This window comes from Cyprinus carpio, chromosome B21 (genome assembly GCF_018340385.1).
Source record: "Cyprinus carpio isolate SPL01 chromosome B21, ASM1834038v1, whole genome shotgun sequence".
Lineage (NCBI taxonomy): Eukaryota > Metazoa > Chordata > Actinopteri > Cypriniformes > Cyprinidae > Cyprinus > Cyprinus carpio.
In genome coordinates, this window is record NC_056617.1 from 10,591,614 (window position 1) to 10,654,142 (window position 62,529).

Sequence of the window (62,529 nt, forward strand, 5' to 3'; positions counted from 1 at the left end):
AAACACTAATGCTGAAAAGTAAAAAAAAAAAAAAAAAAAAATCCTAATGGATCTGGAGGTCCAGTTACTACATGAAGGTGAAAAACATATTGTCTAACTGAGACTCTCAACTGGCTCTGCTGCAAAGACTCTTTAATTTATGCCACTGGGGAATATAAAACAAATGCAGTTCTAAGTCATTGGGATTTGTATATAACCCAAGGTAATGTAAATGAGTGTTGAAAATGTGCCACTGAAAGTATTTTTCCTTGAGTCAAGGTCAGAGAGTGTTTACAAAACATAAACCATTCAAAACATCTCTAGAATTGTAATCTCTGAAACTCTGTATATTCAGTATTATGAGCTGTGTGTCTTTTCCACTACTGATTTGATTAATGAATTGATATATTGTGCCGGACTGCTATTGTGAGAAGCCCATGGTGTCAACTCATGCATGAATGTAGCACAGTGTTGGGAAAACATTTTCCTGTCAGTTCAAATCTGGCTTACAAGTATCATTTATTTATGGAATGGTTTTAAATCTGATCTTGTTTGTCACTTTAGCGCCTTTTGAATTATTCATTCCTGACTGACTAGAATATCTGGGAACTGTATTAAGGCGTGACATATTTTTGAAGGATCAATCCTTCATTTTCAGAGCTGAATATGAAATACAAAGTGAAATAGAAAGATTAAAGAAAATAAATTATGAAATAAAAAGCCATATCATTCATTGCACCGTGTCATGTACACATACTGAATATCTAAATGCATTACCCACTGAGACAGACTATAATGGTGGTGAGAAATGGAGTGCTCATAAATCATTATCACCTGTAGTTACATTTACACTTCAGCAGACCCATTCTTAAAAAATAAAAAGGAAACAGTCCCTAATTTGTCTCTTTTTCTCTTGTCTTTTGATTTCTAAGCAAAATGTGAAATAGTTTTATTTAAATCCAGAACCAAACAAATGGAAATGGATGAATGTGCCTTCATAATGTCCCTCTTGATGAGTAGAATAGCCAATCACACAATGGAAAAGTCACAAAAAGATTTTTATTAATTGACTCTATCCTTAATGCTTATTTGTCGGTTATACAATTTATAATTTTAAATTCATATTATATTAAATTTATATGTTTATTAAAAGAGAGAGAAAGGGAGAGAGAGCGATCATAAAAACTACAACATCCACAATCCTGTGCGCATACGTCACAAACACGCGCCGAGCCGCTTGGTTCGAAGTGCAAAATTTAAAAGGTATGTAGTGTGTGTTTTGTTGCAAAGTCATGACTCCTACTGTTTTATCAGGTGTTGTTTGCTCAGAGGTGTTTTGGACAGAACACATAAATAACGAATTGTTGTTATTTAGAGATACTGATCGTTTATCGGTTTAATAATAAGTTTGGAATGGACAGCTGGAGTGAACTGTGACCTAAATAACTGTCATATGTTTGTGGTTGGTGCTTTATTAATATCTTTTTTTTTTTTTTTTTCTCGAGCATCGCACATTGTGTAATGTAATGTGTTTCCATCACTCCTACACTACTTAATAATTTGAAATATATATTTTTTTTTTCACTTGGAATATTTCAGGTTTATTTGTGAACAGGTTGCATCATGGCTCTGGCAGGAGTGCGTGTAATAGAGCTCGCAGGGCTGGCCCCTGCGCCCTTCTGCGGGATGATACTGGCGGACTTCGGTGCAAGAGTGATCCGGGTAGATCGGACAAAGGTGGCAATGACTGTAGATACTCAAGCAAGAGGCAAACAATCAGTGGCCTTGAATCTGAAGAACCCCAAAGGTGTCGCTGTTTTGAAAAGACTGTGTGTCCAGTCAGATGTGGTTCTGGAGCCCTATCGTAAAGGTAAGTGTCTTCTTTTAAAAAGCAAACATGACTCCACATTCGCATGCTTAAATCTCATAATATTCTATTAGCTAGCTAGCAGGTGTAATTTATTGCTTATGTGTCAGGAAGATAATGTAGTATCTTCCTGACACAATATTAACATTTTTTAATAACTGCTGTTTGTGATATAAGTACTATTAAAAAATAATATTAAATATATTAATTTTTATTTTGTATTTGTCTAGTTCTTCTAATAGTGAATTATGTTGCCTCTGCGAATCTTAATTATTATGGCAATTCTAATAAACAGTAATTACACAAGATGGCACAGTGTGTTCTGACACAATTAGATCTTTGTTTTCAAATTAATTATTTTTTTAAACAATTACCCTCTGTCCATATTGTGCATTTTGGCTAAATAATTTTAGTTGTTTTATTGAAAGCATTGTTAATTAATGGGGGGAAATATAATTTTGAATAATTATAACAAGAATAATTTTGCTACAGTATAACCTCTGGTCCTCTAAATTAAAATTTATTTACCTCCAGTGCTTTTTTACTTTCATGCTGCATTATTTTATTTCTCTGGTATAATTGGTGTTATGGAAAAGATGGGATTAGGTCCTGAAGATTTACTAAAAGAGAACCCGCGCCTGATTTACGCACGACTCACCGGCTACGGTCAAAGCGGATCCTACGCCAAGGGTGCCGGGCATGACATCAACTACCTGGCCATGTCAGGTAAAGACCAACATTTAACAGGTGCAGAGGAGCTAGCTAATAAGCTTTCCCAGAATGCCTTTAGGCACAGTTGATCTAAAGCAGAGTACATTGCAGAGATCGAGCTATGTGGAGTTCAAAATATCTTTGGTGGAAAAGTTTTCTTACACTTTTCGAACAATCAGAATCAGAAAGAGCTTTATTGCCAAGTATGCTTGCGCATACAAGGAATTTGTTTTAGTGACATAAGCTTCCAGTACACAGAGACAACAAACACAGACAAAAAACTAAAGCAAAAGACAAATATTGAAAAATAAATAAACTGTATGAACAGTTGTTCTATAGATGATAATGGAGTAGAATAGAGTGAGATGCAGAGATGTACTTGGATGGAGGGGTAACAAATAAATATAAGGATATTGCACATTTTTATTGCATAAGTGGGGAACATTAAACTGTTCATGAGGGAGATTGCCTGGGGGAAGAAACTGTTCTTGTGCCTGTCTGTCCTGGTATTTGCGGCTCTGAAGCGCTGGCCAGATGGCAAAATTATGATTAAAAGCATCCAGAGTGATTTTCTGAGCTCTTTTCCTCACTCTGGATGTATACAGTTCTTGATGGGTGGGCAGGGTAGCACCAATAATCCTTTCAGCAGTCTGAACCATTCTCTGTAGTCTTCTGATGTCTGATTTTGTAGCTGAACCATACCAGACAGTTATTGGAGTACAAAGGACAGACTCAGTGTTGGCTGAGTAGAACTGTTTCAGCAGCTCCTGTGGCAGGTTAAAGGCCATGTTGCATGGTTAATTTTTCAACGAATTTGTGCAATTTGCTTGTTGGTAATGAACATTTAAACTGTTATCCATTGTATTTTATGTTGTTGGGTATCACAAAATGGAATAAAATACGAAAAAGTAGGTACTATCTTACAGCGGTTTGCAATGATTCTCCTTTCCCCCACAATGCATTGCATTGCGTCACATTGGGGAGAGAATTTACTAAAGCCCGCCTTGAGAGCGACTAGAGAGACGAGTAGTAGACGAGAGTATTCAGATAGCGCAGGTTATAGATAAATACATAGATAAAGATAGATAGACAGACAGATAGATCGATGGATAGATATCGACCAACAGCGACCAAACGCACTCACTTCCCTACGGCACCAGCTTTCCAACGCAGTTTCCACACAAGCACCAGCCAAACATAGCGACAGACACGCGGCTACGTTTGCAACAACATTTTCACCGGAGGAAGAGATAAACGCTTAGAAACGCCCATATAGCTAGCATGATGCCTTCTATTTCTAGATGACAAAGACAAAGTTTACCAGTACGACACTATGACAAAGGTTACTGTAGGGCTGGACAATATATCGAACGATATGAACATGTGCATCTCGTCAGTAAAGCCGGTTCCATGATTAGCGGATAATCCCCATCACCTGCTTTCAAATGGAGCTGCATTTAATACACAGAGCCGTAGTTCACTGAGAAGCTACGCTATATCGAGTTCATTAGTGAAGATGAATCGCCTTTGATAATGAACTCAATATAGCGTAGCTTGTCAATAAACTACGGCTCTGTGTATTAAATGCAGCTCCATTTGAAAGCAGGTGATGGGGATTTACCGCTCATCATGGAACCGGCTTTACTGACGAGATGCACATGGTCATATCGTTCGATATATTGTCCAGCCCTAAGTTACTGGTACTTATCTGAACTAACGTCATGATCACTGCCACTAGATATAAAGAAAAGGTTTATTTTTCACTCGGTGCTATCCAATGACAGTAAAAAAAAAAAAAAAAAAAAAAAATATATAAAAAATATATATATATATATATATATGTGTGTGTGTGTGTGTGTGTCGTTATTGTGCACTGCTGCTCGTAGACTAGCTCCAGTGCTCATTGCTGCATTGCTAAATGATAGCAACTCACCAGGACACTTCACCAACTCTCCACTCATTCTCCTCGGACCATGCATTTAATTGGCTTTGACGGCCATCAGTTCTTGGCAATTCCTCATTTGCTCTCTCACATCTGGCTGGTTCAAAGTTATAGGGCTGCGGGCCATCATACATGTTGGCTCTTGCCACCTCTTCCTCATCCCAGTTTTTATCGCAACGTTACAATGTCCAAAAATCATTTTTTCAACATGTACCACTTGCATAAACACTGCGTCCGTAGGCAGTATTATCCGTAGGGGCTGTCATTGTTGTTTCGCGTCCTGTGTGACGTCGGAACTCGGAGTACATTGATCTAGTACGAGTTCACGGGTGGGAAGTCACGGGTTTGACTGCCGTTCCAGTGCACTTTCACGGGTTTAAGGTTGGAAAAACATGGGTTACGGGTTGCCTGGAACGCGCATCATACTAGGCTGAGGCTACCTTTCCTCCACTTCTCCCTAATGTGACGTCATCACCGAATTGAGTAAAAAAACCTGTTAATACCAAAAACGTAAAAAACTGGTCTTTAAGGCCATATTTGAGACATTTTAAAAATGATATACATATCTTGAGTGATTTATGTACCCATTAATCGACAGTGGTGGTTAACCTGCAACATGGGCTTTAAACTTCCTAGCTGCCCAAGGAAGTACAACCTTCGTTGGGCCTTTTTAACAATGGAGTCAATGATTTGTCCCATTCAGGTCCTGAGAGATGGTGGTTCCCAGGAAGCTGAATGACTCCACTGTGCTGTCTATGATGGTGAGTGAGGGGAGTGCAGGGGGCTTTCTCCTGAAAGTCCACTATCATCTCCACTGTTTTGAGAGTGTTCAGCTCCAGGTTGTTAAGACTGCACCAGACAGCCAGCTGCTCAACCTCTTGTCTGTAAGCAGACTCATCACCGTCCTGGATGAGGCTGATGACTGTAGTGTCGTCTGCAAACTTCAGGAGCTTGACAGAGGGGTCTTTTGAGGTGCAGTCGTTGGTGTACAGGGAGAAGTACACATCCCTGAGGGGCACCAGTGTTGGTGGAGCGGCTGTTTAACATGAATTTCCCCAGTCTCACTAGCTGTTGCCTATCTGTCAGAAAGCTGGTGATCCACTGAAAAATTGAGCTGGGAACAGAGCGCTGGGTCAGTTTGGTCTGGAGGGCTGTTGGGATGAGTCCCTCACACTGAGTCGTGACTGCAAACCAGCACTTGTCACGTCGCAGACTGAAACCCTATGAAGCAGTTTGGATCTGTGGTGCCATTAATTAAAAGAATTTCAATGGAATTTCAAGTCTGAGTTGAGAAGGTCGGGACTGGCCCAACATAATGGGAGCGTTTTTCAAGTTTGATTGCATTTTTCAGGCCTTTTTTATTGATTTGCTTTGACCTTTTATGTGCTAACAGAACAATACACACTTGTAAAGTAATTATTTTTTTATGACATTGGCCTTCGCTCAGTCTGTGTGAGTTAAATCCCATTTATTTAATGGCTTCACTTACAATAATGCCCATTGTTCTTTTGTTTTTGTTCATTTGCTACACTTTTCTTAGCACCACTTAACAGGCAATACTATTTAAACCAGTTTAAAAGCCAAGAGGATGGAAACACATGCAAGTGGCTTAATTGGTGATATTTTTTGCTGACCTTTAACTGTGATTTAAGAAAAAACTGTTACAGTAAATATTTAGCTATTCTTCAGTTCTCAGGATGTCCCTGTCTCTCTCTGTTTTTAATAGGGTTGCTGTCCATGCTGGGCCGTAGCTCAGAGAAACCCTACGCTCCATTGAATTTGGTGGCAGACTTTGCTGGAGGGGGTCTTATGTGTGCATTTGGGATTGTGTTGGCTCTCCTGGAAAGAAGCAGGTCAGGACAAGGCCAGATCATTGATGCCAGCATGGTGAGATACAGCACCTCATCTTAAAATAGGTTCCGACTGACAAATTGTTATTAACTTCTCTTTGAAATACCAGTAGAACAATTTTCTGTACAGAAAAACCTGGATTTTACTGGATTTTACTGATGCTGTACCTGGTTTCATCTGGATTTTACAATAATTGCTTGGTTTTTCCTTTCAAGTTGCTTATATTGGCACTATCTGTTTTCAACAACACCGCTACTGTTGAGTACTATTGTGAGTACTGTTAGAGTGGTTGTTTTCCAAGTAAGGATGACCCGTTTAGTAAGGAATTGCAAATATTGTGGTCAAGCCCATTCTCCATTGGGTCCTTGTGAGCCTAAATGTTCCTCCAAATCAATGTACTGTAATTCACTTTGAAAAGAAAAATAAACTAAACTGTTTAGCTGTTTATTCACAAATATTAAGCATTTGAATTTGGACCTGTGGTTGAAACTATGAAATATTTGGTTGCAAAGCTCATCATTAATGCTTGCTAATTAATGAAGTATGAAAACTAGCACCGCTGAGGAGTAGGTCACTCAAGAATTAGAAATTGAAATATTGATGACATTTCACAGCTCGCTGAGATTCTAATGCTTCATTGGTCTCCCTTATATTTTGAATCATTATTAAAATGTTTTAATTATAATAAAAAATCACCATAGTGGTTGATTATAAACCCTCACAGACTTACCTTTCCTACTGTTAATTATATATTTGTAAAAATGACATGCTTGTATTATTAGCATCTGACATTTTCTAAAGGAAAGTGTTTGCTCAAGAGCCTGTATTGTGTTCTTGGAGCACTTCCATGGTGAGAGAGTCTATTTGGCTTGTCTACATCTACCAGAGATCAGCAAGAGAATCGTATGATGTAGCTTCTAAAAAAAAAATGAGTCAGTATAAAGTTAACATAAAATGAGAAAGGGAAAATAAAGAAAAAAAGGACAACTCAATTCAAGTTTATTCGCATAACACTCAGCTTTACAGAAAATGATTGTTTACATTTTTTTTTCAGTTAGGAAGCATTCTGTTGTTAGGCAGTGAGTGCATCAAAGTAATGTCCTTATGGTACTAATATACAGCTGTAATATAATATATACATGTTATGTGGTTAAAGTCATATATTCAGTTAAGCAGATGCAACAAACTTGCTAGGCAGCAATTACAACTTGTGCTTATAATGATGAATGTTTGACAGTTTTATGCATTGATTTATAGTTGGCATCAATCTGAAGTCTTTGCAGAGTGATTTAACAAGCGAAGTAATAATAAAAGAGTATTGTCATATTTATTACACACAGTGCCTTGTGAAAGTGTTCATAACCCTTCATTTTTTTCATGTTTTATGTTGCAGCCTTACATTAAACTGCTTTAAATGACTTTTTTTCCCACATCAATCTACACTCCATACACCATAATGAGAAAGCACAAAACAGATCAGTGACAACTGTGCAAATTTATTAAAAATAAATACATTGCATAAGTATTCATACCCTTAACTACTTATTTGAAGCATCTTTAATGCCTCAAGTCTTTTTGGGTATGATGCAACAAGTTTTGCACATGTGTATTTGGCAAATATGTGCCATTCTTCTCCTCACCTCTCAAGCTCTGTCAGCTTCTCCAGAAATGTTTGATTGGGTTTAAGCTCAGGCTCTGGCTGGGCCACTCAAGGACATACACAGAGTTCTCTATAAGCCACTCTTGGTGCATGCTTAGGGTCATTGTCCACGTTGGAAGGTGAACCTTCTGCCCAGTCTGAAGTTCTGAATGCTCTGAACTAGGTTTTCATTAAGGATATCTCTATATTTTGCTGTGTTGAGCTTTCCTTCTACTCTGACGAGTCCCTCAGTCCCTGCCGCTGAGAAACAGCCCCACAGCATGAAACTGCTACCACCACACTTTACTGTTGGCATGCTAATGTGCAGGTAATGATCAGTGCCTGGTTTCCTCCATACATGATTCTTGGAATTGAGGTTTATCAGATCAGAGGATCTTGTTTCTCACAATCTGAGAGTTCTTTAGGTGTCTCCAGTCTAATTAAGGCCCTTCTCCAATATTTGCTTACTTTGGCCAGGAGGCCAGCTCTAGGGAGAGTCCTGATTGTTCCAAATCTCTTCCGTTATGTATAATGTAGGCTACATGCTTTTGTGAACCTTCAATGCAGCGGATTTTTTTTTCTGAACTCTTCCATGGATGTGTGGCTTAATGTAGTGCTGTTTCTGAGCTTTACAGGCAGTTCTTTTGACCTCAGGGCTTGGTTTTTGCTGTGATATGCATTTTCAGCTGTTAGACCTTTTATTGAGAGGTGTGTGCCTTTCCAAATCATACTCATTCAATTGAATTTTTTCACAGATTAACTCCATTTGAAGTGTAATTACATCTACGAGCAATATGAATGCTCCTGAGCTAAATTTCAAGTGTCCAAGATAGGGTATGAATGCTTATGCAATGGAATCTTTTCAGTTTTTTATTTCTAATAAATTTGTTACAAACCTGTTTTGTGCTTTTGTCATAATGGTGTATGGAGTGTAGATTGTTGTGGGAAAAAAAAGTAATTTAAAGCTGTTTAACAGAATCATTTAAAGTAGTTTAGTGTGAGAAAGCTGAATGTGTGTGGTTTATTTTTATGTGTGGTGTATACTTAATTTGATGTGTATAATTATATTTAATAATTATAATATTTTTCTTTTCATATTATTAATTGCTGTAGTGAGTAATTTCCTTTTGTGTTGAATCATCCAGCACACATAAAGTCTAGTTCACACTTGCTGTGTTAAATCTGTGTGTTAACCCTGTTGGTCTTTGTTGAAGCAATTGGGGAAAAAAGCAGTTTAAGGTTTGCTGGCATATTGGTCAGTTCTTTTTAATGCCCTGTTTTTTTTCATGCTGCACTAGGTTTTCACACAGACTGAAGTAGTTTAAGGCTTTGGTTCTTTTAATTTTGATGACATTTAACAAAAACCCACCAATCCAATACCAATTAGCTAATCAACTCAAAACACCTGCAAAGGTTTCCTGAGCCTTCAAAATGGTCTCTCAGTTTGGTTCACTAGGCTACACAATCATGGGGAAGACTGCTGATCTGACAGTTGTCCAGAAGACAATCATTGACACCCTTCACAAGGAGGGTAAACCACAAACATTCATTGCTAAAGAAGCTGGCTGTTCTCAGAGTGCTGTATCCAAGCATGTTAACAGTAAGTTGAGTGGAAGAAAAAAGTGCGGAAGAAAAAGATGCACAACCAACCGAGAGAACCGCAGCCTTATGAGGATTGTCAACCAATATCGATTAGAGAATTTGAGTGAACTTCACAAGGAATGGACTGAAGCTGGGGTCAAGGCATCAAGAGCCACCACACACAGACGTGTCAAGGAATTTGGCTACAATTGTTGTATTACTCTTGTTAAGCGACCCTGAGGCGTCTTACCTGGGCTAAGGAGAAGAAGAATTTGACTGTTGCCCAGTGGTCCAAAGTCCTCTTTTCAGATGAGAGCAAGTTTTGTATTTCATTTGGAAACCAAGGTCCTATAGTCTGGAGGAAGGGTGGAGAAGTTCATAGCCCAAGTTGCTTGAAGTCCAGTGTTAAGTTTCCACAGTCTGTGATGATTTGGGGTGCAATGTCACCTGCTGGTGTTGGTCCATTGTGTTTTTTGAAAACCAAAGTCACTGCACCTGTTTACCAAGAAATTTTGGAGCACTTCATGCTTCCTTCTGCTGACCAGCTTTTTTTTTTTTTTTTTTATATATAAACATGTATTTATTGAATTTTAACAGTTTACAAAAACATATAACAGTCAAACTATAACATAATCCACTTCCCCCACCCCAAAGGAAAAAAAAAACTGGGTAATGACATTTATATAATCATACACAGCTTAGGAGGTATCAATAGTTAGGGACATATCGCCTTCAAGTGTCCAGAGTTTCCTCGACTTCACAGTTCTCCAAGAATGCAAGAAAGGGATTCCAAATCTCTTTGAATTCGGCTGATTTCTTTTTCATTGTGTGTGTTAACTTTTCAAGGATAAGGCATGCTGATAGTTCTTTCAGCCAGCGACCAACAGAAGGGCTCTTGACATCTTTCCAGCAGACAGAAATCAAGCGTCTAGCTTGTACTAAACATAAGTCTGTAATTTTCTTCTCTTTGCGGTTTAACATACAGTCCTTTGGATACAAATTAAGAATGCAAAGTGCAGGATTGTCAGGCACTGGATTTAAGGTCATCTTAGAAATACATTTTATAACTTCATTCCAGAACTTTCGTATCTCTGAGCAGTCCCACAGACAATGAAATAAGGTGCCCTTTTCGACATTACATTTCACACAGATATCAGGAATATTAGGATTCATCTTATTCAGTCTTTCTGGAGTAACATTAGTCCTCATAATCCAGTTATATTGAATCAGTTTGAGATGGGTATTTATTGTTAAAAGTTATGCTCTAGAACACACCTCTCTCCAGTCCTCCTCTAAAATATATCTGTTTGTAAGACATTCATCCATTGAGTTCTCTTATGCTCAGTAGAGTCTTTATGGTTTTCCACCAGGATCTTAGAGTAAAGATATCTGACCCTTGCCAGTACAATTATTCACAGCTAGATTTTCTAACATGGACAAGCGGGGGTTGTATATAGGAATGTGTCTGTGCATAAACAAAACTCCTTAACTGTAAATATTTAAATAAGTGCATCCGAGGTATATCATATTCATTTCTAAGTTCCTCAAATGAAGCTAGTTTACTTTCCTTATATAGATCCATTACTTTACAGATGCCCTTTGTTGCCCACATTTTAAAACCTTGGTCTTTTTTCCAGGAGAAAAGTTATCATTTCCCCATATTGGTGAGAAGCCTTAAAACAAAGTAGATTCGCCAAGAAATGACTGTACATTGTGCCAGACATTAATTGTGTTTCTCACAAAGGGGTTATCAGTTAGCCGCTTCAGTTTTTTGACAGATGCAGAGTATAAATAAGTGTCAAGTCGCTGGCCCTTAGTACAGATACTTTCAATTTGCACCCATGGTAAGTAAGGTTCAGGTGAAAACCAGTACATTGCAACTCTAATTTGAGCAGCCCAAAAGTACCATTGTAAATTGGGTAATTGTAACCCTCCTCTCTCATACGGCAGGTAAAGAAGTGACAGTTTTAACCTTGACCTCGTGTTATTCCAAATAAACTTAGTAAATAGTTGCTTCATTTTGGAGAAGAACTGTGGCGGCGGGGGTAAAGGAATGGATTGAAATAGGTATAAAAACTTTGGCAGTATATTCATCTTGATTATATTTATACGCCCTAAAAGGGAGAATGGCATTGATGACCAGCTATTCATGGATTCATTTACTGTAGAAATCATAGGATCATAGTTACAGGATACTAAATCTTTAATGGATGGGGTAATGGTGATACCGTCCGAGATATTTAAATCCATTTACTGCATTGTTGAAAGGGTGTCCTGACCAGCTTTTTAAAGATGCTGATTTCATTTTCCAGCAGGATTTGGCACCTCCCCACACTGCCAAAAGCACCAAAAGTTGGTTAAATGACCATGGTGTTGGTGTGCTTGACTGGCCAGCAAACTCACCAGACCTGAACCCCATAGAGAATCTATGGGGTATTGTCAAGAGGAAAATGAGAAACAAGAGACAAAAAAATGCAGATGAGCTGAAGGCCACTGTCAAAGAAACCTGGGCTTCCATACCACCTCAGCAGTGCCACAAACTGATCACCTCCATGCCACGCCGAATTGAGGCAGTAATTAAAGCAAAGAGAGCCCCTACCAAGTATTGAGTACATGTACAGTAAATGAACATACTTTCCAGAAGGCCAACAATTCACTAAAAATGTTTTTCTTATTGGTCTTATGAAGTATTCTAATTTGTTGAGATAGTGAATTGGTGGGTTTTTGTTAAATGTGAGCCAAAATCATCACAATTAAAAGAACCAAAGACTTAAACTACTTCAGTCTGAGTGCACTGAATTTATTTAATACACAAGTTTCACAATTTGAGTTGAATTACTGAAATAAATGAACTTTTCCACAACATTCTAGTTTATTGAGATGCAACTGTTTGTGAAAAACCAATATTGAAGCATCTCTCACATTAGAGATTCAGACCTGGAGCAGAGCTGCAGTGCTAGAGGAGAGTTTAGCCGTGTGTGCTCCAAGCTAATGTCAGTGTGGGCAGGAGCTGTGGTAATGATGATTAGACGTTTGCCTGTTAGGCAGTAAAGATATCTGAAGCACGCTCCCGTGAGTGTCACCTTGCCGCTTTCTGATAAAACCTGTCGTTTGATACTGACAGCCGCTTTTAGCGACGTCAGTGTTATTAACCCACAAGGCAGGCAAATAGGTTTCCACTTGCATGCCAATTTAGATGTATTATACCCTTGAAATTTTATGCTGTTGAAGTTTTTAATTTAAATACTTATTAGAAATTTAAGAGGTGACCTGGGTGTTTTATTAGCATTTCACAATTATTATTGACCACTGTCGTCTTCACATTTACATCCAAACAAATGAGCCGTAATAAACATTATACATTACCTCATTATATTTATAGAACTATAGTTAAACATTCCACTTTGAGGTCTTTTTCTGAATGATATGAAAGGTGGATGTATGAAAAAATAGTTTTTTTGAGGCATGTCATGATAACACATTCAGTATTAGGACAAGTGACAGGCGTCTTCTGGGAGAGTGGCTTCTTGGTGGTCAGGCCAATCGAATGCACAAATAGAAACCCAGATTGTCAACATCTCTTTGAAGGATGGGTTAACTGGGAAATATATGAAGTATATCCACATTAAAGGTAATTTTGAAAGGTCACAGTCTTTGAAATGCATGTATATTTATTTTTATGCTTCAATCTGGAGGATTTGACCTACAAACATTTCTTTTCATCCGTGAAAATGTTTCTGGAACACTTGCTACTGACCCTTTAACCTCAGCCTTGAAGCCAAATTTTTCATTCATAACTGATTCAGTTCAAGATCTAAGTGCCATAATTCTTTAAAGGGGGTCATGTCATACATATTTAACATAAGTCTACTTATGCTAGTGAGTTTATTTGAGCAAGACAGTCACATTCTAATTTTTCACCCTTTCTCTATAAGTAAACAGCCTGTTTTTGTTTTTGTTTTTTTTTACTGCTGCCCCTTTGAGAAATGTCCTCATTGCATGTTATTAACTGCATGTATTGCTTCCTCTGCCAGTGCTCACACAACCTTTCAGAGTTTATTATTGTGTCAAACATAGTTTTTGCCTTCCCCATCCTTTAATAACAGCCATTGTGAAGACTGCACAGTATAACATTGTGCCTGGTTCATAAAATCAGTGCTGAAATATGCCACACAAACTCTGTAAATCAGACTGAAAGATCAGGGACCTTGTTAAAAATAAATGTAATCCATTTTTCATAAGCATGGACAGACATTTACTTGATGAATTCAGTACATCGCTGCATAATTAACTCCGTTTTTGATGTTTAGTTTAGATAAATGCTCTTTTTATCTCAAGGTTACATTATGTTTTCATAGGACATCGAGCTTTGTTATGCATAAAAGATCAAAGACATTTTGATTACTTATGATATGGCTGCTTTTGAGTCGTGCTGTGCCATGATGTGGAAATCAAACTCCTGCAAACCTCTACAGAACTGCAGGCTGTTTCACTGTGGTGTGCTTGTATTACAAAGTTGCTTAAATCTTCCCCTGCCATACCACATTTCTATCTTGTTCAGTGCATTTATGTATGTAAACGTATGTGATTATGAATTTGTACAACTCCAGCTACCCCTAATGAGGATGTAGCCCTGCTTATTGGCAAGCACCCTGTTGCTTTATACTAAATATTCAGCATGACAGAATTGTGGCCAATAGTGGGTTAAATGAGTGATGCTTGTATTTATGTGTAGGTTGAAGGTGCAGCATATGTTGGCTCCTTCATGTGGAAGTCCCGTAGCCTCGGCCTGTGGAATCGTCCACGTGGGGAAAACTTGCTGGATAGTGGCGCTCCGTTCTATGACACATACCGTACGTCTGATGGAAAGTACATGGCAGTGGGAGCGATTGAGCCTCAGTTCTATCAACAGCTTATTCAAGGTTAGTGTATTATATTTCTTCTTAATAAGGTCCTGTAGTGTCATCTTCTGAATATAGTGGATGTTCTCATGGTGTGAATTGCTATGAATGCTTGCTGTCTCATTCAGAATAGTTGTCTGAGGACATTTTGTTTTTTGTTAATGGAAAAATCTGAAGTATTTACAGGTAGCTACACAAACACCTGAAAATCCACTCTTTTTTTCATTCGTAAAAATATTATCAGTCACCATAGATGTTTTCAAAAATCCCTTATTTTAATCTTTGATCATCTTAATTCAAGACAATATGCTTACTCTTTATTTGAAATATGGTTACTAAAGTTGATCTTGATGTGGAAAATGCATCTTAAAAAAACATGCAGTTTTTTGAAAGGAAAAATAATGTGCAAATATTAAAATTAAATCTAAAAATGATTTTTCATTAATTTTGTTTCCTATTCTTTTTAATTATATATTCTGTTATTTTTGCATTGTGATCTTTTTATTTCAGTTCTCATTTTTGTTCATTTCATTTTCTTATTGTATCTTATGTATATTGTATGTATGTGTGTGTGTGTGTGTGTGTGTGTATTCTCATTTTTGCATTTTAAGTTCTTTTTATTTTTTATCTTGTCTTTTTATATTCTTGTTCTTTTTAATTATATTTATTCTCCTATTTTTGCATTTAATGGTGTTAATACTTATATTGCTATTCTCATATTTTTGCACTCTTCTGTTTTTTTGCATTTTTTGTTTTCTTTATCTATTAAATATTTATTCTTTTATTTATGCATTTTATTTTCTTAGTTTACATATTTATATAATTATACAATGTTATTTTCTCATTCCTTTATTTCTCTGAACACAGCACACAATGCACATCTATACATCTAGCTGCTTTTAATTCACCTGAAATAAACCTGAATGGCATCTGAGTACAATAAACCACAAGATTCTCAGGGTCACATTGTTCTGTCTACATGGTTGTCGATTTTTGCACAGACATGCAAAGATTAGGGAGAAATCACAGGATGCTTTATTAGTATGTGCATAGGGATTCACCCAACGTCCTGATGATCCAAGTGCTTAATCTTGCTTTGAAACCATAATAACTCTATTGCTATTCAAGTATGACCTTCAATAGAAGAATGTCTCCTTATAAGTCACCTGCTGTGGCCAGTGTATTGCCCTAATGGCTTCTGGATTCATAGTCCTTCATGATCTCTTTGATCTTTGTCCTCTATACTCCTTTATTGATTTCTTTTCTCTTTTTTTATCTCCCTCATCTAATTCTCTCTCACCTACAGGTTTGGGCTTATACGATGCTGACCTGCCCGCACAAATGAGTGTATCGGATTGGCCGGAGCTCAGGCAAACATTCACCCGGGTGTTTGCCAGCAAGACGCAGGAGCAGTGGAGTCGAGTCTTTGATGGGACAGATGCCTGTGTCACCCCTGTGCTGTCTTTGGATGAGGTACTCTCTCACCCCCACAACCAGGCACGGGGGTCATTCTTTAAGGACTCTCAGGGGGAAATTAGCCCTCGACCTGCGCCCGTTCTGTCCCGCTCCCCTGCGGAGCCCTGTCACTCCCGGGACCCCTTCATCGGAGAGCACACTCGCTCTGTGCTGAAGGAGTACGGGTTCAAGCAAGCACAAATAGAACAGCTCTTATCTGCCGGTATTGCAGAATGTAACGAAGCTAAAGCGCGTCTGTAAATCAAAGACTCTGACTGGAGAATCATTAAACTTTGTGGCCAATGATGCAGCGCGGGAATCTGAGCACTTGAACTCTTCTGTCTTGTTGAGTGAGTGTAAGAACAAAATTACTCTCCCTTGTGAATCACTGGGTGCTGCAGTGGAAGTGGACTAAATGATCCTGGGCTTTTAAGTAAAAATGTCCAAAAAAATTCAACTCTCATTTGTAATTGCTGCAGGAAAAGTCAAGTGGGATTTAATTAAAACCTATTGCAAATATTCTGTATTAATCTTAACATCCTTATTTTTTGTCAGCAACCGCATCATTCTTTCAACAAAGATATTTAACATTCACTTCTTTTTGTAAGACTGTTTTGAATTAATAATAGTAATGTTAAAGGGAATTTTATTTGTAGATGATTAAAGTGTACCACTTTTGGTTTTGAATTGAAATACTTGACTAAGAAGTGCCTTCAGCAAGAAGAGCTGAGTGTGAGTCATAGACTAATTAACTGAGTGAAATATTTGCCTTTGCCTAATTATTAGGGAGCGCTGATGACCTAAGATAACGATGTTAGGATAAAACCAATTAATGATTCAGCTTAAGATGAAGTTTTCTGTCATAATATCACTTGTTGTATAAAAGTGTAACACTTGGTGAACACCGTAGTGGTCTTTATTATGATACAGGTGGCCGTTTTGTGTGGCCTGTGTTTATTATAATTAATGGGGACAGTAAGGTTGTTGCTTAAGGCCAGTTCACACTTTACCAAAAGGCACAGACAAACAGCAACAGACACATTTGTCGGGTTTTGTTGGATCAGTGTGTTACCCCGTCTAGATCTCTTGGCATTGGTCGGCACTTATTTTTGCTGAGTGAACATAATGAACTGGCGTTTTTTGGGTCTTGGAATGTCTGAGAAGTGTTTCAATGTAATCTGGTGACCATCAGCATTGGCCCTGCGTCTGTTGGTGCGGTGTAATTTATGCTCATCAGGGCTATAATAAAAACAGTAATATTGTGAAATAGTAGTGTCATTTAAATGAACTGTAATCTGTTTAAAAGGGGTCATGAACTGAGAAACCAAAATTCCCTTGATCTTTTGACATATAAGAGGTCATTGTACTATAAAAACAGAACTCCGTGTCAGTGTCAGTGTCAGAACTCAAAACTTTCTTGTTAGTCTAAATACAGCTTATATTGAAGCAAGTCTGCTGAAACGACAGCTTGTGGAATGTACCACTCTTTGATGTAATAGTGTGGATAAGCACCACCTCCGCAGAAGATCAATGCCTGCTTCTACATCACTGCCTGTTTAGCCCCGCCCACCGATTCATACATGTAGTGTTTACGAGAGAGGTGAACGCAGGTCTAAGCAGAAATCAAACGATAAGGATGCTCTGAAGACAACAAGACGCTGTTAAGTGCCAAGTTGTGGAAAAACATCATATTCCTTCTGATCCCAACATTAAGAAAGAATTAATAAATGTTATTTTTAATTAAGCGCTAGACCACGTCAGAAAGAATTCCGTCCTTTGTTCACTTCATTTTACCATGGATTCATTTACAAACAAGGCACAATTCGATGGGGGATTTTCAGAAAGATTAAAACTACAATACGATGCTGTGCTTGACTATATTGGATCCAACAGTAATGTTGTAACTCTTCTTATTACGTGGTCACTATTGTTTTTTCTGTAAATAAGATCGTTTAAAATGTTCTGAGTATTTAAGCGTTTTCAACCTAAATCACAACAGTGTCTATCTGTGAAGGATGTAGGCTGTCAAACATACACAACTATTAGCTAATCTTAGCAGTGGGCGTTTACTTCAGAGTCTACAATCTGGCAAGCCTATTCAAACACAGCGTTCTGATGAGGGGGTCAAAAACAAGACAGAAAATAGCCTATTCTAAATGATGTTTTTTGATGTAAAATCTTGATAACATTTTAAGTGGACCTCAGAGAACAAGACAAAATATATAAACAGAGGCTCGTTCATGACCCCTTTAGTATGTTATGAAGTGTAATTTATTTCTGTAATGGCAAAGATGAATTTTCAGCAGCCATTACTCCAGTTTTTTGTGTCACATGATCCCTCAGAAATCATTTTAATATGCTGAAATGCAGTTCAATAAACATTTGTTATTATTATTAATGTTGCAGACAGTTGTGCTCCCTAATATCTTTGTTGAAACCATGTTAAGTTTTAAAAAAGAACCGAATAATGTTCAGAAGAACAGCATTCATTTGACAGAAATGTTTTGTAACATTATAAATGTCTCTACCGTGACTTGATCAATTTAATGCATCTTTTCTCAATAAAATAATTAATTTCTTAATAAAAATGTTACCTACCCCAAACTTTTAAACAGTAGTGTATTTTCAAAATTAATAAAAGAGACTGTACAAATCAAGACACATTTTCTTATCCTTGAAGATTGTGATAAAAATAATGAAATTTAGACTTTAACGACTGTATCTGGCTTTAAACAATACTTCTTTTGATAACATTCTGAATCATCTTTTCTCAATTCAAATACTGCTAGTAAACCCAAAGAATGAGTTGCATAAAGATATTTCATAACTACTCTAGCCCGAAATCGATTCTCATTCACGTAGAAGATATGTGTGGAATGTGGCATTTTAATCCATGTGGCAACATCTGACTGGTTCCCTGTGATCCACAGCTCAACCTCTATAGATTAAGTCAGAGGGAGAGAGTGGATGATGTTCCTTGAGAAGCTCACATGATTTTTGAAGCGACTCAGTGAAAGTCAGTCTCATGACAGATTTGAGTAAACCAAAGCAGCAGGAGGATAGTCGTGTGAATGGAGAGGCAGCATTGCGTGGGGTTGTGTGCTTTGACTCTGCTATAAATGCATTTCCTTCTTTTTTTTCCAAACCCCCTTGAAGCCGTCTGCCGAGGAATCACATGGTATACGTCACTTGATTTACCCTAATGGGCCATCCTGGCATGCAAGACCACAAAAGGATACTTGTTAGGTCTACATTAACCTTTTTCTAACATTTACATTTCCCCAAACACCCTACTGTTCTCTTTATCTGATCGGTATTTGCTATTACATTAACCACGAATTGTTAGTTCTGAACTTCTAACCCGTTGTAACCCAGCAGGAGCAAGAGAAGAACATCTACAGCTCATAATCTTCATCACATGCTTACAACCGACTCCACCACCAGCAACAAAAACAAGAAAAAAAAGTGAGGCTTACTTCCTTGATCTCAACCAGACTACCTCCTCCTTTTTTCTTCTCAGCTCAGCTGACGTTGTAAATACTAGTTTTGAGCTTTATCGCTCAAGTATGCAGTAGGAATTAAGAGTTTCAAGACCAACAACCATGACTCTTCTAACCGAGGACCAGCCTTGCAGGTTCTCTGCACCGGGCAGCCCGCTCGCATCCATGGAGCACTACCCGGTGGACTCGGGGACAAAAGAGGACTATTTAGACTGCATGGAACAAGCTGTGTTTGGAGCGGTGGAGCCTCCGAAGCGCTCCAGAGGAAGGCTTATCATGCACGGCATGGTCATGTTTGGAAGGGAATTCTGCTATGCCGTTGAGGCAGCGTTTGTCACACCGGTGTTGCTGAGCGTTGGACTCCCCAAACGCCTGTACAGCCTGGTGTGGTTCATCAGCCCTGTTTTGGGTTTTATCCTACAGCCTGTCATCGGCTCGGCAAGCGACTACTGCAGGTCCCCATGGGGCCGAAGGCGACCGTACATACTCTTGCTCGGGATTATGATGTTAGGTGGCCTGACTTTATTTTTAAATGGAGATGCGGTCACATCAGGTAGGTAAATAATGGATCTGTCAAGATCATGAAACCAGGAGCTACTTGTGTCTAGGTTGGTAGTTAAAGAATCTATAGCTTGCAAAGCAATTTTATAAACAGTTAGCAAATTATATTTGCTCTCCCTTGACCATTAAAACTATTGTCAGGGTTGAAGAAAATAATGACCCAGGAGGGAATGCTAAGCAGATATAGGAACTTCAAATAACTACAAAAGTAAAAAAAAAAAAAAAAAAAAAAAAAAATTATCTCCTACTGTATTTTTCACATTATATCAAATAGCTTTTTTAATGACCAAAGGAAATGTGAGGAAAAAATAGTTGAGTGGAATATAACACAGCTGGACATTGCATGTTTTTCTTCTCTTTTTTTTCACAGCATTATGCTAATCTTCACCTATTCCTACCATATTTCCTATTAAATACTGCAAATCTAGAATTGTAATCATTTGCACACATTTAAAATACTGAAGATAACTCCTGTTTTCATTACTACAATTAGGTGTACCTTGGCAAAAATGTAAACATTCACACTTTTATTAATTAGTTAGCTCATGCATTTATGCATTACAAAAAGCTACAAAAGAATCTACATAACTGAAAGAAAAACCTAATCTTCATGTTTCATTTATTTATGCGTTTTAGCACTTTTTTCTTTTTTTTGTCTTCTAAGCAATGGACATTACTAAGTTTCGACATTTCTAAAAAGTTCTATTCAATAGTATTTATTAGCATTTAATGCATAATGTGCTTTTGATTAAACTAAGCATGATGTTGTTTCTCTCCTCCAGCCATACTAGAGGACAGAAATGTTAAAAGGACATGGGCGATCGTAGTGGTCATGTTTGGAGTGGTGATGTTTGACTTTGCGGCCGACTTCATTGACGGACCCATTAAAGCCTATTTGTTTGACGTGTGTTCTCATCGGGATAAGGAGAGAGGGCTTCATTATCATGCCTTACTCACAGGTAAGAAGCAACAATGAGTGATGTTGCTTGGCCTTGCTATAATGAAAATATGTCTTGATTGATGTTTCTAAGTGCACTGAATTAATGTGAATTTCTTTGCAAAACAAGCTGAATGTAGCAAAGAAATAATAGCTTTTAAAACATGAGAAATTCCTTAAAAGCTGTATAGTTACCTTGACAATTCCATAATTGACACCTCTCTTGTCTGTTGCTGTAGAGATGTTGTGCATTATGACATAAAGCCAGACTGGTGTGCTTATATCAGTATTAACCATTTTTTGTGCTGTGTGAAAGACTTGAGCGATTTTTTCATTTTTGTCTTTCCTTGGTGTCATGAGTCCGTTTGCAGTAGATTGTTGCAATATAATTCACAAAATGGATTGACTTTTGCACTCTTTCAATCTAAGCGCCATCGAATACTATACATTTTTAAGTGTGTGGATACATTTCCGAGTAGTTTTTTGGCCGCTGCATTTCTGATAGATTTTTGCTTTTGCCATTTTGATCCTGTCAGTTCTTTAGGAATCCCCATTATTTTCTTTATGTGCCATTTTTAAGATTCACATGCTTCTCTGCAGTTACCGCTACAGGAACTGGTACATTACAGATCGCTCTGCAGTGTGAAGCTGACTGACAGCATTTGTTTTAAACTGTTTTTCGCAGAAGCATTTTTGAAAGCTTCCAAGTGTATTATTTCGACTGAACTCCAAGTACTTTTGTGAAATTGGTTGGCACTGTGGCAATGGCCCGTTTCCTCACCCATATATAGTAAAACTTGGTGATTTTGTGCCGGTCTGCTCATGGTGCTCAGGCACTTGAAGAGGTCTGTGTGCACTCATAGTATCCTAATCCAAACAGGCCCAGTCATGTGCTAAGATCATGGGTTGGAGCTGAGAGTTTCAGAGCCACATGACTGGAACCCTACTGTGGCTCAGGGGTGGGTGTGTGTTTGTGTGTAATTGTGCGTAACCTTCTATACAGAGTTTTTTGTTGTTGTTTTCTGTCTACTTTTACTGACAAAATATACCTTGCAATGTAACATATTAATAATAACAAATGTCCACTGTTATATAAAACAGAAATATTTTAATTACTGTAAATGCTTTTGGAGGATTTATTCATCAAAGAATCGAACATATTACACTTGTGCAATCATTTTTAACATTGATGATAATACTAAATGTTTCTTGAGCAGCAAATCAGAATATTAGGATGATTTCTGAAGGATCATGTGACACTGAAGACCAGAGTAATGATGTTGAATATAAATGGTATAAATGCCATTTTAAAATATATTAAAGTTGAACTTTAAATTGTAATAATATTTCACAATGTTACTGTTTTTACTTTAGACTTATTTATATAAATCCAGCCTTTGTCAGCATAACAGACCCCAAACCTCTGAACGTTATTGTATCTTTTAAAAAGAAAATTGCTGCTATGACCTTACAGTTAGTGAAGGTAAATGTTAAAAATACATCTCTTTTAAATGGTTCACAGTTGTGTAATATCTGACCATGCTTTTGGCCAGCATTGTCATATATGATAGCATTACTTAAATAAGGCAATTACAATGTCTTTATTGTGAGGGCTTTGCTTTTATGTTTCACATGCTAAGACCTAAACAACATCTTGTAGGCTGAAGTGAGGTTTAGGTAAAAAAAAAAACTAAACAAATGGCACAGCCATGTTATGAAAAACCCTGTCACGCCTTAAGTGCTGTTAGCAGCTCCACCAGAAAAACACAATGGCTCCTTTATTTAACACGTGTGATGTCTGAAAGATTTCCTGCAGATTCAATAGATGAAGAATGAAAATCAGTGGTGAAAATCATTCAGTGGTCTCAATTCAGTCTCATATTTAATGTGACAGAAAATATTGTTTTTATATATAATGGTAGGAAAGATCAACAATTTGTAATATGTTATATATAATGGTAAGAAAGATTTCAACAATTTGTAAAACTACTACAGATACTTTTAACTTTTGGTAAATAAGCTTCCACTGCCTCATGCACATTATTCCATTATAAATTTGTGGGGGGCCTCATGGTTAGAGAGTTGGACTTGCAACCCGAAGGTCGCAGGTTCGAGTCTCGGTGCTGGCAGGAGTTGTAGGTGGGAGGAAGTGAATGAACAGCGCTCTCTTCCACCCTCAATACCCATGGCTGAAGTGCCCTTGAGCAAGGCACTGAACCCCCAGTTGCTCCCCGGGCACTGGATATAACTGCCCACTGCTCCGGGTGTGTGTTCACGGTGTGTTCACTTCTCACTGCTGTGTGTGTGCACTTGGGTTGGTTAAATGCAGAGCACCAATTCCGAGTAAGGGTTACCATACAAATGTCACAACTTTTTTTTTTCTTTTCACTAAAGGTCGCTGTTGTAATTGGTGTTGCTAATACATTTGAATTCCTTCCTAAAACAAGAACAGCCCTTGTTAAAATACTTTTAGTGCTTCATCTTTCATTTGGGGAAGCATTTTGGTTTTTACAAACAGAGCACATCCCACCGAAACTTTGATTGCATTTGATTTTCCGAGTGTGATTTTTTTTTTCAAAGCAATCTGCTGTGCTTCCTTGCAGGACTAGGTGGAGCCTGTGGATACCTGATTGGAGCCATGGACTGGGGTCACTCTGCACTTGGTGTCACACTGGGTTCAGAATACCAAGTTATCTATTTTTTCTCATCATTGACCTGGGGAATTTTTCTCACCATGCACCTTTTTAGCATCCCAGAGAAACCACTGATGATAGATCACAGTTCAGACTCTTCACTGCTCCTTGAAGACCCACATCATAACGGCTACGGCACGGTACACAAAGAACCACCACCTCTGCCTGAAATGAGGCAGCGCTCGTTCTCTGCCTTGAGTGAAGCCAATGCAGTCACGCCCAGTGCCAAGCAGCCTAACAGCGAGGTTGGTCATTTGTGTTACCTTGAATCCCTTTCATGTGGCTTTTATTCTTGGCTTGAGTCTGCACCCAATCTCCCCTCACATTTTAATGGCCTGTTTCAGACCATAGAGCATCAGCCTTTGTGAGCTGTAATTAGGCGGCCGCTGGATACTCATGCCTTTCACAGAAACAATTCCTTGTTTGGTATTATTAATAAACTGAATTGGGTAATGACCTAAAATAGTACAGAGTTTATATTGTCTTTTTTTCAACTTTATTTACAAATATATTATAAGGCACATATTTTAGTTTGGTCTTCATTTTTCACTTTTTCAGATCATCTTTTAAATGCTTTTTTTGAATAAAAAAAATGAGGCATGCTGTTTGTGAAACTCTCTTTGTTTGTCATGCCAGTGTAATGCCAAAGTCACACTAAGTAATGCTTTAATGCAGCTCATTTTTAGATCTGTAAAATGCTTTCCCAGATAAAGCTGTGTTCAGTGTTGCACTTGTTATGGTCTGCATTGTGCTTTCTTGTATCAGTGCAATTATACCATCTATTCATGTTGAAAATGTCAATTTAACAATAGTAATTAAGCACAGCGTTTACCTTAATAAGAGTATGTCAGTATTAATTGGAAATATACAGTAACACAAAACTTTGAACAAACTACTTTTATTTAATGTTCACATTGAATTGTTAGTGCCACTAGTGTAAAAGGAACTTTAAATGTCACTAATCCTGTCAGTCTAAACCCCAACTGAGTCTCGCAAATTCGCAAACATTAACTTGCGACAAACCTCACATAATCTGCCATCTGTCCCTGAGAAAGAGTTCTATTCCACCAAACTCTGCTCTTGGACAAAAGGTTCAGAACATTTAGTTCTTGTTAATACAGTGATGTGAGGCTTGTTTCACAGGCTGACGGATAGAACACTGGCTTAATTAGGCTGAAAGGTCTCAAATGAAACACAGAGAGTAGTAAATAATACCTGAGGGAAATTGTATTCAATTTAGGGGAGATATCAGTTCCATTTCATGCATGAGTGTGCTTAAACACTAAATCAGTACAACAGGCTAAAGGAAGATGCAAAGCGAGAAATGTGAGGTTGACAAGTTTAATTTTGGCTCTAGAGAAGCATTTTTTTTTTTTTATGTGCATCCGTAAAAATGTCCAGTAAATTTAAAATGAAAATGCATGTATAATGTATATGTACATACATACATGGTAAAACAGTATTTTCATAATGATAATAGTAATAATAATGTGCTTCATGCATATATTGTTCTAGTATCTTCATTTAATATGTAAATTTGCACATTTTTGTAGTGAAAATTTGCACACACAAAAAAAAGAAATCTTGTTCCTCAGGAGAGAGTTTTAGTAATAAACTTTGATTTTATATATATATATATATATATATATATATATATATATATATATATATATATATATATATATATATATATATATATATATATATATATATATATATATATATCAATTACTTTGCTTTAAACAACATCCATATTAGGGTTTCCTCAGCACATATTGTCAAATAGTTAGACTAACCTTCAAAGCACATGAGTTTATTTATGTTTTAAAGTACATTCTCTTATCCCAGTATAATGTGCAGAGACAACTATAGGATCTTCATATACTGCATGAAGTTGACAGGTTTGTGAAAACCTGAGGATTCATGTGATCTCAATGTTTTATTTATATCATAGCTCACTGAATAAAGCTTGCCATCTACTTTCACTGTATTCTTAAATATTCTTTGGTAATGGCTTTAAGGTTTTGAACCTATCAGTAGATATTATTAGCCTGTGTGCATAACTGTGTTTCAGGGACAGAAGAGAATGACCCTGAAATCTCTACTGTCAGCTATGATTAGCATGCCCAGCCATTACCGCTGTCTGTGTGTGAGTCATCTGTTAGGCTGGACGGCCTTCCTGTGCAACATGCTCTTCTTCACTGACTTCATGGGGCAGGTGGGTGAAGGAGGAATTAGATTTTTCCAGTTGTGCTTCATTTTTGCACATCCTTATCTTTAAAAAGAGGGGTCTCAAAACAGCCATTAAACACACATGCTGACACTTCTAATGTTAGCGCACCACACTAATGCCTTCAGTTGAAATCTCTGACCTACCGGCTGACTGTAAAACTGCTAGGCAACCATATGATATATTCTTGGGTGTAAAATCATGTTGGTTTAGTAATCGCTGATAATGTAGAGACTTTGTTTTGAAATATTTTAAAGAATACTTTTCAAAAGTTTGGGGTAGGTAAGATTTTGTAAGTTTTTTTTTTTTTTTTTAAAGCTGTCTCTTATGCTCACTAATGCTCCATGTATGAGATCAAAAACACAGTAATATTGTGAAATCATTACAGTTTAAAAGAACTGTTTTCTATTGGGATATATTTCAAAATGTAATTTATTCCTGTGATGGCAAAACTGAATTTTCAGCAGGCATTATTCCAGTCTTCAGTGTCACATAGCTGACCTTCAAATCACTTTCAGAAATCATTCTAATATGCTGATTTGGTGCATAAGAACCATTCCTTATAGTTGTCAATGTTCTGATAAATAATTATCATTTGTGATGCTTAATATTTTTATAAAACCATGGTAATTCAGGTTTTTGATCAATATCAATTTACTTTATCAATTTACTGTGTCCTTGTGAAATAAAACTATTAAAAAAAAAAAATTATGTAGCCAAACTTTTAAACAGTAGTGTAACAAAAACTATTGATGCTGCTAACTTAATCACATTTTTGTAACCATTCAGATTGTGAAAGAAACCAGACTTCCAAAAGTATAGCTTAACAAAAGAAAGAAAACAAAAACTCATTCATCTTTATTTATTTACCAAGCCATTAGATTTAAATTTAGTACTCCTGAAAGAGTAGCGTTATGAACCTGAAGAAAAGATCAATAGATTCATTGAATTGTTGTTAAAAGATAGCAGATTCTTTATCTTTCTTTCCCTCTCACAACTAGTTTGGTCAATGCTGAATTGAGATAAATGAGCGAGTCTCCTTGTAGGCGGTCAGTGTGTACAGAAAGTTGTTCTGCTGACCTCAACAGTGTGGAAAAAATGTTCAGGGCAGTGATTGGCCATTTCACAATTGATGCAGTGAACAGACATACTTGACACGCTGTATGAGAATATGATCAGATCTTCACTGTGATATCAGTAACAAAAGGCTTGTTGAAATTAAGAAGATGTCTCCATCTTTGAAAGCTGAGGGTTATTAAAGGAACTGTATGAACCTTATGACCTGAGGTTTTGAATCAAAAGTACTACTTGAGCATGCATGTTAACCTTATCGAAGGCTAATTTGAGGTAAGACTTATAAAACTCTCAGTAGCCTTAAAACCAACCCATAAGATCACAGCAGAGCAGATGATGATGCCCCTTTGAATTTCCATGTGGGTGTCTGAATGGAAAAAGCCTTGTGACGTTCTTCACTTGAGTAGCATAATAGAAGCAGAGACACCTGTGGAGAGGTTCTCTGGCTCTGTACTTCTAGTGTGTTTACCCCATTTGACCAATGGATCACCTTGTCACATGCTTTATCTTATGTAACATCCCTGGGTTATGTGTATTCATCTCCAGATTGTATATAAGGGGAACCCCTATGCCGAACACAATTCCACCTCATATGCGACATATGAGAGAGGGGTTGAAGTGGGTTGCTGGGGCCTGTGCATCAATGCTGTCTCCTCTGCGCTCTATTCATGTGAGTAATATTGAACCATGACTCAACTGTTCATTCTTCCTGACTTTATTAAACCTGCACTTTCTTAATGCATCCAGACCAAGAAAGACTGTTCAATTATAGTTTGATAATACATAGCCCTACCAAGTCAGTTAGGGTTTGAAATTGGATAATACACTTTTTTTTTTGATGAGAGAATCACAGTCCTATTCAACATCCTGTCATTCTAATTAGTCATGTGCCACTGAAAAGGCCATTTCAGATGTTTTTATCAGGGAAGACATTTTATCACTATATGAATACTTCTGATCTTTTAATCTGTTAGCTATTCATCCGATTCACCATTTGTTCTGTATTGAAGGCTATTGTTGCAGTCTGCTTTAATGATTTCCATATGTGTCCATCCAGATGTGCAGAGACTTCTCCTGCCATATATTGGCCTGAAGGGACTGTACTTTCTAGGCTACTTTATGTTTGGTTTGGGAACTGGTCTGATCGGCCTGTTTCCAAACATTGTGGCCACGCTGACGCTGTGCAGTGTGTTTGGAGTCATGTCCAGTACTCTCTACACAATCCCATTCAACCTCATCTCGGAGTACCACAAGGCTGAAGAGGTCAGTGATACAAGAAGACAAAAGTCATTTTAAAGGGGTCATGAACTGCCTCTGTTTTTTTTATCTTGTACTGTTCTCTGGGGTCCACTTATAATGTTATCAATATTTATACATCGAAAACATAATTTAGAAGTAAAAGGCTATTTTCTGTCCGGTTTTTGACTCCCCTCATCAGAAAGCTCTGTTTGAATAGGTGTGACGGGTTGTAGACTCGGAAGTAAACGCCCACTATATAGTCGGCACAGCATATTCTTTTCGTTTCAATCTTTCTGAAGGTCCTGCGTCGAATTGTGCCTTGTTTGTAAACGAATGTGTGGTAAAATGAACCAAACAGAGTTCTTACTGACATGGTCTGGCTCTTCATTAAAAATAAAGTTCATCAAATACAGTTTATCATTTGGTTTCAGCGTAGAACTGCGTTTGCCGCTCTCGTCATTTAAGTGCGAATCGGTGGGCGGGGCTAAACAGGCAGTGATGTAGGAGCAGGCATTGATCTTCTGCGGAGGTGGTGCTTATCCACACTATTACATCATAGAGTGGTACATTCCACAAGCTGTTGTTTTGGCAGACTGGCTTCAATATAAGCTGTTTTTACACTAACAGGAGAGTTTTGAGTTCTTAAAATTACAGAATGTTAGCACAATGACCTCTTACTTATCAAAAGATCAAGGGAATTTTTATTTCTTACTTCATGACCCCTTTAAACAGTATATTGAAATTTTAGTGCATTTTTAATCAAGAAAATATACTTCTTTGAAAGAAAGATTTTGTGAAATTGAGTGTTTAAACCAAGCTTGCTTGCAGCTGTGTCTTTGAAAAAGAAAATATAGTTATTTTTTTAATTATTTCATCTAAAGCCAAGAGTTATAAAAGCCTGTCAGTAAGGGCTAGTGTACATTCAGCAGGTAATTATCACAAAATAAACCCTTTCAGGATAATTTCAGCCCTTATGTGAAGATGGTGGGTCTTTCATCATCCTGAAGGTGTTTATTTTGTAATTTAAAAACCTTCTTACTGAACATTGTTCCTCTTATTACAATGATACTATGATATTAACCAAATAAGTAAATACATAAAACTCTGATACTGATAAATATTGATTCGAAATGAAATCCTTTTATTAGCTTGCTTTGTAGAATCTGATGTTTGATAGATCTGTCATTGGCAAACACACCAAAGTTTTTTAAGAAGTATTTACCAAGGACGTTTCTTAATTCTAGATGCTTCACTTGTCTTAAACATTGATTTTTCACTTTATTTGGCTTCAATCTAAAATCCCTGGGATGTCTGAAGCAATAATAAAGTTGCAATAAAACAGAAAATGCAATTACAAATCTAAATCCCTCCCTAAATCTCTGACTGAATTCTAATCAAAATGTTGATTAAATCCTGCAAATGCAACTTGGCATGTTACTTGCATTTGAATTGTTCTCATTGTTATGTGTTGGTTCAAAGAGCTTGAAATTTGCTTGGAAGTTTATGAACATGCCATCTTAGAACTATCAAAAAGCAAGCAATGCACTCTGCAAGGCTTCCTGGAATCCACAGATATTCACAGATAAGATATTTCAGATGACAGAAACCTCTCTTGTGATTTTCTTTTTGCAATGCTTTATAGATGTTTCTGATATTTTAGCTCCATGTGGAAAATTTTTGTCTAGGATTATAGCTTTTTTGCTTATGCAAAACACCTTTCTTGTAATAGGAGCAAAGGAAATTGGGAAGTGATGAACCAGCCGTGGAGAGCCGTGGCACTGGCATGGACTGCGCAGCTCTGACCTGCATGGTGCAGCTGGCTCAGGTCATAGTGGGAGCTGGTCTTGGAGCACTGGTTAATCTAGCAGGGAGTGTGATTGTCGTGGTTCTCTCTGCCTCAACAGTATCCTTAATTGGCTGCCTCTTTATTGCTCTCTTTATGTGATGTACAGATTAAGCCTCAAATAAATACACTTTCTCTATTTCATATGGTCCATCTCCTCTGTTCACTAAGAAAGAGCAGGAAAAAGAAAGGAATAGACACATTTTGTGGGTATTGTTCTGGTTGACTGTTCGCTGATGCCATCAAGTCCTTCTCTGTGCACTCCAATTCTAAAATAATAACCTTCATCATCAGTGAAGGTTGAAAGAAAGATTATATGTAGTCAAAGAACAGTTGACAAAATTGCAAGCTTTGGATGTTTTGTTTATGCATGTTCATTGCTCTTTTAAGGTGAATTGTTTTTGAGGGAACACGTATTATCATGTCTGCCAAACTCCAAACATTTTTTTCTTATTGTACTGTCATAAACTTTATCATTTAACATGTTAACTCTGCAGTGAAGTTCTTAGGTGTCTGCCATACTTCTGAGCGTTACGTGGTCTGATGTTGGGGTGAATTTGCTGGGATGTCCACTCCTGGGAGGATTGAATGTCTTCCACTTTTGAATAAACTTCCTCACTGTAGAATGATGGACTTCAAATTGTTTGCAAATGGCTGGAGTACTCTTCCCAGACTGATGGCAGCAACAATTGCTTCTCTGAGATCATTGCTGATGCCTTTCCTCCTTGGCACCGTGTTAACACACACCCGAAGGCTCCAGACCAGCAAACTGCCAAAACATCTGCTTTTATAGAGGTGCTCACACTTGCTGATGAGCAGTTTATCAAAGGCATTTAATTAAGAGTCTGTTACTTACCCTCTTAATTCCTATGTTACAGCAAGGGTGTCCTAACTTTGTCACACATGGCTTTTCAATTTTGGCTTTATTTTTATTAAATAAAAGATACAGTGTGATATGTCATGTGTTGTTGTTCATCTAAGGATTTATTTTTCAAATTTTAAGACCTGCCAAGGACCAGATATTTTTTTATATCCTGATACAGAAAACCAATTCAATAGGGTGTCCTAATTTTTTCACATGACTGTGTCTGTATATATATATATATATATACACACACACACACATACTTACATGTGCAGTGATTTGAAAAAGGTTTTGCCCCCTTCCGTTTTTTTTTTCTTCATATTTTTCACACTTGAATGATTCAGCTCATCAAACAAATTATAATATTACAAAAAGATAACCAAAGTAAATACAACAATTAGTTTTGAAATAATGATTTAATTAATTAAGGGAAAAAAGCTGTCCCAAAAAAAAGTAATTGCCCCCTAAATCTAATAACCACCCTTGGCAGCAACAACAACAATCAAGTGTTTGTAATAACTGGAAATGAGTATTTCACATTGCTGTGGAGGAATTTTGGCCCACTCTTCTTTGCAGAATTGTTTTAATTCAGCCACATTGGAGGGTTTTTGAGCATGAATGGACCGTTTAAGGTCATGCCACAGCATCTCAATCGGATTTAAGTCCGGACATTGATTTGGCCGCTACAAAACCTTAATTTTGTTTTTCTTGAGCCATTCAGAGGTGGACTTGCTGGTGTGTTTGGGATCGGTGTCCTGCTGCATAACCCAAGTGTGCTTTAACTTGAGGTCATAAACTGACGGCCGGACATTCTCCTTCAGGATTTTCTGATAGAGTGCAGAATTCATGGTTCCGTCAATCATGACAATTATGCAAAGCAGCCCCAGACCATCACACTACCACCACCACGTTTGACTGTTGGTATGATGTTCTTTTTATGAAATGCTGTGTTGGTTTTATGCCAGATGTAACAGGACACACACCTTCCAAAATGTTCAACTTTTGTCTAATCAGTCCACAGAATATTTGCCCAAAAGTCTTGGGGATAATCAAGATAATTTTTTAGCAAATGTGAGACAAGCCTTTGTGTTCTTTTTGGTCACGTGACTTTTGCCGATTTTGCCCAGTCTCTTTCTTATTTGTGAATCTTGTACACTGACCTTAATTGAGGCAAGTAAGGCTTGCAGTTCTTTCGATGTTGTTTTGGGTTCTTTTATGATCTCCGAGATGAGTCATCTTTGCGTTCTTGAAATAATTTTGGTTGGCCGGCCACTCCAGGGAAGGTTCACCACTGTTCCAAGTTTTCTCCATTTGTGGATAATGGCTCTGATCGTGGTTCGCTGGAGTCCCAAAGCCTTAGAAATGGCTTTATAACCCTTTCCAGACTGATACATGTCAACTATTTTGTTTCTCATCTGTTCTTGAATATCTTTAGATTGCGGCATGGTGTTTTGCTCTTTGAGTATGCTTCACTTTGATTCCACAGGTCTGGCAGTAATCAGGCCTTTTTTAGGGCCAGGTATGTTTGGACAGCTATTTTTCCCCTTAATAAATAAAATCATTATTTAAAAACTGCATTTTGTATTTACTTGCAGAACAAAGTCTTTATGCAGGTGGTATTAATTATCTTTTAATCTGATGATAAAGTCTGACAAATCAGTAAAATCGAACATAAATAACTGACCAAATGTACAAAGTCACAGTTCACATGCATGCCTGTACTGGTAACACAACTTCTTAATGATCACTTGAAAAAAACATCTTAAACCAACCTAAGATGTTTAGCTGGTCTCAGCCATCTCCTGACCTTGTCAGGCTAATATATTTGATGATTTTTAAATCCTGCAACCCATCTCTTGCTGATGTAAGATGTTTATTAGCAATGTAATGGTTTGTTTTAGGTAATGGTTGACCAAAAATACATATTTGTTCCTTACTGTGAATTAATAGGTGAAAATAAATCAGGTGTTTTAACACCTTTCATTCATTAAAAAAAGAAAGAAAGAAAATAGTAAAATAAATAAATAAATAATAATATTTCAAATATTTTAACCAACTGATAGGCTACATCACTAATTCATATGAATCCAACTGATACATTATTAAATTATATGAATCCACACTGTGCTCTGTGAATAGTCTGTCAGATATTATAATAAATACTTGTTTGTACAATTTTTTTTCTAATTAGATTGTTTTCACAGTTACAGATTAGATTATTAGTAGCGCAGGGTTGAAGTTAAAAAGGGAGCGACGTTTGTGTGACTTCACCTAGAGCAAAGAGCTCTTTCCTCCCGCTTTAAAGACTTTCTCACTAGTGAGGGTGAAAATGTAAAACCCAGAATGGATTAGAGTGGCGTAATTAAAGGGATAGTTCACCCCAAAATGAAAATTCTGTCATAAATTAGTCACCCTCATGTAGTTCCAAACCCGTAAGACCTACGTTCACATTTAGAACACAAATTAAGATATTTTTTATGAAATCGGAGAGCTCTCTGATCCTGCATAGACAGCAACGCAACCTAAATGTTCCCAGAACCGTTGATCATCGTCGTTTACTTTCTTTGGAAAGTGTGTGCATGCGTTGTAGTAATCAGTGACACGGGGAGAAGAGTTGTTGAATAAAGTTGTTATTTTTGTTTTCTTTGCACACAAAAAGTATTCTGGTAGCTTCGCACAATTGAAGTTGAGCCACTGATGTCACATGGACTGTTTTACCTTTATCCTGACCTTACTACGTTTCTGCACCTGGGAACATTTAGGTTGCATTACTGTCTATGGAGAGTCAGAGAGCTCTCTGATTTCATCAAAAATAACTTAATCTGTGTTCAGAAGATGAACGAAGGTCTTACGGGTTTGGAACATCATATGGGTGAGAAATTAATGACAGAATTTTCATTTTGGGGTGAGCTATCCCTTCAAGAAAGGTTTTGAATGAGGAGGCTCCGTTCCATTTCCAAAAGGTGTTCCAGACTGGAACTCTTTTACTCTGCGTTTTGGTTTCTTTGAAAATTATTTCTATTGGCGGAGAAAAAATGTACGAACTAATTATTTATTAGCCAGTTTGTGTGAGTCTGAAACATTTCTCATTATCAACAACAACTCGTTATGTGCTGTTAGGCAGAAGGTCGTTTCTTCCATTATACATGACAGCGCCTGGGGGATAAAAAATAAGCGCGGGCTCAGCGGAACTGATTGGAACCAGCGCGGGACCGTGTTCATCTTGCTCGGGCTTCGTGGAGGCGGTAAACGGTCTCATGTTTGTCACAGAAGGCGAAGTGATTTGCCAAAACAGCTTTTTCAACGCTTTTCTGAATTCCCTTCTCATCAAACAGTACAGAATGGGATTGAGACAACTGTTTGAATGTGCCAAACATACTGTGACGGGAAAAATATACACTTGCGTGGTGTAATACTCGTAACTGAAGTGCACTACATTGAGTTTTATTAAGATCCCCCACGCTGTTAACGCCTGGTTCGGCAGCCAGCACAGGAAAAAAGACAAAACGACGATAGTCACAGATTTAGTCACTTTAGATCGCCTCTTAGCGCTGGTGGTGTTCACGTTTTTGTTTGTTATGTAGCGCAGGAGAAGCAGGTAACAGGCAGTGATTATTCCGAACGGAATGAGGAACCCCAGAAGTACTTTTTGCGCGTGATATAAACCCAGCCAAAATTGCGCATCCCCACTCCGATCGGGAAATTTCACTAGGCACAGTTCTTCGTTAGATACCGTGGCGGTCGTTGAAAATATCGCGTTCGGCAGAGCGGCACCGACCGCTGCTATCCAGATAACGATAGTCATCCACTGCGCTGGGAAACGCAACCGGCGTCTCCTGCTTTTTAACGCCGAAGCCACGGAGCAGTATCTCGCGACGCTCATAGCCGTGAGGAAAAACACGCTGGCGTACATGTTCGTAGCCGTGACATAAGAAACTATCTTACACATCGCCTTCCCAAACAGCCAAGTGAAATCCATGGCGTTCTCCACAGCCCAAAAGGGAAGCGTCAGCACAAACTGAAAGTCTGTGACCGCCAAACTGGTCACGAAGAAGTTGATCGAAGACTTCTTCCATGCTTGTTTGGACTTCATGAGATACAGGACGAGGATGTTACCGATTAAACCCAACGCGCACACAACCGAGTAAATGACAGAGATGATTATTCTCAGGACCGCGGATCCGTCTCCCATAAAATCGGGCTTATCCAAATCGGTGAGATCTTGAAAGTCACTCCACGAGACATTAGTCCTGTTCGCCGTGAAGGTCGTGTTGTATTCACTTAACGGCAGACTTCCAGACGCGTAGTCGGTGCGCTCGTCTTGCATCTCGGAAGTCTTCTGCATTGCTCGTTTTTAGAGTATTTTTTCCATCCTGTTAAGTGTTACTCACTCCTGAACCTAATCATTCCAACTTGTCCCGTCTCTACTGTCTGTCATTGCCAGTTTAGCTGTCCGCGGACAAAATCGTCTTTGCGTGCACATTGCAACGGTGATATTTAAGACCAAGGGTGTCTTTTAATTCTGTTTCAATATATCTGACTATGAGAGGCTGTTTAACCATATTTTAAAAATATTTATCGCGCAAATCTGCTGCCCGTGCGTAGCTTCACGGGCACTGACAGCTCGCTGCGTTTTTATAGAGCCAAGTGTCAATGGATTGGATGGCTTGCGCTTTTACGCAGAACAGACAGTGGTGCTCCCTGTGATGCGATGCTTTGAATAGTTGAATAGAGTGAAGAAGTGGATAAATTCTGCAATTAACATCTTAAAGACTTAAAAATTGATGCACCGTATTGAGTTTTGAAGCATTACTTGAGCAGATAGAGGAGACGGGGCTAATTGTTAAAGATAATTTTCTTAATGGCTATTAGGTTTTGAATTCAATTGCGCAAATTATAGTTGTGTAGTAGTAGAGTAGTTGTGTGTGCTGTTTTAAAATTAATTAAAAATGATAAAGATCCGTTCTTACCTTTCGATTTCTTTCTTTCTCACTTTTTTTTTCTTTTTATAATAGTTTGTGCTTAAACAAGTGAACACAATTACTTAAAACCACACTGGCATACTTTCAGTGAAGTGTAATATTGAGGGAAGAATTTAAGATATAAGTAGGAGAAGGGTAATTTTCATTATTGTCATAATTTCATACTGTTTCAAAAAGGTTGCCTCATGTTTTATATACATGGTATACTGAAATTGAAGTATTTACATATTTAAGATAAATATTTGCATATAAAGTGCTTTTAATGCATACGATACATGCAAATGATACATTTTCAGTATAATAGAGGTCAGCTATTTCTTAACTGACATGCTGAAGGTTTTCACCTGTTCTTACTCAATTTAGTGTAATTTATATTATTAAAAAAAATTGTAATGGCATACTGATCATAATACACTGAGAGATACAGTATATGACCAGACTAGCAAACTCATATTCCCTTTGCATAAGGTTTATATTTCTTAGCACCAGACACCTATAAAAGCATGTTTTTTCATGTTACCTTCTGTTATAAAAAACATAAATAAATAAAAAAAGCTTGAAGCTTGTTTTGCACATAAACTGCTCAGATCTAAGGAAGCGATCTCTGCCCCTCACCAAATCCTCATCACCAGCTTGTGATGGTGTACAGAACCTGTTTAATGAAGCTTTGCAGTGCCTTTGGGATTTATGCTTGGATCTGGTTGAGAGACGAGAGGATATGCAGTAAATGAGTTTGGTTTTGGAAAAACCCTAAATTCTACCTCAAACATCACATAAGACAGAATGAGAGTCAGATGTTTCCCATAGCTCAAGATAAATAATGCATTTGAGGCAGCAGAGATATGAAAGTCTAGTTTGTTAATGCTGAACTATGACGTTCCACACTTGTCCATTCTTAAATAATGAGACTCGGTTTCTAACAGCAGCCCGCCTAACAAAATAGTTTCTTGGCAACCATGTTACATCAGGTATTGTGACAACTTCAAAGGTCAGTTTGAATCAGACTCCTCATAACAGAGAACAGGCTCAATTTTTCGCTTCTGTGCCAGTGGCGTAGCCTGGCTTTTCAGTGTGCAGGTGCAAGTGAAGAGTGAGAAGTGCAAGTTCCAGGAATTGGATAGAGGAAATTAAATTGGAACATAGCCCAAAATTCTTCATAATGTTTTTATTTATTTAGCTAAAGCTATTATTATACTATGATTCTATGATATTATGTTTTTTTTTAATTAGTATTTGGATGCATATATTTGGGTATCTATGGCACCCATAAAAACTACACTATAGTTCTGGGAATTCATATTTCATACTCAAGCAGGTGCTGTATTTAACTGCAAGGATAACCAGTTTGCGTTTATGCTTTACTATGAAATAGCACTGTACTGGATGTTTGTAGGTTTAGGCATAGTCCTTCAGCTCTCAGACAATGTCTGCTGAAACATTTCCTTTACTACCCTGAATCTGGAAACAAAACAAGTGAAGATGGAAATAAATTCTGACAAATCCAATTCTCAAATTCTAAAATCAATTTAAAATTGGAACAAATCCTTACTATTAGGGAGTTATTGACTTAAGCCGTCCTCAAACATCTTGGCAAGACTTATCTAGAATGTTGAAGTCAAATGATCAATCATTAATTAAGTCTCCACAGCAGCTTTTTTTTTCTGTGCTCATATGAATAATTCATCAGATCTCCTCATGGTATACAAACAAGGGGACATGGATAGCTGAGGGTGGAGCACAGTGTTCTTGTTCCCTCAGAGCATTTCCTCTGTCCTTTTGAATGGTTTGTACTCTTACACTGTCTCAACTCATGTTTTCAAAGCTGAACACAAGCCTGTGTGTTATGTTGTGAGTTCAAACTTAGGTCAGACAGTTCAGGTGTGACTGGGAAAATTTCTCAGTGTCACTCTATACAAGAAACACCAAACCAAACATCTGTTGCTAAACGTTTCATTAAACATGACAAGCTCAAATGGAGTGAGAAGGAAACTAAATGGAAAAGTATGTTGTGCATTAATATGACCTTTTGTTATGCTCAACATTCAAATGCAATATGTTCATTTTTATTTTTATTTTTTTACTTTTTATTTTTTTAATTGAGCAGACTTTATTTGCAGGGAAAGCTGAGGTAATCATAAATAACCAACCAAGCATTTTTTTAATGCATAAATTATATCAATTTATGCATAGGATTTCAGACCATATGTGAAACCAGCTGGTTCAAGGGAAGTTTTGGAACTCAAAAAGTAGGTCTTTCCCAGGGTTTCATGCAACTATTGTTTTTCTGGGGGCACCAAGTCATCTTGGTGCCCTTGGCAAGATAAGACATGAACAAACCCAAAAATAAATAAATAAAAAAGGAAAGCAAAAGTCATACAAGTTTGAAGTGACATGGCACTTTCTGTGAACATGCACATGTTTAAATAATCACGTTATGTTTTTGTCATATAGAGTTTTTTAGCCATCGGAATATTCCCCAATCTACCAAAAAATGCAAAGAAAGCCATGCCGTTTTCAGTTAGCTTTGATTTCATGCATTGTCTTAAGGTGTAATTGACTTTGTTGTTTGCTTCAGACTGAGTGATGGATGAGTCACAAACTTGTCACAGGTAGCTGCTCCCACTGTGCCACATCTACTTTTTCATTTAGTCAACTGATACACCATTCTGTCGTTTTATTTCCCAAAGGAAACCAGTTCCTAGGTGAAGCAAACAAGGGCCTTGCTGGATGTACAAACACATTAACACTTGATCTCTAACTGTACTGTTCAACAAGTGAGTAAATCAGATACTGAAACTCAGACTCACTTGGACATTGTGTCATGTGTCATTTCATTTGTGTTACCTAATTCAGTTTGGTAACAACATGACTATAACAGGTTAGATAGAACTTTATGAAATATGAATGAATTACATGGCAAAAATAACTGTGAAAAATAAAGGTGTGTAGAGGTGTTGTGGGAGTTGTTGCTGTATGTCATTGTGACATTCTGTCTATTTAGCAGTTCTGTCTTTCACTGACTGAACACAAAACAGCTAATTTGCTCTTATTTTTCACTATTTTCTGTGTTATTAAATCTGTGTAAGAAAAAAACAAAACATTTCACTACAAAATATTCTAGACAGGTTTGTATGCATTAATTATAGATAGAAATACCAGACATTTAAAGTCCAAAACATTACTGGGCGGCTTTGACTTTTTTTTGTATGGACAAAGACGCATGAAACATTCATTAGAATATTTTATTTTATGTTCCACAGAAGGAAGAAAGTCAGAGAGTTTTGGAACAACACAAGGATGAGTAAATGAACAGAATTTTCATTTTTGGATGGACTACAAGTCTCCTGAGCCATGAAATGAAAAGAGTTTGTTCTCTGAGAAGATCCGTGAGCTGGATAACTGACTCTCTACAGGCCATTTTCACAAGCGGCCTTTTAACGAATCACTTTAGGTTCAATAAATAAATATACAAACACATAAATAAATACCCTGGTGATTATTGAGAGATCTCGGGGAATAGCTTCATAAGTAATAGCTGTCATGCCAAAGGCATGAATTAGATAAAGCCTCTTAGATTTCCAGGTCCTTGAATAAATGCTCCGTAGGTGCTTGAGCTCTGTAATTATGCCTTCAAGCACAAGAATTCCTTGATGAAAAAGACACCACACGGTTTGCATCAAGGGCATTTATTTGAAGCTGCCTTTTTATTCAGACTAACTCTGCCAAGGCATGAGCACAGCCAATTTAATCAGCTGAAATGCACAAACTGTAGCCGTATTAGTTGTAGTGTGCTAAATATGTGTCCATTCATGCTGCTCTGAACCAAGAAACATACTAAAAAAAAGCAAAACAGATGGATCTTTTAATGATTTTACAAGAAAATCATTGAGAGGAGCTCACAGACATTCATTAGACTAATAGTTACATAGTTGGCTAATGTGTGTAGACTTTATGTTAGTATTTCAGTGTATACTAGTTATATTTCAGTTATATAATTATTTGTTATATAGTATTGTGTTTGGCCTAAAGAGTGCCACAGAAATTAGTTCATGGGAAATTGAAGCGTAAAATATCCCTCACTTTAACGATAGGATCTGTGCAACACACTTTAGAAATCAGTGCAACAAAGTTTAGAAAGGCATTCATTGATTGGTAGATCTTTCAACAACAAAACCACATTGGAATTCCAGGAACATCAAGTTCAAGAAAAACACAGTCAAAGATCTTTAAAGAGATTTCTATTTGTGTTGCGGGTGCTAATTAAGATCAATTCTGTTTACTTTAGATTAGGGTCTCATTACTTGGCTCTAATAACCTCTCATCGCTGATGAAACTTTTGGTCGAGTTTGAAATCCATCCAATCCGATGATGCCTTTGTAATGGAGGCAATAACTGTTGCCAGCGGTTACGTTATGACAGATGGAAAATGTGGCCCGAATAATGTTGACAGCCCCTGAGGATCTCCTGTCAGTTTTGGGATTTTAATCCCGCATCCAGCATTGTGTTTGTGTGCTGACAGTGGAACTGTGCACTTCTTCAGTCTATATTGGATTAAGATTAGAAAGGTTCTTCTCTGGTCTGGGGAAATCAATTAGTAAGAGCAATGATGCATGATGCCAGTGCTTGTTGTATAAGTAAAACTTAAATAATTGGACTATTTTATATTAGATATTTTATCATTTTCCGTGCTTTTTTTATCACTCTTAATAAATACCAAATATTCTTGCTCTAGGAGCTTGTTAAATTGCTCTATATTTGTAAACGTCAAAGAAAGTAAAATGTTCTCATTTGCAAGTATAGTAACTCATTTTCAGAAAAGTGGTTTCATTTTTTTCTCTATAGATATTTTTTCTTCTGTCTTGATATGAAGTAGCCTGGGTGCCAGCCCGAACCCCGCCCGAGTATGACGAAGTAAGGCTAGATATGAAGCTCAATAAGTATTCATTTGATTCACACATTTGTAAGGTATTGGTGCAGCAGGAGACCGCAATCGTGCGTTCTGCTTTCTGCTTTGAAGCTCCTGCTTTACTTCTGAAGGTGTGAAAAACTGTTAGTCACTTTAGCTTCACATCAATCTTTCGGTGAGGGCTATTTTAGAAAGAATCTAATAATACTGCAGCGTCCTCTGTTTACTCTCAATGGTACCATAGCTGGACTCTTATGTTCGATCTACAAAATTAAAGGATTAGTTCACTTTCAAATTAAAATTTCCTGATAATTTACTCACCCCCATGTCATCCAAGATGTTTATGTATTTCTTTCTTCAGTCGAAAAGAAATTAAGGTTTTTGATGAAAACATTCCAGCATGTAGTAGACTTCATGGACTCCAAACGGTTGAAGGTCAAAATTACAGTTTCAGTGCCGTTTCAAAGAGCTATAAACAATACCAGACGATGAATAAGGGTCTTATCTAGCGAAATGATTGGTCATTTAAAAAAAAAAAGTGTATATGTTTTATATACACTTCTCTCTCACTTCTGGCAACTGTCAAAACCGGAAGCCGCTCGGTGGATGATGTAGCATGTCAGCGTTGCGTGATTAGTGACGAGCGCAGAGAGAGAACAAAACAAAACGCCATTCATGAATTAGAAGCACAAAATGAGGATTTATTAAGGAAATTGTAGGATGCTTTCGATATAAGCCAAGAGGAGACTGGTTTTCCTTTGCTGAAGTAAGGAAACATTGTTTCCTTTTCTCCTATATTTCCCAGAGGCGCTCGCGCGACCCATACGTGCTACATCATCCGCCGGAACAGCTTCCGGCTTTGACAGTCGGCAGAAGTGAGAGAAAAGTGTTTATAAAGCATATACTTTTTTTTTTTTAAATGACCAGTTGTTTTGCTAGATAAGATTAACTGACAGAATGCCACAGATACAGTCAGTAGAGCTTTAACCACTCACCCTCAGCTTTAAAGCACTTTTATTTTTAAAGTTCTGCTCTCATATGAACACCATTTAAGGTTATGACAGTAGATTATAAGGTAATTATTGCAAAATAATTGCATTTTTCTGTTGGTTTTGTATTCTTCAAATAGAGAAATGGAACTGTGAACTTGTTAAAATTTGCAAAAGCAAATGCATCACATTGCATGCAAACCCTCCCACACATGCACACCTTTTGATGTTGCTCTGACCACAAAATAAGAAAACATGCGTTAAAAAGCAGTTATTTCCTCAGTGCTCTTACATTTGGTGTTGTTGGATGTCTGAGGTAACACAATGACTTTGGGTGAGAAAACAGGCAGCAAGATGGATGTTTGCAGATATTTGATTGTGTATTATTTCATGGCCTTCACCTTTTTCAAAGTGGCAGGTAATTGTTATTTATCTGTCACAGAGTTTGATTAAAAAGTATGCAACACATATTCATCAGTTTGTTTTTGTTGAATCTGTAACCACCTTTTAAATCTCTATTCCAGCTTGCTCTGAGGTGTCCATTATTGGAGGCAAAGATGTCAAAAAACCTCAACCATGGATGGTGTCCATTCAGAAGAACGAGAAGCATGTGTGTGGAGGAATCCTGATTAAAGACCAGTGGGTTTTAACTGCAGCAAATTGCAAAGAGTAAGGCAACCACTTTCAGCATATTAATAAACTTGTAAAGTATTTGTGAAGTATAATAAAATCGGTTACACTTTATTTTGATAGTTCACTTTAGACATTCTACTAACTATAAGTAACTTTGCAACTACATGTCAACGAATTCTCCTTAATTTGCAACTACATGTCTACTAACTCTCAGAGCAGACTGTTAGGTTAGGTTTAGGGTTAGTCGAATAAGTTGGTATATACTTGCGAAGATTTTTGTAGTCAGTATGTTGTATGTTGTGGGCCCATCAAGTGTTAGAAGGTATTAAGCAGACAGTCTACTAATACTCTAATAACTGCTAGTTGACACGTAGTTGCAAAGTTACTTACTGTTAGTAGAATGAAAGTGGACTATCAAAATAAAGTGTTCCCATATAATCTTTCAAAGAGGAAATGTGAATCTACAAATAAGATCTTTCATATGTTTTGTAGTATTAGTATAACATTATTAGTCTAACATTATTATAACATATTCTATATTTTATATGCATTCTTTCACGGAAATAATTATCCAAATTAAAATACAATTGTTATTTAATCTTTTATTTATTTATTTAAATTTGTAATGAAATTTTATTGATCTGTTTATATTTATTTACTTGTAAAATCTATGTGAAGCATAATATAATCTTTCAGGAGAGAATATAAATATATAAATAAGAGCATGTAATCAGAGATGTCAGCCACCTGTTTTTTCCTCTTGAAAGAGCTGTGATTTTTTTTAATTGAAGATACATTTATTACTGAATTCATATTTATTTATTTGTTTGTTTGCAAAATTAACTTGGCTGGGACACATCCCCCCATTTTTTTAATGCTAAGCTCTTAGTTTTTTAGCTTAGCTAGAGCTCACTATAAAATATCTGCACCTAAGTACACTTAATTCATTTTTCTATTTCAGAAAATCCATTAAATCTGTGACAGTTCTCATAGGATCTCTGTCTCTGAGTAAAGGCACCCAGCGTGTTGGCATCGTCAGTTACGAGTACCCTAAAACTTTCAATGCAAAAACTAAACAGGATGACATCATGCTCATTAAGGTAAGGATGAACTGAATGTGGTTATTGTTTAGACATGGTGAGCGTATGACTCTTTTCACAGAATGCTTTTGTGTGTTGCCTTTTGTTCCACAGCTAAGCAAAAAAGTGAAAGGGAAAACCAAAAAAATCCCTAAAAAGGGAAAAGATGTTCCACCTGGAACAAATTGTGTCGTGACAGGTTGGGGTACTACTGAGTCTAACCTTATGGAACCTTCTGATAAACTGCAAATGTTAGAGGTGTCAGTGATGCACAGGGCCAGGTGCAGCCGCTATTACAACGAAGATCTTGTGATCACCGAAGACATGCTGTGTGCAGGAGGCAAGCAAGAAAAGACAGGCACCTGTTGGGTATGTCATATTGTGGTCTGATTTATGGCTGGTTGTAGGCTCTTTGAAATAATCCTTTTACCTGTCGAAAGGAAGAAGAACCTTGTGTTCTTTTTTTCAGGGAGATTCCGGTGGACCTCTGGAATGTAAGAAAAACCTAGTTGGAGTGGTATCAGGGTCAAAAGGATGTGGTAATCTCAAGCAACCGACTGTGTACACCTTTCTCTCCCAAAGACACATCCTCTGGATCAATAACATACTGAAAAAGAAATTCAACAGCACATCCTTTTAAGAAGCTAAACATTTCCAGCATGTGGACTGTTGATAAGTTAAGATTGCTCTAACTAAAAAAAATATGCTTTTGGAATTAAGGTTAAATTTATATTAAAAAAAGCAATACTGGATTATTTTTCACACATTTTTAACAAGTAGTAAAATTTAGCAATATGTTTCCGATATTGCATTAATAAAAATTCAGTGAATAATACTTTTCCACTATGCTTTATTTTTGATGGACCCACTCATTGTTGAACAAGATGACCTACACTGACTGGTAGACATTATATTACTTTTTATGGTTTGTTTGCCAACCGAAACTCAATTTTATCCTTAATTTGATAGATTACATTTTCAAAACTTCACTATAGTTAATGAGTGAATTTGATATTTAATTATTAATGTTTTCTTTGTTTGTCTTCCATTATTGAACACATTATACATTAACACCAAAGCACATCACGTATACTCCCACTGGCTTTTATAATATTATTTGTATGCAAACACAATCAGACACTTCCTCAAAATAATTCAAAGTGTCAAAAATGAGCAGAGACCTCCTGGTGAGGACATTAAACAAACCCCATACAGAGTCGAGGACAGAACAGCAGAATGGGCTTAAAAGTGCATCCGAAAATTTGTGCAACAGACATTAAAGATTCTAAAATCTTGATTTAGCTTCAGAGTGTAGTTAATACAGAACAAACTGTTTGTTTTTGGTGGTAAACATGATGGGAACTGGGATTCAATGAGTAATAGGCCTATAATTCTATATAAATATAATAATATAACATTTAATGTAAAATTACTGTAAAAAATACTGTATTTTTTTGAATACAGTACCGTTTTGAAGTGAAAAAGATCAAGTCATTCTGAAATGAAAATGAAAAACCATAAATTGACATTCATTTCATGTGTGACAGCTCCCTTACAAAAATTAACAAATTACTACAAATAAAACCAAAAAACATGGTTACTACAGTTAAACCATGGTATCTACAATTATAACCATGGTTTTGCTACACTGACGATAGTTTAACCATGATATAAACTGCGGTTATACAAATGGTACTCTTACCAAAAGTAGTATACTTCAAGTTTATTTTATTAAGTAGACTTCATGTAGCAAGTATACAAATATCAGTGTTCTAGTAGTATACTTGTAAGTGTACTGTTTCAATACTCCTTGGGACTAAATTGGCTCATTTTCTAGTATATAAAAGTATACTTTTAAGTATAATTTAAGTATAACAGTAGTAAACTTTGAGTACACAACTAGTTTACCTCTATGTTTGTAATTTGTACTGCAATTATACTTAAAGTGAACTTATAGGTATACTGATAGTTTACTAATTAAATACTTTGTTCACTTTGAGGTATACTCTCAGTAAACTAGTTTAGTAGTTTTATACTGCAAGTATACTCATAAGTTTTCTTTAAGTGAACTTTACATCATACTTAAAGTATACTACTATGTCCCTGTTTAGGTTTTAATTTGTATATATTTTGTTATATGAATATCTTTTGATGATGTTTTATGTCAGATGATTGTGTTAGATTACATGTGTTAGTATCTGTTGTTTCTTTTTTTTTCACTTTTTTTTTTTAAAATTCTGTGCAGAAGATGTGTACTAGCGCCCTCTACTGCATAATAATGAAAACGAGGATTCTAGGAGCACAAGTATAGCTCAAATATATTTAGACTTTTTGTAAGTATAAGCCTTTAAGTCAAGTATACTTAAAATGTCATTTTAAGTATATTTCTGAGGAGTACATAAAGTCCATTTCTGAGAAGTACATAAAAAGTAAACTAAAAGCAAACTTTCATATTTTTAGTTTAAAAGAAGTATACTAATAGCACACTTGAATAAACTTCTTTTTCGTAAGGGTAGTCAATACGCCAAAAAAATATAAATAAATAAAATAAATAAATAAAAAAATAAAAACATGATTACTATTATTATTCTCAGATAGCACACGTACAGTAAGTCTGCAAGATGTCTGTTAAAGATCACTTCATCTGGAAAGCATCTGCTGTGTACAAACATCTGAAAGTTTCACATACATTCTAAACCATAAACATCTTAAAGACATCTAATAGACGTCTATTTGACATCTGATAGGAGACGTCATATAGACGTATTGCAGATGAGCAAACACTCTAAAAAATACGTCTTGTAGATGTAAATGCAGACGTCAAATAGATGCCTCCATGATGATGCTATCAGGGTTACAATAAAACCAAGGTTGATTTTCATAAGGGAGTGCATATTTTGAAGGTTTCATTTAAATAACTGTTTCTTATCAGTTATGTACATTAGTATTGTATAACTTATGTTAATGTTTATTGCATTATTTTAGCAATATGTGTGTGTTACAGTGTTGTTTTGTATTTGTGTGAATGACTTTGTGCACCATCTTTATAGCCTATAGCCTATATTTACTTCAACTTGTGGAACTTCGATTCATCATGGCTGGGTTTATGGTGGTTTTAAGTGTATTATAAACATACAAAACAGATAGGTTGGCATAGCCTCTGTATACTATATTAGCTAATATGTGTTTTTACTGTAAATGCAACCTAAGTTAAATCCGTAAAACCTAAAAGGTTGTTACTATATTTTTACGTTATAATTTGGCAACCACAGCTACCGTTTTTTTTTTTTTTTTTTTTTAACAGTTTATGTCATACCATTAAAGATAAGGTGAAAGGACACGGTATCAGCAAACTCCTTGAGTCATGGGAATTGCTGAAATCTTCTCGCTTTGGATGTTGCGTTGTAGGAACTTTAATCAGTGTAAGTGGAGACACAATATACCGGTCAATATAATCAGAATATTTTGTGTGCCATATGCGGAATGCGCGCTCTGCCAGGCTAGAGCTCAAAGTGGATAACATTCAAAGGTCTTCCGTCGAAAGCATATGACGCAAGACCCTCTCCAAATCTGCTCTTCGCAGAAGGACGAAAAGAGAGAGAAGATGCCAGAAGACTTGAGTGAAATTGAGTGGTAGTTATAACAGAACAGTACTACCCCCTCCTGGACAGAAAACTTTAATTATCAAGCATGCACTTGAACTCATTTTAGAGAAGATTCCTCTGAGAGATTAGGTGTTTATTTATGAGGTGAGACACCTTCTATTTCTTTAGATTTTTAATTCCTTAAGGAACAACCCTCCAAACATAACCCAAGCCGAGTGTGTCTAAAGTAATTACTGATACCCTCATTTGCCTTTCAGTGTTGTTTTGAAATCTTTAAATCTTTCATCACACTTCATTTTTATTTAGTGTTAAACTGGTCAGCGTAGGAGTGATGCAGACCTAGTGCTTGCATATTTTGATATGCTTATTAAAATGCTGGTTTGCATGTATGTCTGCAATACATTATTTATGATGGGGGGAAAGATGTTTTACTGAAATATTTAATACCAGTAATTGTGTGACCAGTATGCATTGTCTACACTGGTGGGAATCAACAGCCCACCCTGTTGGGACCTTTCATATTTCAAACCTGGAAAATTTTATGATGAAAAGCTGAGCTTCATTGTACTTGATTTGTGACATATACTAGCTGTTGCGGTACATCGGCAGCTCGGTGAAATCTTCCTGCAGCTTCAGTTATTGAAGTGAGGTGAGGGGCCGTGTCAACTCTAAGCCTCTCTCCAATCCAAAACCTTTATTTAGCCACTGTATGAAGGGATAAACCCGAATACTGGCCATGAAGATGAGTGTGGGGGAAGCAGAATAAACAGCCCTCTACAGATTCTTGTTTCAGTGAATATGCAGAAACACGTGGCTTTGGGAAAGGCTCTAATTATTCTGTACTGTGTAGGCCATTTGGTATCATTCTGGGTGAGACAGTAAAAATGCTGTCATCTTTGGTTGCAGCTACAGTGGAGCAAAGTACACAGGAAATGGTGCAGCCTATGATTGCTTTGAATAAGTATGTACTTAGAACCGTCTATATTATAATTTGTAGGTTGAGTGCCACATTTTCATTTTCAATCTATTCTAAAATCTAAAATGTATTCATTATATTTTTTGTTATATTATATTACGTATTTTATATTATATTATCTTATAACTTTTTGTAACTTCTTATATATATAATATATATACAAATTTATTACATTTTTGTGTTTCAGTGTGTTTTATATATGTTCAGAAGTTCAAAGGTTTGAGGTTGGTAAGATATTTTGTTTTTGAAAGAAGTCTCTTTTGCTCACAAAGGCATTGATTTGATCAAAAATACAGTAAAACAGCAATATTGTGAAATATTATGACAATAAAAAATCTTTCTTTTTATATATATATTTTGAAATGTAATTTATTTTGGTGATGGCAAAGCTAAATTTTCAGCAGCCATTATTCCAGTATTCAGTGTCACATGATCTTTCCGAAATCTTTTTTACTATTCTGATTTGCTTCTCAAGAAACATTTTTGTTTTTTAAATCAATGTTGGACTGTTGTGCTACTTAATATTATTGTGGAAATCATGATACATATATTTTTCTGTTTTTTTTTTTCGATGAATGTGACAGCATTTATTTAAAATTTTCATACAATTCAATTTAATGCAGCCTTTTTAAATTACGAATTACTTAAAACAAATCTTACTGACCTTACTGTTTATATTTTAGTTTTTCCAAAAAGAAAAAGAATCAGAACTTGTGTTGCAACTTGTTTATGAAGCCTGGGGCTTTGTTGCTTTTTGTACGCTCTTTTCATATTCTCCTCATAACAATGTTTTTGATAGGTAGCCTAAATAAGGTTACCTGTGGTTTGAACTTATTGTTGTGTTGATTATTCTGCTGCTTGTGGCAATGGACCACCAAGGCACAGACCCACCACACTAACCTAAAAGCCAAGAGTGGTATTATTCTTTGCTCTGGTGCTGCTGCAGGACCACAGATGTGTTGCAGCTCTGAGAAAATTACAAGGGCGGGCTGCTTGTCAGTCTACTAGTCCTACTGTCAGTGCATTTTATTGTACAGTGAAAGCCAAAATTACATAATGAAGCATGAATGTGCTAGATATTACAGCAGTGATTCTAATATAACCCTTTATTTGTCCCTAGTGGTTTATTTGGAAAGAAACAGCAAAAACTCTTTGTCAGCATCTGTTTTTCTTCCCCAGTGTGAGTCGGTGGGCCACACAGTTCTATTTGATGCCATATGTGTTGTATTATCAAGAGTATAAACATGTTCTGAATGAGTAGCCTATGGTATACAGTATTGATAGCCAAATACTGGTTTAAAGTCGCTGGACGTGTCCACCTCGCGGCGCCCTTCCCCAGCACTGCTGCACCGGATACTGGGTCAGCGTCGAATCCGCACGTTTGGCTTCAGACCCCGAGGACACTTTTATGGTCCCAGTGGAAAGTAGACTATTGCATATCGCTCACAACATCTATTTATTGCCTATATGCATAATCATAAAGATATATGCTCTCGAACGATTACTGACGACAGAATAACACTGGTCTCGTGAATAGTTTGTTACAACGATAAAATACATTAAAAATTATTTATTTTAAAGAGTAGCAACAGAAAACACCCACCCACACACACCCACACACACAGGCCTATATATATACAGTATGTGTGTGTGTGTGTGTGTGTATTATAGTTAGGCCTATATATAGTTATATATAGTACACATATATTATTATTATTATATAGCCTATTATACTAATGCTTCATTAGATTTTAATTAACTCATAAATCAAAACCCGCGTTTGACTGATGTGCGATATTAATGACGTGTTATGTAATGACGTTAGTCAGTATTTCAGTGGAATTAAGTTGGCGGTCAGTTAAAAATAAGTAATTTAGCCTATTAATTAAAATACATATCAAATTGTACAAATACCAGATGAACAAATTGTACAAATACCAGATGAACAGAACAAACAAATTGTACAAATACCAGATGAACAGAAAATACTATTTTTTTAATGCTTCGTATAATTTACCCTGATGTTAACACTTTTTTTTATAGGCTACATGAAATGTTCAACAAGTCTGGCCGAGAATTTTTTTTCCTTTAAAATAATCCTACAGGGATTGAAGTTCCTCTGATTAACGACTAATGCAGATATTAGGTGAACATTATTGCTTACCATAGTAGAATGTTGTAAGTGGAATAAAACATGTTTTGTGCTCTGTACGTGTGTATATACAGTCAAGCTCGGTCACGAGGACACATGGATGGTGACGTCACTCGATCTGCCCGGGGAACAATCAGAGGCAGCGCGAGCGCTACTTGAATGGATTGTTGTCGGTGAATAACTTTGCTGCTGGGTTCTCCCCTTTTGCCCACCGCTCGCATTTTCTGCCTTTTATCTTCTAATATCTGCGAGTCAAAATTGAACTAAATGGTATATGAAGCACTTAACACCACTCGGAAAAGTGTGTTAGCGACAAACCCCTGAGGTCTGTGTGTGCGGCTTAACTTTTGCAAAGTGGGTAAGTGCAGAAATCTAAACACTCTTTTCCCGTGTATTTTTCCTTCCAAAGTCAAACTATTTCCATTAGAACTCTGCTGAACTTTAGAAGCGAGCGTTTCAGGCTTCACGCTACCGAATAAAATAGCTGTAATTTCGCTTCAATGTTACATTTACATGCCAATGTTGTTTACAATCATCATTCCTGTCAGCTTTAGTTAAACACAATGTTGCCATTGTTCCTCAGGGAAGCGCGCGGTCAGTCCTGTTTGCTTTTCTTATCTTGTTGGAGTCTTTCTGAACGCTCCATCCAAACTTTTGACTTTCCCGTGGAGACTCCTCAGGAAGATCCAAGAATATCAGTGACCCCGGTTTATGTGTATTTATGGAGCTCACAGAGTGTCTGGACTCTTTACATGTTTTTTTTTTTTTTTTTTTTTTTTTGGTACAACTTTGAAGGGAACACAAAATGCTCTGACATTGTAAACTTTGCACAGTGACCACACATTAGATTCGGTACTCCTGCCACTGGGGCCACTGTAACTTGATCCACCTCTGTGCTTTGCCTCCAACAGCTTGGTCCTAGTTTTGCCATTAATAACAGAGCTGACCTGATCCTTAGTTTCCGCTGTATTAAGCGACAGTTTGCTTTGGAGTATGTGTGTATGACTAACTGAAGTTTGATTTTATTCAGGTGTCCTGGGATCTGTTGGAATCTGAATGGACTAATATGAAGAGCCTGAAGGCAAAGTTTAGAAAAAGTGATGTAAGTATGACCTAGTGTGCTTTCAGCTGGTTTGCGAACTGAATGGTGTTGTATAGGTCTTCTACACTTAAATCAAGACTTGTATAAACTGTCCCTCTATGACAATAATTGAACAACTTCACGTATAACATTTATAATTCACATATTTTCATTCATTTGGAATTTGAGGTGTAGTTTCATAGTCAGCTTGTGTGAATGTTCTAGACTGGGGTGAATGACTCAGAATCAGACATGTCTGCTGCTTTATTATTATGACTGAGTCATAACTGGGAGTATAATTTTAAGGCTGAGAATTTCTGCACTCCCAAAGAAAGAACGAAAAAATAAAAAACAAGCCTCAGAGGAGCTTCCTGCCACCAGATGTGATACAGCAATCATTTCTAAGCCTATAATAGAACTTCACCAGTCTCAGGCTGAAGTATTGGAATGTACTTGAACGAAACATTATTGCTTATAATTGCATGTTTTGGCTTGCCAAATCATTGCCACTTGGGCTGAGTCAGCAGATGGAGATTACTGTGAAATTCTAAGTGATCATCAAACCGCAGAACTAAGCTGAGTTTTAATATACTTTCTGCCAGCACATGGTCACATTGGCATTTTGAACATTCACACGGAATGTTGTTAAGAGCAAGCCTGCCATAGCCACATTCACAGCTCATAATATCAATTTTTTCCTTGTATGGTGGAGAAGACGTGCTTTACAGTTTTTATCTACTAAATTGTGGGTGATTGCTTGCACAACATTGTGGTTGCCTAGGAACAAAACTTTGACATATTTTTTTATGTGTGTGTGTGTGTGTGTGTGTATATATTTATACACACACACACACACACACACACACACACAGTCACACACACACATATATATATATATATATATATATATATATATATATATATATATATATATATATATATATATATATTATAGACGTAACGTTATGAAAATTTCTTATACCTATTATAGTGACCAAAATTATTGCGGTTATCTGTATTATCACGGTACTGTTAAAATGTGCTGGAAATGTTTAAAAAGTACTGAAACGTAAATTGTTTCACCAAGTTTTTATATTTAAAATCAACAAACAACAAATGACTTCCAGTGTGCATAAACACTAATACAATAACATTACCAATGCTGTCTGGATTTTTAATGACAACATGACTAACAACAGTTTATTTAATAACATTTACAAAATGTTCAAATAAAACTTTGAAAGGTTTCATTAAATGGTAAACCTCACATTCCATCCTTTCAATAAATAAAAGGGTTAAGTCAAAATGATAATTGATTAAAAAATGATTATAAGTATTTTATCTGCTTCATAAATAATTCTAGATACCTTATACAAATTGTTTAAACGTGTATAATGCACATAAGCTTAATTTTCTTTAATTAATAGGGCATGCAAATGAAGTCAGTTTTTGGCCATTCAAAAACTGCACACACAGGCTCAATATAAATGTAACTCTCTGACACTAGGTGGCGCTTAACGAACAGCAGAATTACAGCTGTGTCCGGTGACCTCTGTGGGCAAAGCAGTATTAAGATTAAGAACACTACTTTTTTAGTTCATGCATGGAGCGAAGGTGAAAGCAAAATACCATTGAATGTTTTCTGAAGACAGTCAGAGCCTTTAGAGGTACATTCATATAATTCATATAACTAGCATTGAATAATTGATGAAAGATTGTATTACTGTACAGTGTAAAAAAAGAATCACACTGTTGAAAAAGCATTTTGAGTAACAATGTTTGGTTATAAAATCAAAATAATGGATAAATGTTGTGTTTGTGGTAAACAGCCATAGATAAGGAGCAGAGTCCTGTGTGAAAGCACAGTCCGTGCTGCTTCTGTACCACACACAAAAAAATGCCTCCCTCAAATGCTCAAATGCAAATCCTGATCGGAGCACCCCTAGTATGTATATATGTGTGAGAGATAGTATTTCTTTGTCCTTTTGGTATATTAATGAAAAGTAAACAAGAAAAAACCCTAAGACACTAGCGCTGAAGTTTTTGCCTATGATTTTACTTTCAGTTGTACTTTATCATCACTTCTGCTCACCAATCAAAAGTCTTGTTTCAGTTCTTTGCCATACAGGGTGTTTTCTAGAAAAAGAAGTAAATCATGAACAAGAGAAACAAAATATCCTCCTGGTTCTATTTTGGGTTTTGTGTATCAGTCCAGAACCATACAGGAATTTTCGTGTAAGGCCAGACTTTCATTCTTGAGCAAAACAGGAGATTAGAACTGCCAGGATAAATACTTTTATAATAGCAGCTGATGGCCAAGTTCTTGTAATAAATGTGATGTTACTCGACCGGTGTTTGTAGTCCCATTTGAACAGTCCTGATTTACCCGCAACATATTGCATAACAAAGCGAGAGAGATAGTGCTATTATTACATTTGTTGGCATTTGTGGCATGTTTGAGAGAAACATAAAAACCTTTTTCTAGCCTCTTACTCGGGGTGGCATGAAGTTCCAGTCTTTATAAGTAACAGGAGATTAAAAACAGCTTGGTGTAGACCAGTTTTATGGTATCTCAGTAGGACAGCAGCTCTATTTGACTTCTGTCATTCACTTGAAAGAATAGACCTTTTGTGTACACAAATCAGTTGCAGACACATTTTGCTTTGTTGACACAATGAGAGCTGTCTTTTATCTGCTTGTGGAGTCACACAGGGTCTGCTTAAGTCATTGAGGAAACATTTGGAAAACCTCCACTCCTCCTTGGGATTCTTTTACCATGTAAGAGACTAGATCTAAGCTGATGTTTTGCAGGCTGCTGATGTTATAGTCCAATCTCTTTATTTACTAGCTTGTGTCTTAACAAGCTTTTTAATAAATGAACAGTTAGTATTATGTAATGTAATTAATAGGGTCCCTAATTTTCTCATTTAGTTGTTACCTTCATTTAGATGATGCAATGGAAATATTGTATCATAATGAATTGTTGGATAACATTTAATTGCACATTGTTGTCTGAAAGCATGTTTTACTGCTTAAAAACTTGTTTTTGCAGTATGCAAGAAAATGTGCTTTGAGCATTTCACTTGTAATTTGCTATAACATTGATGTATCTAGTTGTCCTGATTTGTACTTCTTGTTTTTCAGAGGAAGTTGAATGAAATGAGTAAAAGGGAAATGGCCCAGATGATCCTTATTTAGCAGAGCTGTGTCATTTACGCTTTAGATCAGATGAACTTTCAAGCATGATTTTCCAGCCCAGTCTCATGAGAAGTAATAGTAATTTGTGTGAGATTGAGAAAGCATAAGAAATCAGGTTGTTCAAAAACAAACAGCGCTGAACCAAAGTCTTAAAAGGATAGCTCACCCAGTTATGAAACTTTTGTCATCATTTTGTGTCATGCCAAACCTGTATAGCTTTTTCCTTTCATGCTAAATATTTTACAGTCAACAAATCTGTATGGTTACCATCATCCTTTAAAACAGCATCTTTTGTGTTCTGCATAAGAAATTCATAAGGGTTTTTATTTTTGGGGTGAATTATACCTCAATATATATCCATATCATTATATCTCCATCTTGTACAAATTATTTTGCGTTTTCACAGGACTGTTTTATTCTCAATTGTTGACGCAACATTTAGCCTGCTTCAGGTGTGGTCTTGCATCTAATGATCAGGTCTAGATGTTAATGTAAAGCTAAATGTGTCATGAAACCAGGCTTTCTCTTCCAAGACTTTTCCTGTAAGGAAGTCATGACAAGACTCCCAGCAGACTGGATTTATCTCATCTGGAATGTAGTCATGTCCACAGCGCTTAATTAGTCTCCTTACCCCAGCCCTTTTCCACATTAACTGCAACCTTCAACATGATGAAACCCTCAGTGAATCTATCCCAAGCTGTTTTTTACTCCTCACATAAAAATTTAGTCACCAAAAAACGTGGATTAATGGCATCATAATGTTGTTAATGGAATTTTGCTTTCACACTAGGTCAGTGCGTCCATTCTGGGAAGAATCCTCTGTGCCCAGTGTCGAGTTAAAGAGGTTGAGGAGGGAGGCAGGGTAGTCTGGTTAGTGATAAGGCTTGCTGTGCTTTGTGGAATTACCTCATCAGTTAGATATGGCTGCCAGGGGATTTAGAAACAGGGTCTCTGCCATGTGAGGGTAAAACACACAACCCTTCATTACATTGTATAACCTCAAATGGCAGAGACGAACGTCTCCTGTGCAATATTTATTTTGTGGGTTGAATCGGAGTCTATGCTATTTCACAGGGCCTGTTAAAGTATTTGTAGTGAACACACATGTAGCATCCCTCCCCCCTCAGCGTTTAACTGTATTTGCTCGGCCATAGCAGACTGTCCAGACGCTAATTCCTTTCTATCCTCTGACACCTTTCATATGCACTGTCGGTCGCTTCTTAATTCAAACCTTAAAGGGAGTGGATCACGGTCTAGGCTGCCCGTGTAACGGTCCTGTGGCCAAAAGTAGGTTGCCTTATAAATAGCACCTTCTATTGACAGTGCCAGGTGTGTATTAATTTCATATCTTTGGTCGTGCCAGCCAAACATCGAAATGATTACTAAAAATAACATCAGTGAAAGTGAGCTTTATTTTGACATGTCTGGTCATTGTGTAGTCAAACAACTGACCCCCATACCTTTTCTGTTTTCAGATCAGCTTTCAATTGACCAATCAAATGTTTACAGCTCTCAGGACCAATCAGATAAAGCCCCAGACGACCAATCAGTGTGAATCTGGCGGTAAAGCGGATGAGAATGGGCACAGCAGGTATCTGCACTAAGAAGATGGTTTCTGTATTAGGACAGACCCAGCTGCCCGGCTCCTAGAGATTAGCAAATCTAGCCCCAACACCCCCTCCCTTTAACCACAGGCTTTTCCGTTCACGTCCCTTCTGGTCTACATATTACATCCTCCGGCCTAATACAGCTATCCCAGACTCTAGTTTTCATTTGCCTTGTTTTCCCTGCATGTAATTGTGGCTTGATATATTGCAGCCCTGATAGTATAAGATGGCTCGTTTGTATCTCCTTCGTGACTTAAGACATTCTGTGAGCTTTCAAATTGGTTTAGTAATGACTCATCTCAGTAACAGTTGTCAGTGGTGAAGTAATGACAGGCTTTCCAGGTTGAGAAATTAGCCGTCAGGATGAATCAAACACGTCTGGCTCTGGACTACTAACTGTTAATATTATTGCTTCAGGAAGCTCATCCCAGATAATTCTTTGAGTGTGTGTTGATTGCACACTCTCTTTCCTTTTTTATTTTTTTTGGACATTATCTTAATGTAGAAGACTGTGGGTGTTACCTGGTGGAAATAGTAGGGCTGTTAATTTAATGAGATTTATTATCAATCACATTAATTATAAAAATGCAATTAAAATGTTTATGCAATTAAACAGGATGATTAAACAAATTCTGTAAAGAAGAGTCTTCCTAGAGGTACCTTCTTCATGTTTGTGCCAGGCCAGATTCTAGGGGCATTACTAGGATGGTTGCTTTAGTAGGGAATTAATGTCAAAGAGATAAAAGGACATAAAATTCAATTGAAATTATGGTTAAAAATGTTACTATTGTAAATGTACAAATGCTACCTTAACCACAAAGGAGAAAATCCAAGGGTGGACAGGACCCCCCCATCTGAGGTTGTCCCCCCTCAAAATATGATTAAAAACACACTGTATTGTAAATAACAGTGTTTTATACTTTTAATAATTGTGTAGGTAGTAAAACAACACAAAAAACATTTTGAGTCTCCCCCTTCCCTTGCCTCACAGTGCTTTGGTCCAAATGCCTGCTTTCCTCTTTTACATCACCTACACACACAAAAGTCTGATGAGTGAGAACAAAGTCAGTAGTTGTGAAACTCAAGTAAGACTGTCAAGGCTATTTTATTCAATTTTAACATCAGATGAAGTGATTATTTTCTCTTTAATACAGATGATGCCAATGTTTTTTCAGTGAGTTATGTTAGCAATAATAACGTTACTTGCTTGACGGAAAGGGTTGCCAGGTTTTCTCAACAAAACCCGTCCAATTGGTACCCAAATCTAGCCCAAACTAACCACGTTTCGAGGGGGACCCTCTTTAAAAATTGTGTTCCGGGCGCTAAAATACACGTTATTGGGGTCGCTTCAACCCGCGGACATGAAAAACAATCTGCGGCAACAGTGAGAAAGTAGCCCAATTCCACGGGAAAACTGCGGACTTGGCAACACTGTAGTAACGTCTACAACGGACACAACCTCTGTCGCTGTGCGACCACAACAGCTTGACTTTGTCTAATTTGGCACAGTCTCCCCGCTACACTTATAGTTGTAAGGCTTTCCTCTGTGCATACATATGCTTACAAGTACAATTTTAGCTGTATTATTTGTGTCCCCTTCAAGATTAATATTTTTATACTTAGATTTTTTTTGGGGGGGTGAAACTGTAACACCATGTGTCCCAACCAGACATGACGCAATGCGACAAAAAGTATATTTCCCTTGCAGTTTTTGTCCTAACCACCCGCGACAGCAACCCGCGACAGTAAGCGACACAGAATTCTATTTTAGAAATGTTTTTTTTTCTGCGTCATCACGGCAGGGACAAAATACAAAATACGAATCTCAGATAGTGATTATGTGCTTTATTCAGTGTCTAATGTGAGTTTGAATATTATTTTGCCTGATCTTTATAGCCATAGTGAAAGCAACAATATATATTTTACTCAGATCTTGAAAATAAATTATGCTAAAGCAAACTTACATTAAAACTGTGAACTCACTGTGAACCAACATCCATAACAGAGATGGTATCACTCACTCACTCACTCGAAACGGTTCAGTCCATTCACATCCAGTGTAGACTGCTTCACTGATTATAATAAGCTCTATTGTATTTTGTTGCATCGCACCACGTTGCTCGCGTCCGGTGTAGACACGATGTAAATTAATGTCGCTTTCTTATGCTGCGTTTTAATTTTCATGCCACTTTATTTGAAATTAGCGCGGGCCAAACACCCCCCCAATCCCCCCCCCGCGGGCCGCCTGTTGAGGTACCCTGGTCCAGAGGTTGAATTGCGAGGAGTATTGGGGTGTTGTGAAGCGACTTATAAAACTTTTCTGTATGACATAAAATTTTATCTGTATGTCACTGGATGTATGTCAGGAGTGGAGGGTGGGGGTATTTGTATGCGTTTTATTTTAGAGTATAACTTCTTCCAACCCTTTGTTTGATCTCTTTTCAGAGGCAAATTATCTCTAGAGTTCCTCCAAGAGATTTGGCATGGAATGGAATTCTAGTTCAAGGGATTAAAAGCCACATTCCTTTTGAGTGGATGAGTTTGGTGGAATGTGATAATGAATGTGCAAGGTTACGTACAGAAGGTCTATTTTAAGTCTTGTTTGCAGAACCTCAAACAAGTCATGTGGTTTTTGTCTTTTTAATCCTCATATCTATTCAGACCAATGTAAACTACCCCACATTGTGCAATTGTTTAAGCAGTTGCAGATGTAGTTTAGTAGAAAAGATGCATTGTTTTTTGCAAAAGGTTCATATGGTTGGCATTAAAAAGTACTGGAAGTCATAACATCAGAATTATTTCCCAGAGCTACAGATACTTGTCCCCCATATTATTCAAGTCTGCTTCAGATTGGACCTAGACAATATCTCTGGGATTTATTTAGAGGTAAATCCACAGATGAACCCCTTCTATAACAGTTTCTGGCAAAATAGATGCAGTTATTATTAAAATCTCTGAACTTCCATGGTACGTTCACTTCTGAACTTTGTTAAACAAAGGGAGGCATTTGTACACCATGTAATAAAAGTTTCCCACAAAAAGACGTTTTGCTCTTTATGGAAGAGGCGGTTGGTTATATGAGTAGAGTATGCTTTTAGTAAGTTGGGAGTTAGGGGAGGGTTCAAAAACCAGGTTTTGAGAACATCTCAATATGTGTGAAAACAAGCTTTAGGGAATAACAGAGTGGCTTTAACAGCTGTTGTTTATCTGCACAGACCATTTGCATGAATCTGAATTTAGGATTTTCTCTTAGACACTTTAGCAGTCCTATAGGGATGTCTTTTGTACAGTAAAGCACTGCAAAGATTTGCATTCAGACCATGCTAATGGTAAAGCCCTGAATGGATATCCAGAGCCTTCCGTTTCAACCCCTCAAGCTCTTCCCTATTCACTGGGGTTTTATCAATGTGCCACATGGTTGAAAATCTAATAATGAGATTAAGAGGGGAGATTATGTCTTTAGTGTACTTTCACCCTCCTGAACTGGTATAGCTGGCTGAATGGACAAATGTTAAAGCCGTCATATTTCATTCACATCATCTTTCAGATTTCAGAGCAAGCAGCTTTAATGGTCTTTTTGGACTAGGGGGTTTTAAGAAAGATCGTTTTTCCACTGTTACCTATGTTTTCCACTATAGATTCATCAAAGAATTAAAAAAAAAATGGTGTCCTTAAAAATATTAAGCAGCACAGCTGTTGTCAATATTGATAATAAAAGAGAAGTTTAAAGAGCACCAAATTTGTCTAATTTGTCACAGTTCACTTTATTTTGCTATGCTCACTTACATAAATGAACTATAGTGTCCTGCACCCACTAGTGAAACATATCAAAAGTTATGAATAATTTCTGTTTTGATTGTAATAATCTTTCATAATATTACTCTTTGTACTGCATTTTTGATAAACTAAATGCAGCCTTGGTGAGCATAAAAGAATAAAAAAAAACCTTTGAACTGACCTCAAACTTTTGAATGGTTGTGATCTTTTTGGTATCTCGGTGTAAGTGAGAAAAAGTGTAAAAGTTCAAGTGCAATAAAAAGCGGCAAAGAGGAAAGCGATGGAAAGTTACCATATTTCCTGCATGCACTTTAAAATTGACATCTTATTACTTATGTGGACATTGAAGCTTTTTTGTGTCATGTGGTTATCCATCATGTAATAATAATAATAATAATGTGAAAGAGTGATTCTGAGGTTTAAAAATTCTCACACAGGAATGTGCTTTTCCAAGCATTCACCATGCTGCTCTGAGCTTATCATCTCAGGAATCCAAGGAAGAGAAGCAGTCCAAATGTTAGCAGTGTGAGTGTAATCGTTCAAACAGAGAACACGGCTAGTGCCAGGCTTGAACAGAGACGTGTGTGATAAGAGGTCATAGTCCAGCCTGTTCTCAAGGTGCTCGGCTGCTCCTTTCGAATTTGAGAAGCCATTAGTTTGAAAGCCAATGGCTGGTTCACATGGCCTGATGTGGTACATGAGTATTTGATCCAGTTGGCCTTATGTACAGGTACAGGCAGTAGGAACCCATTCATCACCAGGTCAGTTTCCTATTTAGCACATTGTTACACTTCTTTTGCATGCAAACCAAATAAAATGTCTCGTGTTTGATTTAGCCTTGGGGCCTAGTGTACTGAAAATATTCACCATGACACATCAAGTACTTGGGTCACAACTTGGCAAAATGCCTACATTGTTTTCACAGTGGGCAAGGAACTAAAATTATCTACCGTTTATTTAACTGACAGGAGATATATCGGTGCATGAGCACTCAAAGACAAGGAGATTATACAATGTGCTACAGAAATATGCCTTATGCCCATTGATTCTTAACGTCTAAATATCAAAATTGCAATGTTCTTTCCTACTTAGTTAACTGATTATGTTTATGAGCAGATAACGCAAATTCATCATGAAAACCGTTTGATCTAAACCACTTGTCTTGCCTCTGGTTCTAAATATTGCACGGCTGAAGAGGACCTTTATCAGATAAAAGTTAAATGCTTACACTGAGCGATGGGTGGAGGTTATGTTTGTGCCATATGTCCCTGTTCTCCAGTGGTTATTTAGTCCAACAGGCCTTTTTGAGATAATGTTAAGTGTTTCCTGTTTTTGCAAAGGCCCACCATGACAAAAAGGAGATCTCCAGGCTGTTACTAGTTGTTTAAAGTTTCTTTTGGAGGTTTATGTAGATTTTCACAACTTTTTATAGCTAAAAGTCTAATGTTTGCTCTCTTCCTTCTCCATGTTCTTTCATTAGAAGAGGATTAAAAGCTTATTATCATATCAGTTTTGGCAATAGACTGACAGTGATGTTTGTTCTGAACAGTCCTTTGCAATACAACCAGTATAATGCCTGTCATGTAATCTTACATTCCTGCGTGTATTTTTATTCTACATGCTATGCATCCTGATTAAGCATTATATTTTTATTTCTTTTTAATTTGTGCACCATTCTCTCTCTCTCTCCAGAAGCTGGTTTGTTTTCAGATTAAGGATATTAATCCAAAACATGCAATTCATGTATCCTCTATATCTCAGTAAGAAAGATGCCTACCGGAATATCATTGCCGTACATAACAGATATTTAGCCGTAATATTTAACATTGTCTTGTGCTTCTTTTAAATTAATATTTTTAACTTAATTAAAAAAAAAAAAAACTTTACAACAAAAAGAGACAAGGTTGATTTGATCCAGTATTAGTCAACTTGTATTCTAGTTGTAATAAGGTCAATGACTTAACATATATTTTTTTAATCCTATCTATAATTATTCAGTTTTATTATTTAAAAATGTAAAAAGTTAGTTTTGGTTGCAAAATGTCAGGCTTCAACTCCTTTAAAGGAGTTAAAGAAGTTGAAGTTCAATAGCATTATTGAAGTCTAAGTTTGATCTCAAAATATTTGGAATGCAAGGAGATTTAAGGAAAATAGCATACTTTTTTAATATCAATAAATTGAATCTTTTCTCAAAAACAAGTTATTTTTAGCCATTCAAAACCAATGTGAATACGAAGCATACATTTCTAAGAATGAAACTAGATTTTTAAACTAGGTTTTATTGTGGAAAGTAACATTCTTAAATATCATTGAGTAACCCAAAACTCTGGGTTGGTGTGGCAATATGGCATACACTTTCAGAGAGTTTTATTTATTTTATTATCATTATCAAAAACCAATTGTTATTTGCTGTTGTTGTTCAATTTCTTTTTAACTGGAATTTCTGTTCCTGTTTTGCTGTAACTGTTCTTAGAAAAAGAAAAAATGAACAAAAAAGAAAACAAAAACAAAATGAACATGTACCTCAGAACAAAATGTACTTATGATCCTCGTTTTTCTCCTACATCTGAGCGAATATTATAGACCCATATTGATTTTTCAGCATATCTGTTTTGAAATGTAGTCTCAGTCAGTGTGTTCTGAAGTACACTGCTAATGATGTTTGAGCACCAGAGA

The 62,529-nt window shown here is 36.8% G+C and overlaps 4 protein-coding genes and 1 long non-coding RNA gene across 9 annotated transcripts; 4 read left to right on the forward strand and 1 right to left on the reverse strand.

The window, feature by feature from the left end:
- Nucleotides 1–1,125: 1,125 nt before the first annotated feature.
- Nucleotides 1,126–16,828, forward strand: LOC109045700 (alpha-methylacyl-CoA racemase-like). Of its 4 annotated transcripts, none has more exons than XM_042748097.1 (6): nt 1,126–1,242; nt 1,579–1,849; nt 2,429–2,572; nt 6,226–6,386; nt 14,306–14,492; nt 15,778–16,828. In XM_042748097.1, exons 2-6 carry the CDS (start codon nt 1,603–1,605, stop codon nt 16,185–16,187), a joined length of 1,149 nt encoding a protein of 382 aa, XP_042604031.1. In that variant the 5' UTR covers nt 1,126–1,242; nt 1,579–1,602; the 3' UTR covers nt 16,188–16,828. The 4 variants fall into 4 exon arrangements, with proteins under 4 accessions (XP_042604031.1, XP_042604030.1, XP_042604033.1 ...); XM_042748096.1 differs by having other exon boundaries at nt 1,167–1,242; nt 1,595–1,849; XM_042748099.1 differs by lacking the exon at nt 1,126–1,242 and adding an exon at nt 1,258–1,441 and having other exon boundaries at nt 1,595–1,849.
- Nucleotides 16,829–18,644: 1,816 nt separating this feature from the next.
- On the forward strand, nt 18,645–30,142 carry LOC109045198 (membrane-associated transporter protein-like). The gene is made up of 7 exons (XM_042748253.1): nt 18,645–19,979; nt 20,770–20,946; nt 23,528–23,862; nt 25,692–25,835; nt 27,468–27,591; nt 27,979–28,184; nt 29,890–30,142. Exons 1-7 carry the CDS (start codon nt 19,529–19,531, stop codon nt 30,103–30,105), a joined length of 1,653 nt encoding a protein of 550 aa, XP_042604187.1. The 5' UTR covers nt 18,645–19,528; the 3' UTR covers nt 30,106–30,142.
- A 2,340-nt stretch (nt 30,143–32,482) lies between these two features.
- On the reverse strand, nt 32,483–35,492 carry LOC109045699 (relaxin-3 receptor 1-like). Its single transcript, XM_042748341.1, has one exon. The coding sequence runs from the start codon at nt 35,211–35,213 to the stop codon at nt 33,975–33,977; it is 1,239 nt and encodes a 412-aa protein (XP_042604275.1). The 5' UTR covers nt 35,214–35,492; the 3' UTR covers nt 32,483–33,974.
- Nucleotides 35,493–41,812: 6,320 nt separating this feature from the next.
- LOC109045197 (granzyme K) lies at nt 41,813–44,292 on the forward strand. 2 transcript variants are annotated; one of them, XM_042748290.1, is made up of 6 exons: nt 41,813–41,831; nt 42,029–42,163; nt 42,270–42,414; nt 43,340–43,478; nt 43,572–43,826; nt 43,927–44,292. In XM_042748290.1, the coding sequence occupies exons 2-6, from the start codon at nt 42,070–42,072 to the stop codon at nt 44,095–44,097; spliced, it is 804 nt and encodes a 267-aa protein (XP_042604224.1). In that variant the 5' UTR covers nt 41,813–41,831; nt 42,029–42,069; the 3' UTR covers nt 44,098–44,292. The 2 variants fall into 2 exon arrangements, with proteins under 2 accessions (XP_042604224.1, XP_018918587.1); XM_019063042.2 differs by lacking the exon at nt 41,813–41,831 and having other exon boundaries at nt 42,010–42,163.
- Nucleotides 44,293–50,271: 5,979 nt separating this feature from the next.
- Nucleotides 50,272–57,025, forward strand: LOC122141298. The gene is made up of 3 exons (XR_006157679.1): nt 50,272–50,548; nt 51,221–51,292; nt 55,945–57,025. It is a non-coding gene; the product is annotated as an uncharacterized LOC122141298 (long non-coding RNA).
- Nucleotides 57,026–62,529: the final 5,504 nt, after the last annotated feature.

What these genes read in the sequence shown, in the direction of transcription:
- LOC109045700 (XM_042748097.1), top strand. Translation starts at nt 1,603, where the DNA reads ATGGCTCTGGCAGGAGTGCGTGTAATAGAGCTCGCAGGGCTGGCCCCT. An exon ending in TCTGGAGCCCTATCGTAAAG is followed by an intron (nt 1,850 to 2,428) that starts GTAAGTGTCTTC and finishes CTGGTATAATTG; the next exon opens with GTGTTATGGAAAAGATGGGA. An exon ending in CTATCAACAGCTTATTCAAG is followed by an intron (nt 14,493 to 15,777) that starts GTTAGTGTATTA and finishes TCTCACCTACAG; the next exon opens with GTTTGGGCTTATACGATGCT.
- LOC109045198 (XM_042748253.1), top strand. Translation starts at nt 19,529, where the DNA reads ATGACTCTTCTAACCGAGGACCAGCCTTGCAGGTTCTCTGCACCGGGC. An exon ending in TGGAGATGCGGTCACATCAG is followed by an intron (nt 19,980 to 20,769) that starts GTAGGTAAATAA and finishes TCTCTCCTCCAG; the next exon opens with CCATACTAGAGGACAGAAAT. An exon ending in TTATCATGCCTTACTCACAG is followed by an intron (nt 20,947 to 23,527) that starts GTAAGAAGCAAC and finishes GCTTCCTTGCAG; the next exon opens with GACTAGGTGGAGCCTGTGGA.
- LOC109045699 (XM_042748341.1), bottom strand. Translation starts at nt 35,213, where the DNA reads ATGCAGAAGACTTCCGAGATGCAAGACGAGCGCACCGACTACGCGTCT.
- LOC109045197 (XM_042748290.1), top strand. Translation starts at nt 42,070, where the DNA reads ATGACTTTGGGTGAGAAAACAGGCAGCAAGATGGATGTTTGCAGATAT. An exon ending in ACTGCAGCAAATTGCAAAGA is followed by an intron (nt 42,415 to 43,339) that starts GTAAGGCAACCA and finishes TTTCTATTTCAG; the next exon opens with AAAATCCATTAAATCTGTGA. An exon ending in AAAAGACAGGCACCTGTTGG is followed by an intron (nt 43,827 to 43,926) that starts GTATGTCATATT and finishes TCTTTTTTTCAG; the next exon opens with GGAGATTCCGGTGGACCTCT.